General features: G+C 41.1%; 5 protein-coding genes across 5 annotated transcripts in view; 3 read left to right on the plus strand and 2 right to left on the minus strand.

The window, feature by feature from the left end:
* Positions 1-8,061: 8,061 nt before the first annotated feature.
* ptgir (prostaglandin I2 receptor) lies at positions 8,062-31,434 on the plus strand. The gene is made up of 3 exons (XM_053422398.1): positions 8,062-8,092; positions 8,490-9,541; positions 29,143-31,434. The coding sequence occupies exons 2-3, from the start codon at positions 8,693-8,695 to the stop codon at positions 29,425-29,427; spliced, it is 1,134 nt and encodes a 377-aa protein (XP_053278373.1). The 5' UTR covers positions 8,062-8,092; positions 8,490-8,692; the 3' UTR covers positions 29,428-31,434.
* A 1,606-nt stretch (positions 31,435-33,040) lies between these two features.
* Positions 33,041-36,716, minus strand: si:dkey-202g17.3 (4F2 cell-surface antigen heavy chain). Its single transcript, XM_053422930.1, has 10 exons — positions 36,687-36,716; positions 36,228-36,594; positions 34,806-34,970; positions 34,636-34,718; positions 34,470-34,547; positions 34,335-34,393; positions 34,066-34,246; positions 33,732-33,839; positions 33,601-33,663; positions 33,041-33,448 (listed from the first exon to the last, which is right to left on the minus strand). Exons 1-10 carry the CDS (start codon positions 36,714-36,716, stop codon positions 33,041-33,043), a joined length of 1,542 nt encoding a protein of 513 aa, XP_053278905.1.
* A 2,847-nt stretch (positions 36,717-39,563) lies between these two features.
* Positions 39,564-44,729, minus strand: ppm1na (protein phosphatase, Mg2+/Mn2+ dependent, 1Na (putative)). Its single transcript, XM_053422931.1, has 6 exons — positions 44,324-44,729; positions 42,710-43,281; positions 40,484-40,601; positions 40,279-40,393; positions 40,114-40,177; positions 39,564-39,596 (listed from the first exon to the last, which is right to left on the minus strand). Exons 1-6 carry the CDS (start codon positions 44,727-44,729, stop codon positions 39,564-39,566), a joined length of 1,308 nt encoding a protein of 435 aa, XP_053278906.1.
* An 8,773-nt stretch (positions 44,730-53,502) lies between these two features.
* On the plus strand, positions 53,503-59,935 carry LOC128440398 (reticulon-2). Its single transcript, XM_053423092.1, has 7 exons — positions 53,503-53,589; positions 56,018-56,225; positions 57,241-57,379; positions 58,698-58,767; positions 58,861-58,907; positions 59,027-59,085; positions 59,210-59,935. The coding sequence occupies exons 1-7, from the start codon at positions 53,577-53,579 to the stop codon at positions 59,283-59,285; spliced, it is 612 nt and encodes a 203-aa protein (XP_053279067.1). The 5' UTR covers positions 53,503-53,576; the 3' UTR covers positions 59,286-59,935.
* A 4,085-nt stretch (positions 59,936-64,020) lies between these two features.
* The window catches only part of LOC128439698 (bromodomain adjacent to zinc finger domain protein 2B-like), an 11,068-nt gene continuing 3,745 nt past the window's right edge, over positions 64,021-71,343 (plus strand). The window contains exons 1-16 of the mRNA XM_053422089.1: positions 64,021-64,101; positions 64,216-64,354; positions 64,935-64,995; positions 65,641-65,749; positions 65,913-66,014; positions 66,350-66,560; positions 67,091-67,183; positions 67,267-67,328; positions 67,587-67,652; positions 68,052-68,117; positions 68,453-68,497; positions 68,697-68,738; positions 69,590-69,655; positions 70,010-70,150; positions 70,599-70,850; positions 71,259-71,343. The exon at positions 71,259-71,343 is cut by the window's right edge and continues 139 nt beyond it. Of these exons, the coding sequence (XP_053278064.1) occupies positions 64,021-64,101; positions 64,216-64,354; positions 64,935-64,995; positions 65,641-65,749; positions 65,913-66,014; positions 66,350-66,560; positions 67,091-67,183; positions 67,267-67,328; positions 67,587-67,652; positions 68,052-68,117; positions 68,453-68,497; positions 68,697-68,738; positions 69,590-69,655; positions 70,010-70,150; positions 70,599-70,850; positions 71,259-71,343 (1,621 nt within the window). The remainder of the gene's footprint in view (positions 64,102-64,215; positions 64,355-64,934; positions 64,996-65,640; positions 65,750-65,912; positions 66,015-66,349; positions 66,561-67,090; positions 67,184-67,266; positions 67,329-67,586; positions 67,653-68,051; positions 68,118-68,452; positions 68,498-68,696; positions 68,739-69,589; positions 69,656-70,009; positions 70,151-70,598; positions 70,851-71,258) is intronic.

Raw genomic sequence — 71,343 nt, forward strand, 5'->3', positions numbered from 1 at the left:
AGAAAGTAAGAACACAACTGGTCATGAAAACTGACGATTGGCTTTTGACACGATGTTGATGTTACAAACAATATTTGAGAGATTTTTCAAAACTATGTCGTGCATCCATCACATAGACAGTATATCAAGATGGACGACGTGTCTTTATCGCCACCTAGTTGCTTGCTGCAGTATGGGTTTTAGATCTAGCCTCCTCCATGTTAGGGGAAGGGACTCGGACCACACCAAAAAGTCAAAGAGCATATGAAATACATTTTCCTCAAATAGGAATTCTGTCATTTTAAGGTGGTTCTCATCACATGGATGTTTGTTCAAGTGTTACTTGTTGCCAATAAGTTTTGTTGTAATTCTTTATTCAATGCCATACCAATGAACCTTTCTGCTGTGGCTCCACCCCCCCCCCCCCCCCCCCCCCCCCCCCCCCCCCCCCCCCCCGGATCACTACTGCACAGACTCTGGCTCCAAATGTGCCTCATGGCAGCGTTACTATCCAGGATATTGTTTCTGGATAGTGGGACAAGTAGAGACGTGTCATCCATAAGCATTAAGAGTCTATGCTCCATCATCACAAGGCTGAAAACACATACTTAGCATGACTGAGACGAGTGAAACCATCAGAAAGCAGCGGTGAGGACAGAGCCTGCGCTAAGTTCATGAAACTTCAGTTACCTTTACCCGTAAGATAGAGTGAAAGACCATAGACAGAGAATCGAAAACATTCTTGCTTCCCCTCAACTCGAAAGGGGAACAGCAGCACACACAGCCTTTCTTTTTCCGGCCTTGGAGAGTTAGTAGGGCCGCAGAGATATTTCACTGCCTGCGTGTTGACACTTTCACTGCGTGGTTCCTGATGTAAATCCCATTCGGAGCACATTTGCCTACAGAGGTGGTCTCCAACTCTGGTATTTCATTTTTCATTGCTCTGTCTTTATCCCACTACGCCTGACAGAAACTAAATAGGTTTATTTGCCGCATAAAAAGGCTCCATGCTCTTAGTGCTCTAAATGTGCACACCCACTCATCACTATTATCTGCTTCTGAGTATCAGGTGGCGTCTGTGTGTCCTGGCACATCTTGCTGCTGTGTTGGTGGTAGTTGTGTTTCACGATGTTACTTAAACTGTCAGACGCAGCACCTCGAGTTCCAACCTGGCCGAGAATATGAAAGTCAAACGAAAGTACACACCTAAGACTCTGGACTGAAAAATGCCTTTGTATACGTCTGTTTTCCTTTTTTAGTTTTCGGCTGTTTCATATATGACACAATGACATGTTTAAACATTTGTAATGCTGTTTTTGGCAATGCACTCTAAAGAGAGATCTCAAAGTTTTTTTGCCATGACTGTTCACGTGAGCTGTGATGGACTTCTTGATTTCCGACATGAACCCTGAAACCAGCTGAGGCCTGTTTGGACACAGAATACAGCATGTGAAGCAGCTCCTGAGAAAACAAGCTCTGGTACCAAGGTACAATTTCGAATTCCATTATGGTTTGAATAACATCAAACCAGATGAGCCAACGCAGACCTGGCTCATTATTTATGTCTAATAGGTGCCTGCTTATTGTCTGCAGGACTTGGAAAAAAACAGGTCTGCTTTCCACTCTTCCATAACTAAATATGTGGGTGTGTTCCTGCCTGTCACACGATTGTCAGCGCTCCACAGTTAAGCATTCTGAACTCAGCAGTTCATTTTGAAGCAATGAACTGGGATGAACTTACATTTTTTTACACGGATTGTTTTCTAACACAACGACATTTGTCATATTTGCATGATTTAGTTAAGTGTACGTGTTTAGTTTGAGGAGTGAATGTTCACGAATCAGCATGTATGTGTTGACACTTGACACAAAATATCCATTTAATTTCAATTTCCATTGATGGCAAACACAGAAGTATTGTGATACTTGAATCTTGACCCAAGATACAAAATACAGTAAAATACAGTACAAACTCATGCCCTGATATCATAAGTTGCTAATTGTCCGATAAACACACTTAGGACGAGGTCCCATCTGTTATTGGACTGTCACCAAGTCTTAACAGTCCCCTCGGCTCTGTGCTCCCTGGACTGTGTTTACCATTGCGGATGTTAAAACCAGTTTTGCGTCTCTGCTATTCTCAATGTAAAAACAAACACAATAGAGGGATTTATAAACCTGAGCCTTCCACGGCCTCAAGGCACCCCGAGCTGAAAACGTGCCGGCCGGTTACATAATTTGGTTATTAACATTTCCATGAGTTGGACATCTGATACTTAGCAGTCAATGAAAACACACACGGCACAAATTACCAAGACCAGGCTGGACAAATAATGTACAGGCCATCGCATTAATTAAAAATAGAAGGGAAAAAAATGCAAAGACATGCAAGCCTCTCTCTCTCGTTCTCTCTCTCTCTCTCTCTCTCTCTCTCTCTCTCTCTCTCTCTCTCTCTCTCTCTCTCTCTCTCTCTCTCTCTCTCTCTCTCTCTCTCTCCCACACAGACACACACACATGCTGCTGTACTTCTCCTTGGGGACAGGTGTCATTGTGGGGTTGGACCTATTGTGAAATACAATAACATACGCACACAATGTAAGTCCCGACATACACACACACACACACACACATATATATACACGTCAAATGTGACCTTTTCCCTAACTTAGTCCGAGCATTGTGAAAGCTTTGTTCAAATTCCCACAGATTTCAATTAAACCTTGACTTTACTCAACTCTCTCACCAAGACCAAAATTCCCTGAGCTTCTTTCTGTTTTTTTTTTCTGGTCTAATGTTAAATTCCAGTGAGTTATGAATTCAATTATGATTGATGCTATTTTTACAGAATGTGGGTCCTTTCCTGAAATGACCCATTTATGTAATTTACTACCATCTCTGCTGCTGTCCTCGTGAGATCTTCATCGTCCATGTTCATGTTGGACATCAGCGAGCAAGGACTGAAGCCAGAGGTGTGGACACGTGACCCCTCACTCATGCTCCAGTGACATGGTCAGCCTTCTTTGCAATTCAACGGGAAGAGGGAACTATGAAAGTGTTGACATCTTATGGTGAAAGCGACTTCTATTCGTGTGCATTCAGAGCTTCAATGTCTGGCAACCGCCCATTCTAACTCAGCATTACATGTCTGTCTGTAAACCACATGCATCTGGAGTTTAGTTTAAGTTTTGAAATCTGGCCTCCAGAAAAGAGTTCAGACAAAACATCCATCCCTCAGGGCAGTGTACAGATGACAGACTGTCCATCCATCCATCCATCTCTCTATCCATGAAGACAGTGTGCAGACAGACCATCCATCCATCCATCCATCCCTCTATCCATGAAAACAGTGTGCAGACAGACCATCCATCCATCCATCCCTCTATCCATGAAAACAGTGTGCAGACAGACCATCCATCCATCCATCCCTCTATCCATCAAGACAGTGTGCAGACAGACCATCCATCCATCCATCCCTCTATCCATCAAGAAAGTGTGCAGACAGACCATCCATCCATCCATCCATCCATCCATCCATCCATCCATGAAGACAGTGTGCAGACAGGACATCCATCCATCCATCCCTCTATCCATGAATACAGTGTGCAGACAGACCATCCATCCATCCATCCCTATATCCATGAAGACAGTGTGCAGACAGACCATCCATCCATCCCTCTATCCATCAAGACAGTGTGCAGACAGACCATCCATCCATCCCTCTATCCATGAAAACAGTGTGCAGACAGACCATCCATCCATCCATCCCTCTATCCATGAAGACAGTGTGCAGACAGACCATCCATCCATCCATGAAAACAGTGTGCAGACAGACCATCCATCCATCCATCCCTCTATCCATGAAGACAGTGTGCAGACAGACCATCCATCCATCCATGAAGACAGTGTGCAGACAGACCATCCATCCATCCATCCATCCATCCATGAAGACAGTCTGCAGACAGACCATCCATCCATCCATCCATGTATTTATTCATCATCCATCCATCTATCACATGGCTGAAAGGAGACAAACTTGGACCAGACAACTACATGCAGGAAACTACAGAAACAGACTGAGAACTATTAAGAAGAAGAAGAAGACTCTGTAGCCATCTTTTTTTTTTCTGTTGAGTTTGAAGAACCCTTTTTTTTGTTTTTTGATTAAGAAAATTACCAGAGTTTCCTGTTATCGTAGAATAACACTTCCCTTTTTTGAACATTTTATTTTTGCACTACCAAACCCTAGTTTGCCCTATTGACCCCTCATGGCATAAAACACACACACACATCAACACCTAAATCATTCCTTTTAATAAAGACTTTATTTACAGAGTGAACAATGTCGGAGTTGGTATTTCCACAGACTATACTTGTGTTTGTTTAGAGTCTGCTGTTTATATAAAGGTACCAGCCTGGTTTGTTTTAGGGGCAGTGCAACTGTAAACAGCGTGAGGGACACCGATGTCTCCAAGTTCTTCAGGGTGGTTGAAAGTAAATTAGAGCATTGTTTGTCAGTGAGGAAGTGATGACTGCAGAGGTGGAGAGAGACTGAGGAGGTTGAAAAACAAACACCTGCATGTCTTTGTTTAACGATATCACTGCGGTCCATGTCAGCCCAGTGGCTGGTAGCCATGCACTGCCTGCGGTGTACCTGCCTACGTGCACATCAACACCTTCACTGACATTGTGTTAAACATTACTCCACCTAGAATTCAACAGTGATGCTACACTCACGCCAAAAGGTCATCTACACGAACAGCCAGAGGAAGTGGGTAAGTAGAATTACTGAGAGCATCATATAGATGAGATGTGTTTTCTGCAGCAGGTTGTATTCATGGCTATTTTCTTGGTTGTGAGGGTTTTATCAGTGTTGCATCTTACTGCTAGAGATCTCTCCAAAATGCTACTTATTGAGTCGTAATTGCTTGCACACATGGCTGCTATGCATTCTCTGTGGTTGCTTGAGCCTGGGAGCAGGCACCGAATCAACGTTTATGGGCTGTAGCTGTTGAAAATAACACAATGTTACACAGGCAGATTTTGCACACACATTGGAGAAAAGAGGCCAAATCAGAAACACTAAGTAAAAACCTCTGTGACTGTGTAACCGTGGTATTTAAAGGGGTAGTTCACTAAAGTCCACAAAACAATTTTGGAGTTTCAGGAGAAAATAGCATTGCAGCCAAATCCAATACAATTGAAATAAATGGTGACCACTTCTTCAAACGTAAAAAAAAAAATGAGATACCGCATTAGATAATGCGTGAGATTCTTTTTGGGGTGAACTTTCCCTTTAACATGCACAACATTGCCTCAAGATATCAGATATAATCGCAAACCTAGAAATCAACATCTGTCCATAATTGCAGCATCTTTACTGTATCAACCAGATCTATTAAAACAACCAGTAACAACAGCATCAGTGGTGTTGTAGAAGTCACATCCCGCATGGGCGGACAAACGGAGGATGGACCCTTGAGGCCAAACGAATCAATTTGGAACCCAGGAAAGCAGCAGGTCGTCCGGGCCTTGTGATGATGGAAACCACATTTAATCACGCAGGGTACTTTAGAACAGCTGTTTGTTTATACAATTTCAGAGTGAAAATCACCGATGGCCAGGGATGATCGATCGTTTCGTTGCGTAAGAGTCACACATGGCTTATTTTTTTTTTCACTGCCTACATTGACACAGGTCGTAATGCAGCTGCCGTGGAACAGCCGGATCTCTTCTCTGTGGAAGTCGGCTCTTATCAGCGGTGTCCTCTGTGCTGACGGGGTCGTCCACCGGGATCTCTCCGGCTCGTTTGGATTCTGCAGCTCGTGTCTTCACTGTGCCGTAAGAAGGGGCCCGCTGTCCTCGAGGACCTCACACCACATCACTGCACGAGGGCTGCTGTAGTTCATTGTCTCGGAATGTGCTGTTTTGCTATTATTACCCTGAGGAAAGATACCTCCAGTGTCCACGAACTTTTCAATTACTGCTCAAATTTGTGTCTGACTTTACTTTAGGTGTAAAATGCCATAGCCAATGTTCTACCTTTGATCAGGTAAAGTCAAATTTAGAATTGTATATGTCAAGGATTTTTTCAATTAAAAATGTTGTTGAGTTGTGTTTCTACATATGAGGCAATATTGTATGATCCCTTTCTTGAACAGGTTTTCTCTGCCTTTTGTCAAATGTCCTGTTCAAAAATTTGACAGCATTTTCAGTTTTTTTCTGTGACCTGAGGGATAATTCGAAGCACATAATCTGTTTCGCACACACACACACACACACACAATTTCAAAACAGAAAGTCATAGCTCCAGAAATGAGGGATTCAAACCCAAAGCTCAAACAAGCAGGGAAAACACACTTTCATGAAATTAAGGTTCAGCCAGAGTGACCTGGATCTGGACAACATGTAAACTGGCTGAGCGGAAGAAGAGAAGCCAAACCAAATACTTACACAAAAGACCTATTGGATTACATATTTTTCTGAGCTCACCCGAGGGACAAGCCAATAGAGAACAGACCATGTCAGTGCAGCTATACAGGCCCTTTGAAGGGTTTTACCTCTGTCCATTTATTTGCTTGTTTATTAATAGGTTTGTTCATCAGTAGGATTACACAAACACTACTGAGCAGATTTCCAGAACACTTGGACGTCAGCCAAGAAAGACACCGTTGAATATTGACATTTTCACCAATTTCTCAGAGAACAATTCATGGATCCTGATGAAAGAAATCCAGCTCGCTTCGGGGACTGATATCAATGAGTGTGTGTTATTTGCTGCAGCTTGATTGAATTAAAGGTTGCTGCCTTGGCGGAGGTATTTATTTATAAAACTGAACACGTTTCTTAAAGGATCAACAGTCCCAGCCCACTGTTGGAAAGTCTGATTTTAAACAGTAAGCTGTAATATATCACAATTTCATAAACACACATGACAGCATACAAGCTAACTGATAGAATCAGAGTTTACAGTCGAGGAACAGTTTTTAATACAAATGAAAATATTTACTTGAACATAAAATATATCAACCGGGTCATTGATCACATAGGACTGCCGTAAATAGATATGGTGCATGTCTTAAAAGAAAAAGAAGCACTAAACTACTCTTCTTTATTTATCTCTATTTCAGACTCATGGATCCATATCACTACAAAAAATCTGATAACATACAGAAAAACAACATAGAAAAACATCATCACACTTTAAAAATCCATTGAATGTAGATTCTAGACCTTTAAAGACATATTTTCATCAGAGTGCTTTCTCACGAAATTCACTTTCAACTTTTATATGTTCATTCTTTTTCGTATTTTTAGCTCTAGACTTACTGAATTAAATTCACTTTTGACTCTTTTCTCTTCTGTGACATCTGATCTTGGTCAGTCAGTCAGTCACTTTGTAAGTTCCCAGGTTAATATGTTAGTTGTCCCAGAAAGGGGAAATTCTGTTTCACAGCACATTCACCCACACAAACCACGTCCAGTGAAACAGACACTTGAGCAAAACTCACTCTTGTTCTTTGTTTCTCTAAATGTTTCCAATTGTTTGCTTTCAATTTCACTATTATAATCATGATTGTTATTGTTATGATGCTGATCATTATTATTATTGGTTTTATCATTAGTACTGTTTTGTTGTTTGTTCAAGTCCTTCCTCAAATAAATGTTTAGTTTAATTCACTTTTAGTAAAGAAATGTGGTTTGAGATTTGTCTCGAAGAGAAAACTTGATTGCGTCATGAGACATTTATAACGACCGTTGACATGCGGTTCTTTTTACCTCCGCAGATGATGTCAGAGTGTTTCTGTGCATCAGCTCAGTGGGTGGGACCTGAGCGAGAGAGAGAGAGAGGGAGGGAGAGCGAGCGAGCGAGGGAGCGAGCGAGCGAGAGAGAGAGAGTGTAAAACTCTCGGTCCTTCTGTCGGTGAGCTCACTGTGCGTCTCAGCCGACACCACGTTACGCACAGACAGCGCCTCGTTCAAACTCCACTGTCCGAGAAACAGGCTGAGGAATCGACTCATACATTTACTCATCTTTTAGAACCGAGGAAGAAGAAGTTTTGAAACAACAGCTTAGACAAGTTGTAGTGTTGCTTCTCAACAGAGCCACTGGAAGGTGAGTGGTTGTTCCTCTGTTTATCTAATGCTGAGAATTTCACTGTGTAAGAAGGTCAGAATCGTTTATTTATGACCAAGAATGCTTTTCAACAAATATAAAAAAAATATATAAAGATATTTAATTAAATTGCAAAAAAGTAGAACAACAAGTAAAATCCAAGAAGCAAGTACTAATAATACAATCAAATCTATAAAGTCTATAAAATAAAAGGTTAAATGTATGAAAATGGAAACAGATTGTGCTGAAAATGTGTGTGAGAAGAAGCAGATTCGTTTTCATCATTGCAGAGGAGATCTTCACCTTGGTGAAAAGAGGGAGAATGTTTGTGGTTCTGTACTCAGGGAAGGTAACCTGAGTATTCACTGGCTTTTTTCTCTTCTTATTGATTTCACAGACTGAGTTAAAGAGGGTTGAGGCCGAGAGAAACGGAGGAAGAAACCATGTTTTAAGTCAATGCCTTGTCATGGGTCTCACCATGCACCCTTACTCTCTGTGTTACCATATGGTATTAAGACGTCAGGATTCTCCTCCGCTGTCTGTGAGTTCTTTATTAATTCCACACTGAGCTGGCATCATTTCCTCTGCACTTAGTTGGACATGAACAAAATCATGATTTCAAACGAATCATGTCACAACACCACCTGCAATGACACTCTCACGGTGAACGGCAATGGCAAGCCAGTGACGAGCATCCTCATGTTTCTGGCCGGCGTGGTGGGAAACCTCCTGGCTCTCTTCATCCTCTGCGTGCACCAGAAGGAGCATCGCTCCCGGTCGTCCATCTTCTGCATCCTGGTGACCGGCCTGGTTCTCACCGACCTGCTGGGTACCTGCCTCCTCAGCCCGCCTGTGTTCATCTGCTATGCCCGCAACATGAAGCTGATCAGTCTGGGGGGGCAAAGTGTGTGCAACATCTTTGGCTTTGCCATGAGCTTCTTCGGCCTGGCGCCCACGCTCGTTCTGTGTGCCATGGCCGTGGAGCGCTGCCTGGCCATCAGCCACCCTTACTTCTACTCTGTGCACATTCGCCCCAGCTTTGCAAAATTCACTCTTGTCTTTATTTACCTCTTCTCGTTGGCCTTCTGCTTCCTGCCGTACACCGGCTTCGGCAAATTCAGACAGTATTCTCCTGGGACATGGTGCTTCATCGACATGGACGCCACCCATGACGACCAGGCCAACCAATTGTTGCTGGCCTTCTCTCTGTCCTACTCTTCCCTCATGGCGCTGCTGATCCTTGCAGTGTTTGTGTGCAACGGCTCGGTGATCGTCAGCCTGTGCCAGATGCACCGGAGCCACAGGATACGGCGCGGCTCGGTCGGGTCGACCGGGAGGAGGAAGAGGCTGAGCCTGGCCTGGTTCGGACAGGGTGAGGAGGAAATGGACCATCTGGTGCTGCTGGCGCTCATCACCGTCATCTTTGTGGTCTGCTCGCTTCCGCTCACTGTAAGTTCACATTCGACCATCCCTCACTGTGTGTGTGTCATACTCTGTCACTTCATGTTTTTGGTTCACTTTCCAGCTTTTTCCACTGAATCAGAGTTGACACCCTAATGTGTCATTTAAGTTATTGAATCGTGAACCAAACTTTCTCAGTGTATTTCAAAGAAGTTAAAACTAATGTGTGCCGAAGAAAAGGACAGTAAAGGGAAGTCTGGTGCAGGGAAGTTCACTGTTAGTGTAGAGCAGAGCTTCCAACATGTCCTTGGTTTATTTGCCATTAGAAACTCTCCTGATCTCCTGAGCATCTACACTAATAACATTAATTCCTTCCCCTCATTCAGTAATTATTATGCACATAGAAACTCAGCAGGCTTATTGACTGTTTACATTTTGGTTGCTGTGGTATTTGTGTCTTTGTGCCGTTTTGGAGTCAACCTAAGAGAAGTGTCAGCTTCACTAATAAAAGGTGTGTCTGAAAGTGCAGCCTTTGCCACACAAAGCATGCTGTCGCTGCAAATATGTGTGTGTGAGCGTGTTGCACTTGTATATATGTAGCTCCATATCTGTCCCTGTTTGAGGGGAGTGTACCAAACCTGACAACCCTGGAGGACTGGTCCAGCCCTACCTCTCCCGGAGGGCATGAGCTGCTCCCAATAAGGGTCCACGGTTAAACTGCCTCACATCTGTGCCCTTTAAACGTCAGCCAGAGGTGCAGAGGAAAGTCCGGTTTATGGAAATAAGAACCATGTGGATGTGATAAGTGTGACTCATATTATAAAGGCATTACAGCTTTGATATATAGTCATGTCAGGAGCTGCAGTGTTCTGAGGATCGGTACGGGAAACAGTAAAACGTCCACTCATTGCCTGCATCTGGATGAGCTGTGCCAACACTTGGCCTGAAGGTTTGAGTAATCGACGGTGCATGGCGCTGGTATGTGCCCCGAGTTGTGGCTGAGAACAGACTGGGGGATACACATGATGACGAGACAGGCCTGTCATCACTCTGAGTAATACTTCAGGAAACTAAAACCCCAACTTCATAGCCTGGGTCCAAGCGTCGGAGCACTGCAGTTCACCACGGTTACCTCAGTGGTCACATTATTTGTAAATAATGACTTGGCAAGTTTTTGTTTCGGAATTTCCCCTTTGCTCCCATAAGATAAACCTTTGCCCTTTGATTTAATCACTTTTACAACTCAAATTCATCAATATTCATCATTTAATTATCTCCACCAAATAATCTAGAGTTACAAGTCTGATCTTTTTGAATAATTCAAGGCCCTGGTATTGCGTAGTTAATGATTCATGAATCATCTCGGTATATGTGTGTGTGGGTGTGTTTGTGTGTGCGCGATTGTTTGCTCATGTGCATGTACATGCTTGTGGTTGTAAGCGAGAGCACTGTAGACGATGGGTGTGTGTGTGTGTGTGTGTGTGTGTGTGTGAGCGCATGTCTGCAGACCTCACATGGTTCCAGACAGATGTGGCCTCATGATTAACATCGCTCGTAATTTCCCTGAAGCTCAACAGATGTCGCTGGGGAACAAAAGGCAGGTTCTGTGTTTTACATTGGGAAAAAAAACCTAAAGCACATATTGCGTTGATACGTTCTTTCCTTCACATACACAGTGTACAGGCTGCCATACAGTCATAACGCCAATGCTCTCGCCTGTGTTTCCGGTTAGTTTTAATTTACTCAAAGCACTTTTCATGTAACTGAATCTACCTCAGAGATCGATGCTCTCGAGCGCTGAAGAAGGCGTTTTTTGCCCTCATCAGCAGGGACTGCACGCTGGTGGCTGTGCTGTACTTGTTGGGAATTGAATGGCCTCCTTTTTTACTGTAAGTTTGGCAGAGAAGAAAAAAGTAAATGATAGAATCAGAAAACATTCATTGCCCTCTGTGTTCTTTGCATCATCAGTTTGTGTCAGATATTTGCTACGTGGGTTTTTGGTGGAAAAGTGTTTAAAGATTCTGGGTAGCTTTTGTGTGAGTCTGAGTAGGGCGGATGTCATATTTCAGACAAATCCATTGGCTGTGAATGTGTGTCCGGTTGATTGTTACCTGAATCCCACCTGCTTCCCAGGCTGTCACACCACAGCCTTGGCCTCAGATGATATATCGTCCGTCACTTCCCATTGATTTACACCCACTGCACAAAACTGTGCAAAAACAGTTGACCGCCGAGACAGATAAGGAGCCATTAGGCAGGAGAAGCTGGTGTGATGAATGATATCAGTGGAACTGTTCTATGAACGGTGGTTTGATTGTTTGAGGTCCTACTCGGTTGGTGCTAGGACAAACTATTGACTACTTAGTGCCTTATGGAATATACACTTACTGCTTGTTAAACATATACACCCTTCAAGCTGAAGGTTGGAGGTTAAAGCCTCCTCGTGCAGTGTAATCAATTTGAGGCGGAGCTACGTTAGGCTAGGGTATGCCACAGACTACAATAAAATTGACATACATAATATTAATCAGGAACAACACAGGTAAAGCTGATACAGTAAATCCGGACTCAGATCAGGTTTTATCATCACAGATATTATCTATCGAGGCAGCCCAGTTGATTTTGTGGGCAGATCTGCTTGTGTACGAATAGACAGTTGGTTCAAAAGCAATATCAAGAGGTCAGCCCGACTCTGTCTTAACATGAAAAATCAATATTTAATACTTTGCTTGGGATCAAAGCTGATAATCATTAGACTTGTTATATAAACCCTAACCCTAACCCTAACCCATTTGACCATTATTCTGTTCTCTTTGTCTTGTAAAGCTCAGTTTATAAATGGTCAAAGCTTTTGTCCTGTGGGAGACAGTAGCGGACTAATAGCTTGTTTGTGACGATCACCACTATCCCTTCTCCCCGCTGTTCCAATGAGAACCACAGAAGCCGCCTGGAGCCTTGATGTTGTCGGTCAATATCTGGATCAATAACCTGCTGCACTCATCATTAGTTATTCACCCGAGTGTGAGCTGTTTTAGTGATAAAAGTCTCCATTCTTGTTTTTAGTTATAATTGTAGATCAGGAGAAAAAAGGTGTTAGATTGGCAGATTCGATTTAAAGTGAGGTATAGGGACTTTTAAACTGCAGCAGCACTGATCCTTCGTCTTGATAATTAACGTTTTCTATTAGAATAACTACCACGTCTTGAGTCTTGGTCAGCGGTCTAATAGTGACTCTTCTCTGTGAGGTTACATGACAGCACAACAGAGACCAATAAACCAAATTATACTGCATCATTGAAAGTATGGCATGTACATCAGAGTAGTAGCTGCAATGAGATGTACACTTTGTTTACAGATACAAAGTCCCCAAGACAAATCCAAGTACGAGGGGTTGGATGAGAGGTCAGGGAATTGGAATTGGATGAGAGAAAATGATGACACCCAAGTGAATTTCTTTTGGGGTTATACATACGTAGTTGTGTTTATATTCAGTGTTTCCCACCAAAACATCTCTCAACATTTCTCCCTGTAGCCTGATGGACTTTGTAGTTTCATCCTCGTGAAACATATGAGCAACCTTTGTTGTTCACGTCCATGTTTGCTTGCAGAGATGTTAAGATACAGGAATCAGAAATGCCAGCTGATAAAGTCTTAAAGTATAATAGTTTCACCCAGCTAAAACTGCAATATAATTTTTTCCTGAAATCACTTCTTCTTCCCCACTCCAAAACAAGTTATTTTTCAAAGGCACTGGTATCGGATCAGTGCAGGTATCGGTATCAGGGAAGGGACAAAAGCTATTGGAACGTCTCCCATTTGCTTGCAAGCTCTTCTTCTTTTTGGCTTTGGGATGACCGGAAACTTTTGGGATGACCGTGTATCCTGTTACCTTGTGCCTGTGAGAATCTGTGGACATGGTTGGGTCACAAGATGGTTGTGAAATGGATGAATGTCTTTTGACATCAAGTCTGGACATCGTCATTCTCATTGTGTCATGATTCCTTTCCATTTCAGCGACCACATTAAAATCAAAATGCAAAGCAAACAAAGCAGAGTCTGTGATTTGGACAAAGATAAGTGGAAATATCCCAGTACTTCCAGTAAGTGCATGAGCAATCTGGACAACAAGAAAGAGCAAGTATCTGGGACACATTTACAGGCACGGGGCATCGCGTCTCAGAGAAGTCAGCGCAGCACCTCATCAATCCAGGCTGTCCTGACAGACTGGGAATGAGGAAACCACACAGAAACAAAAACACATGGTATCAGAGCTGGAGGGAAAACATTCCTCTGTTTCTAAGATAAAGACATCGATTTTTCACCTTTTCATGTCTGAAGGAAGCAGCTAATAGGTGGACAAATCCTACATGAGCTCCTGCCTTCAAACAAGTAAATGATTAAAACAAATGAGAGACTTTATTTCCCTGCAGGACTTTAACCTTAAGCGTTCAAATACAGCAAAATTTTAATATTGCCAGAACAGCCAGGAGCTTTTTAAATCCCCCGTCAAAGCACAGGCTTGAACACTAATAAGCAGAATAACTGAATAACAGATTTTTCAAATGGAAGAATTCCCCAAATCCAGATGTTAGCAAGACAAGTCTGTGCTGTAATCTACGTAATCCCTGTCAGACGAGTTGGCCTGTGCAATGAAATATGGAAATGATGGTTGGATCCTGTCTGACATGCATGTCCATGACCTTTGCATGGGAGTGGTACAGTTACAGATGTGAAGATCCACATCGTGTGACAGAGGCAAGATAAGTGGCAGCTTTGTCTTCGGAACTGTTTTCGTGCCCCAGGTGCTGCTGGGAGATAGATGTCATGGACAGCTTCGCCCCAGTTACTATCATGAAAGATGATGCTCTGCAATCAGCAGCCGGCTCTGTGGGCCGAACAATGAGGGATTCCCTGTCTTAGATGGATGGACATTTCATCCTGCATCCAACATATACACAACACACATTTGTGTACATGCACACAATTACTCTTATTACAGGAGTCACAAAGCTGCAGGCTTCTGCCCTCTAACATCCTGCTGTTTCCTCCCGGGTTTGTTGTACTGTGGCACATCTGACTCAGCAAGGAGAAAGTGGGCAGGAAATGACAGAGACCCGCAAAGTAAGATATTTGGCCTTTTATTCATGTCACTGTGTGTGTGTGTGTGGGGGGGGAGACAGACCACAATAATGGATGAGCAGCAGCTGCAGATTTTTTATCACTGAGGCACATAATGGTGAAAAGTGAGTAAAGACAGATGTGCAACACCGGAGGTCAATGCCCCATGATGTGTTGTTAGTTATACAAATGAACAGTCAATGACCCAGAAAATGAGTTTGCATGATTCCGGGGGCTCAGACAGATCAGACTCCATCGTCAGCAGTCGCACGTCAAACTCATTTCAACGCCATCAGAGGAGAGTCTGACGTCGATGTGGATCAATGGATTTTTATTGCCATTTGTGGGCAGCATAAAAACCAAACTGTGAATACTAACGTATCATCAAACTTGTTAGGAAGCATTTCCTTTTTTATGTCTCCATCTGATGTGGAGCAACACTTATGTGTGTAATTGGTCTCTTGCAACTTCTGAAGTTTATATCTGGCTGCCAGGGCTTCACAATGATCACCATCTTGCTTCTAAACGTCTTTTCCGGGCAGGTCCTCCAAAAGGAGTTTTCAAACCGCCATCTGACGTCGAGTAACATTCGTTTGAAGCTGTGTTTCTTTCCAGTGAAATATTTTTTCTCTGTTTTTGATCTCCCCCGACTTATGATGGAAAAATCCGGCTCCTTAGCGGCTAATGCTCCATGACGTTCACTGATTTGTTTCTCCGCTCACCTGCCTGACATTTGGTTTCATGGGCGGTTAAGCCACAGTCGGTTTTCAGATCTTCTCCGACTGAAAACAAGGCTATGAGAGTAAAACAAGAGTAAAGCTGAGTCTTGAGTTTTAGATAATTAGATCTTCCATTGGGCTGAAGCCATCTATTGTTAATGTAAAAATATTGATTTCCTCTGCTTTCAAAAATCAATCCCCAATGTTTAAAACCCCAACCTCCCCCGACGTCTTGTTGTCGTTTGTTTTGTTAACACTTGAGTGGCCATACCACGTCCCAGCTTTACTGTAAACTTATTTCCCAACAATTGTGCATTGGAAATCAATACGAACCCTGAACCGCAGTCAGCCACATCCTGTTTGTGTCTTTGTGTGTCTTAGTCTTTGTCCCTTGATTGTCCTTTGCCTGGCAGACAGCTCACCACATATTTTCCCTCGCTCTCCATATTGAAAACATTAGAATCTATTCAACCCTTAAAAATTCCAGTCACTTAATTGTGCAGATATTGATCAAATAGATGTTGATTTATATATATTGGTTTTAGTGTAACATTTTTATGGATCCATTGTGGTTATGAAGAATTTATGCTAGTCAGCATTAGAAGTTTTGTATGTTGTCTGATTCACTTATAACTGCCCGTTGCCCCTTTGAAATTGCCCCAAGTATTTCTTTGATGTGCAATCACAGTTTTGAATTGAGGCCCAGCGGTGTGGCCAACAGATGTGAATTTTGCAACAGGAAACTTTCACTTGACAGATTTCAGAAGTTAGCTTCACAATTTAAAGCAGGTTTAGGTTGATAAAAAAATACCAGTTTTCCAGTCAGATTACATAAATCAATGACTTTTCTTTTCTTTGTCTGAGGAAACCCCTGATTATTATTGAAATACAACCGGAAAAAACAACAACTATTTGTCTAGTTAGGACACAGTTATCGTGAATTAACACTGAAATGTTTAAGGTGTGTGTCTGATTTTATGTTGTTCTTGTATTGACACACGTGAAGCCGAACACAGGATCGTGTCAGTTCTTGCCGATGTCCTCAAAGGTTTTAGTTCCTGACAAACATCCAGGTGACGTCAGAGCAGGAGATAATGAAAGTTACTATGGCAGCTGATAGTCCCACTATTCCCCGTAGGATCTATGTGACAGCCAGACACGCTAACAAATCAGGGTCATCGACGAAATAATAAAATCTTATTGATCTCGGCAAATGGTAGTAGTTCTGGTCCTATTCTTTCTTCCAGGAGATGAGGAACCATGTGCCCAGAGCAAATCTGTCCTCTCCGATCGATATCTGTCGCCACAGTCATACGTTTATTTACTCGAGATAAAAGTGGCTGGCAGCAGCTGTGACGCTGTAGGAGTTAGAGAGGCAGCCTTCCTTCAAATACTTCTATATGAAGTTCACTTTCTAAATGATATGATTGACACAGACTTTTTAAAATTAGGATGATTTTCACAGTGCTTTTCAACACCACACTGCATTTTCACTTTAAGTGTGTTTTAAGTTCATATCTCACAGGTGAGATTGAAATCGATATGAACAATGAACGTTGGCCCTGTGATCTGCTGGCACCCTGCAAACTGCCTCTACCCTAATGTCGGCGGGGATTGGCTCCAGCTCCGCCCTCGACCCTCAAAGGAGAAACAGTGTGGCTGATGGATACACCATCGAAACCATTAGCTGCTCTTTCTTATCATCTGCTGTCTCCTCCCCTTTCCTCCTTGTGTTTCTCTTATGCATAACATATTTATTATCTTTTCAAGCAAGGCCATGCTAAACTTATATTTCCAATGCTGTGTCTTGCTAATGGCACCGACTACCAGAGATGTTAGTAGGTGAAGCGGCCACCAGCGGACTTTAGGGAATTTTGTGCCATGACTGCATACCGCTGCCTTTTCCTCCCATTCAGACACTATTTAGAGCAGTGCAGATTTACTTTCTTGTTTTTTTTGCCAGTGGTTTTCAAATCCATCTGCGCCTTTATTGTTCACAAACAATTGCGTGATATGAGCTCCACACCCAAGTGTAGAATTTCTCAACCTAAGGGTTGGGACCCCTCACAAAGTCACATGATATGTACACTGATATATTTATGTTTGTTCGTTACCATGGTATTTAAGATGGATATTTAAGACAGGTTAAAAAAAAAACAGGTTCTGCTCGGGCCACTGACACCGGCTTTTTTTTCTTTTTTTTTTTGTCGACTTTGTTATGGAAGCTATCAGGGTGTGAATAGGAATTTTAATGATTTCAAGTAAGTTGAAATAAAATTTTAAACATTTAAATTCAAAATAATTTCAAATAAGTTTTTGATAACCAGTTATTATTTATAATCTTCAACATTTTTAAGTAACTAAAGTATAAAAATGTAAAACGTACAACTCAAAGTAAAAGAAAAGCTAAAAGAAAGTACACATTAAAAGTAACATTTGTTACAAGAAAGTTTTCTCATAAGGTACCGTATTTCTAACATGTTCCTTTAGGGATGCTTCAAAGTTTAGTTTAGCTGTAATTCGTTGCTTGTGCATGTTTTCAGTTTTACAAAACAGTTCACTCTCTATGAATCTTTAATGGCGAAATTGCTAAAAGGTATCGGTGGATTCCTGTGAGAGTTAGATTCATGATCGTATGAATGACAAAAAGCCATCGCTGCAATAAAGAGAGGAAGACAGAGGGTTTAATCTGCTGCTGGTTATGTTTGTCATTATGTTTGTCATTTTAACAAGTGACATTCAGCGTTGGTCAAAAGCGAGGATAGAAAGAGTTTGATAAGAAATCTGTTGAGGTCTAAGGTTACATTTAAGACACCAACAACAACAGCAATCTTCTCAATTGGCTGAGTAGACAACAGGTCCCCAGGTGTTAGATTGATAAATGCATCTTCTGGGAAAATATAGATATAACATTAGGATTCTTGTTTTATTCTCCACTTCGCCACCAGTCTCGGAAGATTTATGACCTAATAAAAGTTGGCAGGGACGCAGCGACGAAATACAACACCCTCGCTTCAAACAAACCCTAAGTGAAGCAGAATGTGGTTTAGTCTGTTGTTGTGCGGAGGGACCTGTGAGAGAAGGAAACGGCTGATAAAGAAATGAATGACAAAACTCTCACAGCCACCAAGAAGCCGAACCCTATGTGAATCAACATGTGCAGAATGTGTGTTATGGTTCATCACGGGAAGAAAACAACAGTGGAATAATAATCCGCCCACGTGATTCCATACTCAAAATTAAAGCGTTTTCGGGGTTTTTCAGTGAAGTCTTGAATCTCTTCCATGAAGTCGACTGCAGCTGGAATCAGAAATGTTATGAATCATGGTATTTGCCTGAAAAACATAATGAGAGGGCCAGTGCCGTGCCTGGGCCTGGTTGGGTGTTCACTGATCTATCAAACGTAATAAAACAAATTTGTACAAAACTGTTCCAGCTGATTACAAGTGGCAGCACTGCCTGGATCACCGAGCTTTCCGTTTCAATCAGGGATTCCTCCTGTGTGTTAAAAACAGCAACATTCATTATTTCCTTGGAAAGGGGCATCATTACATGGTCTTTGTTTTGTTTCCAGCATGTTTCTCGTTCCTGCTGAGTCGTGTCTTCAGAGAGCAGCTGAGCTCGAGTTCGCAGACAACAGGGACTAAGCAAATTCAACGGGATAATTGCAACCAGGCCGCGAGAGGAGATTCTGTGGTGTAGGAATGGTTGGGATCCAGTCAACCCTTGCTTGTGTTTACTGGTGCACAGAGCCTGAAAATATGTGATGGGAATAAGTGTACCCCTCCACATGCTCCCAGAGACTCCCTCACTGTCCTAAATATATCGTCAGTTGTTGTGCTGCCACATATGAACCAAACACAGATCTTTTGGTTTTGCATAGTGATAATGATTTGCTTTGTTTAATGATGCACAAAACATTCTTTTTGTATATATGTGCAGCTCATATTGAATTGGTTATGGGGGGGGGGTGTGCAAATGAAAGCATCAACTGCTCTTTTAAGTTTCCCTGTGAATCAACGGTAGAACTTTTGTTTTTACTTTATTTTAAATTGTACACATACTCTACTTATATTAAAGGTTTACAGCAGTATGTATAATATTATAAATCATCTTTATAATATAGGCATATCTTTGATGTTATTTCGGACGGGTTACATGTTGGGTAGGATAAAGAAATAAAACATACTAAAAACTATAATTATAAACTTTTTTAGAAAGCTGGGATTCACAGATTCCTAAAGATTTAGTCAATTTAAAGTGTCACACGTATATAATGTGTTGTTACATGTCGAAAAAAACAATGTGCCAACTGCCTGCTGTGTTGATGATGTTACAGTCAGTCTGGGAAAGTCCTAAAACTGTAGGCAGGGAGGTGCAGGTCTGGACTTGTGAGTCGTTTCTGTGTCTAATGCAACGCTGATTGCTATATCCTGCTCCAGTATGTGTTGTCTTAGCTTCGCTTAAATGTCAAAGAATATTATCTCAATCCTCTATCTAATCCAAATAGAAACAGGACATTTACACTACAGCCAACTGAACTACAACAGTAACTTCATACAAACATTTTCATTATGGTTTTATCAGTGATAATGAATGAATACACCTTTATTTCTATATGAACATGGCCACTAAGTGCTTTATTAAGAACATGGGAACTAAGATAGAAGATAGAAAGATAAGATAGAAAAAAATGTGTATCCAATACCAGTTAAAACCCAGGCATGTTAAAACATAAGCTTTTTCAGCTTATGTTTTAAGTGCTGGCAAACGGCTGTAGTTGTCCAGCTAAGTAGTCAGGGCCAAAGATGATTTCTGCAGACTTAAAAATTCCAAAGATGAATGACGTCATTATGATATAAAAGCTTAGATCCACATTGTCTGCACATCGATGCCTTGTATGCCAGTGAGAAGTAAATGTAATTTGTTAAAGTGATGAAATTACACACTGACGTAGCCTGAGGGGACGATCATCTTGTAATTTCTTCAGGTGTAATTTAATCAGACTTTATTGGAGCAGTTGTAAACGTAGGGCCTTCCTGGCAACAGCGGTAAAGAGCAGAACCACAGTGAAATTGTCCTAACTTCTAACTTTACTACTTGATGACATGCCCTTGTGTTTTTACTCATAAGACTGCAGATTTTAGCTTTAAGTCACTAAAGCACAGAAATCATATTTATCTTTAAAAAAAAAGCTTAGCAAATTGTCATATTTAAGCTTTTTTTTAAACAATTGAAAGGACAGGGTTGTTTTAGGGGCCAATCAGATTGCAGCTGGCCCCAGTGCCCCCCTGCCCTGTCCCTGGAGCCACCCCTGCATTTTCTATGCAGTAAACAACTTCAATAGGCATTAAAGGTACAGTGTTGGTATTCTGATGAGTTTAAATTTAGATTCAGAGAAATATAGGAATTTATTAATCTGGTTATCTGACCCCTTGTATTGTTTTTCCTGCTGACAATGTTATCACATCCCCACAACTGGGTGATCAAGTTGTTTCCAAAGCAGATTGGAATGATGGATAAACCTAAAAAAATAGGACCCAGGTTTAAAAAGCAACAGAAGTGGATGCTGCTCATTGCCAATGAAAATAAAAGCTGCTATTCAGAATGTTCAGTTGTAGCTGAATTATCGTTATTTGAGACTAATTTGTGTGCACACGGCTGGGAATCATTAGAAAGTAGAATGTGGCAGCAGCCGGGTGCCTCCCTGTGAGGGGATGCATTTCGCAAAATATTAGCAAGTATAAGTCAACAATAACTAAAATTCGATTTAAATTCACGCTGATTTTCGTTTTCCGGACGAAGATATGGAACATGAAAGTAGTTCACCAGCAGCAGCATCTGATACTCTCCCAAGTTAAAAAGTCAAAGAGGAACATGTTGAGTGTGTGTGTTGCAACTGCTCTGAGGTTAATACCACCGCCAAACTGTTTGTATAATGCATTGACACACATCTAATTTCAATAACCACCCTTTTAATCTTGTTTTTGTCTCAGCCTGATTTTGTCTTATGATTCTGTTCGTTTCCGTTGTTATTACATATTTTTCTTAGTCATTTTTACTTCATCTTCTGTCTTTTATTGTGTTTACTCTGCACTTGTTTCGCTTCCCTTTGTCATGACTGTGTTTAAAAGCATGTTTTTCAGTTGCTTCCACTTCCTCTTCGCTGCTTCTTGTGTGAATGTTTTATCTTTTGTCAGCAGTTTTGTGTGTGTGTCTGTTTGTGTGTGTGTGTGTGTTCCTTTACTTATATCTTTATGAGGACCTATAGAATCAGGACATTTTTGTAAAGTGAGGACATTTTGACCGGTTTTCAATTTTTCAATGGGCTGTTTGAGGGTTAAGACTTGGTTTTAGAGTTGGGGTTATAATTAGGTTTAGATTGGGGTTAGGCATTCAGTTTGGATGGTTAAGTTTAGGGTAAGGATCTATTGAATGTATTGTGCCAGTGAGTGTCCTCACTATGATCAAATTACAAACAAGTGTGTGTGTGTGTGTGTGGGTGTGTACATAGGGTCTAGGTACAGCATGCAGGAGAAGATGCTGTATGGCTCATCTTTTTTCACCCTGAGAGTTTTGTATTCTTCCACTCACCACGTCTTGTGCTACAAATGTCATCAACACACCCACTCGCTTGCTGTAATTCTCCAGGCATTATCCTGCCGTATTCTCACATGAGATCACTCAAACTTGAGGGTCCCTTAGGAAAAAACTCCAGAGAATGTCCTCAGAAACAGATTTTATAATTCTCACATGTACCGTAGGCTGTCTGGATACTTTCAGGATGTCCGGACTTTACCGAAACCCAAGTCTGAAAGCAGCGTGTGTGTGTTATCTTATTGTCTCTTTACTTTCCACATTGTTGACTGGTTGAGTGTCTGAGCCCGTTGTAGTTCACTGTGGAAAAAGCTGATAAAAGGTCTGATAATTGCAAAAGGTAACTCACCACAGTCTGACGCGCTTGTCAAAGTGGAGACTCGCTAATGGAGCACCTAAAGTAATTCCCCTAATGGAACTGGTCTGCAGACTAACACAGTCAGACTTCACTGCCTCACGCTGCTCATTATCACTCGGTGATTTCCTTTCTCCTGAGACAGAATACTTTAACCTTTACGTCTGTCTGTCTGAGACGCATCCTAAATTGGAAGCTTTGTGCTGACGGTCAGGAACCTTGAGATGTGTTCTCTACAAAACAAAGATTAAAAATGTTGCACCAGATGCACGATAATACTCTTGCCTACACAGCACGCCCACCAATACTTCCTCTCTGTACCTTCTACTACTTTGCACAAACTAATCCTTCACCAACCTCATAACTGCATATTGTATAGCAGGGAAATACCCCTTTCAGTGTGGAATCTCGTAATCTGTAGGTGTATTCCGTAAGTCACCGCCAACATATTGTCAGGTCAGGCGGGAAGTAAATCTTTGGCAGAGGTCAGTATGGTTTCTGCCCGGGGATACACATGTTTATCTGATTCACGGCCTGACAAAATGTAGAGGGGCGTTATATTGAAGAAAATTCAACCTGCAGTCGATTGTGAGAAATGAAAGCTGTGACTACAAATCAACTATAATGCACTTATTGGACCGCTCCCAATCAGAGTGTCAAGCAGGAGCAACAGGCATGATGTAATCAAAAGAACATATAATAATAAACTTAGTTTATTTAGCACTTTTAAAAACAGGGTTAACAAAGAGCTTTGACTTACAAAGCAGACAAAGGCGCTCAAAAAAACATTTACACTAATAGAAGCAATGAGAAATAAAAGCAGGAAGAAAACAGCAACACGTAAAAGCAGTAAATACAAAGAAAAATAATAGGAACAATAAAAAATTTAAAAGATTTGTCAATACTTAAAAGCAATTACAGAACAATCAATACAATCTTAAAGTCAGTCCTAAACTGATCAGGAAGCCAGTGGAGCCATTGGGTAAAACCAGTAGAAAGCCGAGCTGCCGAATGGTGAACTTTCTGGAAGCGATTGAGAGAAGAGAGGTAGAGATGAGTCTTGAGTGTATGAATGCTTGATTACATATTTCCAGGTCAGACTGTTTAAGTGTATATTTAACATATTTTTTGAGTTGGTTCTTTGCTAAAGGAAATGGGACTGGACAATTTTTGATCAGTGCTTTATATTGATGTGGGTGAACATGGTGTTTGGGGGACTGAACAATGTGATTTCTGATTTTAAGTTATTGAGCTGAAGAAAGATTTGTCCCATCCCCCAGTTCACAGGGGAAGAAACTAAAGCCGCATCTATGTCTTATGTGTTATATGTTTTGTTTTTTTTACTTTTCTGCTGAACTATCTCGAAACCACATCCTCTGTCTCAGTTACAAAAGGAGGAGGAGCAATAGATTGTACACATTTTTCTGAGCTACAGTGGAGGCACTTTGCTGAGGTGTGAAATCGAACATGAGTATTTAGAGGAATCGGGGGAAACACTATCTGTCGACATGTTGTTAATGTGCATCGACCTTACTGATAAAACTCTATAGGCTCAGAGCAGAGACTTGAGCTGGATCCACACACCTTCAGTAATCTGTGCTGCTCCGGTCTGGTGTTCATGTCAAGGTGCCTCTCGTTTGAAAGGAATGCTTCCGTTTTCTGGAAGGAGAAGGTTTCCAGCCATGATTAGTGTCAGCTAATGTTGTTTCCAGAAGGTAAATCCAAGAACAAGACATCTGCAAGTGACTCACTATTTTGTGTAACACTCACCTACTGTGAGCCCATTAAGGAGCAAATTAACATATTGAGTGAGATGATAACGTTTTGTATGTTCCTGAAAACCATCTTTAATTCACCACATTGTTTTCACATTGGTATTTGACGTATTACCCCAGCCAGGGAGTATTCGTTTATATGCGCTTGTTAGTTTGCTGGATTGTGCAAAAACCCCAGGACAAGTTACCATGAAACTTGATGGAAGGATGCATGGTCATGGAAGAATGCATTAAATATGGTTGTGGCTCCACATCAGTTTTTTTTTCCCGTTTGCTTTAGCATTGCGAAATATGGCAGAGGTATGCCCTCTGCTAAGTGCTATTCTATCTGTCAAATTTGAAGTTGCTTTAATCAATATTTTATATTAACAATATAACATCTGATCAGACAGAGTTACCAACAGCCTTTAAATTGTATTTCCTCGTAGCCCTTTGTTACCTCCGTCAGGGATCTTATGCTGTTTTTGCTGTTTTGAGCAGAGTAACCCAGGGAACTACTTAAAAGGATTTCCTCGAAACATGGTGGAAGGGCCGAGAAGGAATCCATCAACTTTCGCAGTAGATTCAATTACCGATGCGGTTTTATTTTAACTTAAGCGATATATGTGTTTTTTCTGCTTTAAATTAAACAATTCTCAAGAAATAATGCAGAGATCCTTATGGAAATCAGTAATATCTATGAACACATAATCCAGATCTTGATATCGATCTGGATTATGTGATTTAAAGTAAATCGTTGGCCATAAAGTTTCCAATCAGCCTTGAGTGAAGAATATGCCCTCAACTCTACAGTTACATGAATCAGCTGCTAAAATATCTTTGTCTTGACAAGATTGAGGAAAGCTGATATCATCCACGTCTGTTGGATGTGTAGTCAAGCAGCTATAATCAACTGATGTTAATATAATGTATACCGCTCATTTACTCTGCCTCCAATTTGCAAGAAGACTCAATTGTTGCAGGTTTAGCATGAGATTGTTATCGATCTTCTCCTTTCGGTGTCGGAAAGCCAGCAATTAAGCATATTTCTGAAAATGTTGAACTACTCCATTAAGTGTTGCGTAGCACTAAAGCGTTCCCTCCCCCCAGTTTTCTCTGAAAGGCCAGTCATCTCGGCACTGGCTCCTCTAATCCCTCTGTAATGATCCTTCAGTGAAACAGGATCAGGAAGAAAGTGTTGGTCAGAGTCCTCCAGGACCGCAAGATGGAAAATAATGGGGCACAGCTCGTATAGACATCCATTATGGTTTGCTTCCTGAAAGACGCAGCTTTCATTAGCCCCCAAATAACATCTGGTGTGTCACTGCCAGGAAGTGGGCGTTTACACCGGGCCAATGGGTTCAGGTACATGAAGACTCTCAGTCAGCAGTATGTTGAAGCACCCAGCTTGATTATATAGACCATAAGCATTCAGTCAATCAATCAGTTGATCTGTTCAAAAATAATAATCTGGAGCTTTTTTTAATATATAATATATACAAACTCTAATAATAGTTTTAGAGCTAAAATTTAAGATATTTTGCTTGTTTTGATGAATGAACTGTCCGGTTCCCTTTGATCACACATTTCTCGTGAGTTTCCGTTTGTAGAGCACTGGATTTTGATGGATGAATGTTTATTTTTGCTGTATGCATCTGTTTATACCATGCATGTGTGGGCACACATGCTTTTGCTTGATTTATGTCCAAAAGCATGCCCACAGTATACTCCTCCAAAGCTTTTATAAATAAATAATAAATAATTTATCCCTGCGATCCTTACCTGGCCTACACTGCCTCTGGCCTGCTCTTTACCCACAGACTGATATATTAACATGCTCCTGTTTAAGCAGAGCTTGACATCTCATCAGTTTTAGCTCTGTGGCCCGCGGTGCTTGGAGAGGACAGCTGGTGATTTGTGTCCCTGTGCTGCAGGGCTGGAGGTCTGCTGAGAGGACCATAAGAGGCAGGGTGGCATACGGGAACAGAAGCCGGGGTGAGGGCGGTAATGTGGAGTGAGACAACAGGGATGAGGATGATGACAGAGTGTATGGGAATGCACTTTTGTTTGAAATGTCGCCGGAGCAGCTGCATGATGAATTAAGTGTAAAATAACTGCCTGTTGAGCGTCAGAGACATTTGTTATATTGTGTTTGTCAATGTGTTTTATGCCAGTAAGGCCTACATTTCATGTTTATCTTAGATATTGATTCAATGAACAACTTGTCAGCATGAGCCTGTAGTTTTTATCATAAGTGACGACAGTTAGAGGTGTTTTGACTGTGATTCTTGTCATTAATGATTTAACTGTCGTTTCAAAGCTTTAAAGAATTTATTGGATCCACTGCCTTTTCATTGTACTGATATCATGCAGCACGTTGCACAAGCTCGGTAATCTCCAACTTCACCAAGAAATACCAGTGTGAAGATTTATTCACGGCTGATAACATTTTAACTAGAGACAGAGGATTATGGGCTTGTGGGGAGCGATCCCCATAGTGATGTGCGGCAGTAAACATATCCGAAAAAATATATTTCTAAGATTTCATCATTAAAACGTTTACGACTAAGAAATGTAATGTTTTGGTTGATATTTTAATATAAAACTATAACAAAAATGTGTTTGGCCAATATTATCAGTCAAACTCTACAGCTCTAAGATGTTTTTCCCCCATGTATGAAACTGTATAGAGCTTTAATCTTTGAAAGTAATGTTACAGACAGTTTTGTTAAAGTGACATTGTGTTTACATGGGCTAGTACGTTCACGTGGATGCCACCTAAAGTCGGAATGAGAGAGTTGGTGATCATTTTTGTGAGCTAGTTGTTGATTTGCGGACGTCAACACTTCCTAACCTCCAAACTGTAGCTTTTGTCACTTGCAAACATTATATCAATGTGCCAAAGACCACTTGTTGGCCAATGAATTATTATATATATATAACTTTCACACCGGAAACCTTTGCTATTCGTTTTAATGCATATATTTAAATATTTAAATGCTTTAAATTTGGAAAATGGGACTTTCCAGCGTTCCATGATGTTTCCCATTGACAAATGTAGTCTTTACCAACTAAAATGTTCAACGTTTCTAATCTAGTTCCCAGGAACTAAGCCTACAAACTTAATTCTGGATTAATTAATTAAGAGGGTGTCATCACTTGAGCATTAGCTGGTTAAGTGTTATGCCAGACATTATGCAGACCAGTACAGCGTCATATGAGGGAAATTTGAAAGAGTTCGCTTGAGGCCAAGTTTTGAAACGATTTTTGCAATTGCTGTCACAATCAAGTGTTTAAAAATGGAAGCATGTCATCCTGTAAAAGGAAAATAACCCTGCCTCCGATGCCTGTAAATATATTCCGACTGTGTGTGTGTGTGTGTGTGTGTGTGTGAGCAGTATAGTAAACCACAAATGCTTTAACCTTGACTCTTCAAGTATTATCTTACTGTGTCTATGAAAATCCAACAGTGATTCCAGCAACATCTGTTGTGCAATTCAAGAAAAGTCACAACCACAAGGAACATGAGAACTTCCTAAAAAAGTTGTTGTTTTGTTCCACTTTGCAGTGTAACCATTTCTGACACGCCTCACATGACAACTCTCTTCCGAGGTTTTGAAGATTAGCATGAGCTCAACATCTTGGAAGCGTCACAGGATATTTGTTGTTAGGTTTTTGGGGTGTTGGCTTCTCCCACAGCCAGCACAGTCCAACTCTTCATCTTTCTCCTGGCTGAGTCGGTCGATTGATATCGGAGTGGCCACATCTGTATGAGTTTAGCTAGTTAATGAGCATGCAGAGGACATAGCCTTGCATCTGCTACCTTGGGTAGTCTGGTTTGGGTTGGCTCTGGACTCCTCCTCCCCCCCCCCCCCCGCTCACTATCTCTCCAGCCTATTAGTTTTCATCCCTGGGCTTAGCAACAGGGAAACATTTACAACGATGCACAACAGCACTCAATCAGCATGAGCCATTATTCAGGTCACTGTTTGTTAGATGTTTCATGAAGGAAATGGAGAATTGTTGATAGAGAAGATGAGCGAGCCACAACGCTGCTTTGTGGGCCAGCTACGGCTTCTTTGTCTGCCGTGGCCTGCAGTCTGTCATACCTTAAAGGTCAACACAGAAAAAGAAGTTGTGGTTTTGTCGTGTGGTGTCGACTGCATCTCTTCTCAGGACATTTTGTTGATCTGGACACTAAAGGTGTGTCACTGATATACAGAGAATGGTGTTGACATTTGGTTAATCTTATTACAAGATGACACTGACACTAGGCAAACAGTCACGTGTTCTTGTCGTGTCTTAATACAATAAGGTGCTGATAACTCCATCATGTTCTCCTGTTTTAAATCCTGCAGACTCAATGTGTAATCTTGGTTGAAGTTGATTCTTCAGTTTCATCTGTAAAATTATCCAAGTAATTTTAATGTCCTTATTTTGAGTCAATTTGTGTGAGGCCAAAGTAATATCGTCTATTTGCTTATTTAGTCTAATAAATAGTCCAAATGCTACAATTAGCAGTGACGGAAATGTGAAGATAAATATGTGTGTAAAGTTATTCACGTTGTACTGTACATTGACTATTTGTAATGACAGTGATGGCACTGTATAACAAAACCAAACAAACATCATCTGCTGCATTGTTAGCGCACTAACCGGTATTACCATCATTTGTAGTTTCCTTGACACAGATGAGAGATCATGTTCTATTTGCCTCTTTACTAAAATGAGCTCTGTGCTTTACTGCATCAATCATTTGTGTGATTATGATGGTTGTTCTATCCAGGCTTATTTTAAGAACAATATTAACCAGTAGCCAAAAGACAGATTCAAGCAGTGACCTGTATGCAGTTTAAGAGACAAGTTAAAGGGTCGATCTCCAGCTGCAGCTTGATTTTCATCACTTCAACTTCTCTTATTTGGCACTGAAAAAAAAAGTTGGCAGAGAAAATAAATGAGATAATCAACCTGAAATACACTCTTAAAAGTGAGCAGGGTTGAAAATTGAAGCCTCCATGTTTACAAATAACAACGTTGGGCACAACTCCCTTTTATTTTCTTCTCTTTATATTTGTAAAGACTAATCTTGACCTTCTCTTTCTTCAGATCGCAGGCTTCATCAACGCCATTCACCCATTTTCCAGCGACGCGGAGAACCTCACAGCCTTCCGCTTCTACGCCCTCAACCCCATCGTGGATCCATGGGTCTTCATCATCTGCCGCAAGTCTGTGTTTCGCCACCTCAGCTCACTGCTGAGCTGCTGCTTCAGCAAAGGAGCCGTGAAGACAACAACACACTGCGCTCTGTCGTTACCCCTTGACAATCACATGCATCACAACCCCCCAGATGTGACAGTCTCACAGTCCGTGTACTCCAGTTTACCTCTGTGACCGAAATCCTTGGCTGGGGGTCGGGGGGGACTTTCAAATCCGAAACACATCGGGGACAATTCGTGAAATAACATTTTCACAAGGAAGTTCACAGCCGTCACAGTTTCTCCATGAACCAACATTGGAGAAAGTATTGCACAAGGTCTTAGATATTTCTCGGCGAGTTGTTCCATTAAACAAACAACACTGTAACTTATCACTATGGAACACGTCAAACCATATCATGCCCATGAATCATATACTGTAAAATCAGACTATATGCACTCGGGTAAAGCTCTATGGGTACAAAATATGCATGCATACTGTCTTCTTTTTTCTCTCTATCAATCCGCCTTTGCCTTGGGACACAGCCACATGACTCCAGGATGATGGACTCACCTCATCTACAGCATCTTTGAACCCAGCGACACTCGACATGAAGATGACCTGCAGCTTGTTTCAGTACCAGTCTTCACAACACGATAATCCATTCCCACCGACCAGAGTTATAATGTGAGTGTCATCCAAAAGAGAGACACGTATTTTATTAATTTAAAGTTGTCATTATTTTGCAAAGCCACTGATATATTTGTATACAACAAGAAGGGGTACAAATCCAAAAATGAAACACTTGAACAAACGAAACGAAAACCACTTTAAGTAACAGCAACCATCTTTGAGAAAAATGTACCTGATAATTTTGTACTTTGGTCCATGTCCCATGTGCTAACATCGAAGAGGCAGAATTTTTTTAATCTATATTACAGTCAGCCACCAGGTGGCGATACAGATTTGGCTTCACTTTGAGGGAGCTTCTATGTCGTCCATTTTACCTGTATCTAACAGGTACGATGTTGACAATGTTCACCATCTTACTTTAGTGTGTTTACATACTGACATAATTAGGAGTAAACAAAGTAAAGGGAGTCTGATGGGAATGTTGCTCACCGGAGGTACGTAATGAACCAATGGAATGGATGCATGTGAATCCACTTAACTCGATGATGGTGCTAAATTAATCGTTATGAGGTTAGCAAAGTTAGCACAATATATAAATCCCCATATCAATGAACCAGATCTCTGCACATTAGACGTCAAAACATTTCACTCAAACCCATGAAGATCAACCTCATGCATGGGCTCCAGCTGTGTTACATTTACATTGTTCCTGTGAAAGGGATCTTGGAAATCTTCCTTTTGCTTATCACCTATGAAACATGGTACGGGTTGTTTTTTGCTGAAAAAGAATAAATTATCAAGATGTACCCTGACAGACTGACAGACAGCATTGACCTCTTACTGCCGGAAGTTCCACCTGCAGCACAGCCTGCCACTATGAAAAAACAATATGATTACATGCAGTTCATTATAAGGGGCCTAGGTGTAAGATGGGCCTTTGTCTTTCTAAATTATAACCTCTGTCCTTTAGGTCTAAATTCAGGACTTTTCCAAACTGTGTCTGGGAATTGAGTTATTCAGGTTTAAAAGTCTCAAAATAAATTCCTGTTTGTGTCCAGCTCATCATATCATTGTATTGCATGAACATTGGATTGCACCTCACTGATATCTAAGCTACCTGTGATGATCGTCCGTGAATGTTCTTATAATAGCCACTTGCTTTCAAGAAAAAAGAAACTGCTGCTGCAAAATGCACTGAAAATGAATCTTTTGTTGTCGTGACCAATGCCGTGTCCGCATTTAGATGTATGAATGTATGTACTTTTGCTTTTTCACCGTGCTGTGATGTCGTGCATCCTCATGATTGTGCTGGATTGTGATTCAGTTGAGTGTGGAGATAATGCTGACAACAGACGGGGTGTTTAAATTTTTTCCAGATGTGTTGCGCTTTACAGTCTTCGACGCTCAGTCACGTGTGACCCGGCATAAATCAGATACTTATCACTTGCACATTTTGTTCTTCGGGGGGATACATTATTGAGATTTTTATCCATTGTAATAAAGAAATACATTTTATTGTAAAAAGTATGGTACACATTTTGTTCATGTAAAATAAAATATTGAAAGAAACACTGACATTTATTTGCGACTCTTGAGAGTGTGGATGTGACTTCTGAGAAACAATTTGGACAAACTTGAGGTCATCATGTCGCAAATCACATTTTCCTCTGAAATGTGTGAAATGAGATACAGAGGGAAAAGACAAATGAAAAACAGAAAAACATAGTGTGATAGTGTAGAGGGCGTTTTTAAACAGCTTGTTTTGATTAACAAAATACTTTTGTGTGTTGAAATAAGGAACAACCGAATTGATGTCAGGCATTATCGTTCCTTGATTAGTAAGAGATTGTTAATTAAAACAAATATTACCTGTTAAAATACTGACAGACGTGATTCATGGCAATAGACAGCCTAAGTGTTAATACAGGTAAATATTTACAATTGAAATTGCATGTTTGTTTAGGAAATATGGATCTATTCAATTAAAAATGACGAGTAATGTTGGCAATAATAAATTCAAGAGCCGAATGATGACAGCTTAAGTAAACAGTATATTTGTATGTATTTGTATTGGTTTGCTAGTTAAATATAAAGTTGTTAGTTAAATATTGAAATCCTAGTCTCATATAAAGTCAAGGTCAGAGCATAAGAGCAGAGACCATTGCTGTAGCGCCACTGTGTGGTTAACCAGTGTACACCGACTAAAGTTACACCACAGGCAATCACTCTTAACAGAATGAAGTACTCAACCTTTTCCTATAATAAATATAGAAATATAAAAAGTATTTTCCATCACACTCTTGTTTTCTATTCATTTAAGTTATCTCAGCATTTATTGATTTATACTTTATAGATCTTGTGAATTTATTTATATCTTGTCCTTCATAATAAAGTGTCAGAAAAGATTTTTTTTAAAGCTCTGTAAATCACTGCAAAGCTTAATTTGCAGAAAAGGGAGAACTGTCCCAAGTGAATGACTGTGGTGCCACTGCAGAGGGTTTTCACTTCATTACACAGGCCACATGTTAATATTTAGATACAATGACTACTCTTTAAAGCTTTACACAACCAAGCCCCTGTGTACATGAAAGATTTCTTGACTCCCTGGGATGCGGTACTCCATATTAGACCAGCTGATCGTCTGCTGGTAGTTCCCAGAGCCTAATTGGAGACTGGTGACCGGAGGCTGTCGTGTGTTTGCAGTTCCGGCTGCTGGAAAGACTTAGCATTTGAGATCAGCTACATCTGTCACTGCTTTAAAAGTCCCTCTTAATAGTTTTTTTTTTTTTAAAGAAAACCTTAATCATCCTGGGTGATTGTTGATGCGTTTCAATGACATTTAATGACAAATTGAAGTTTTGTTTAATTCTATTGTTTTACTCTTGGGAAGAATTTTGAATCCTTTTCAAGATGAGCTATACCAAAAAACATGCTGGTTATTATAGTTATAAATTAACCATTTCAGATTTTCTCTGGGATTACAAAACTTGTATGATTACTCTGGAGTAAATTATTATTACCTCTGGAGTTCAGACTTTGTCTTTACTACTGTGCCACACAAACTGGTCAGCACAAATTGGACCTATGCTGTGAAAATAAGAAATAATGCAAAACACAGAATACAAGTTCAATATTTTATTTGCAGCACCGATATCTCCACATATCTGACAGAGATTTACGAGTAACTTCCTGTTTCAAACAGTTTGATGACGATGGCCTCGTGGGGCTGCAGTTCCAGCGTGGAGAGCGACATCGACCCCAGGCGGTCCATTCCTGTGCTGGACACAAACACTCCGGCCTCGGGCAGACTCGGGGCCCAGGCCGGATCCAGAGCGTGGATCTCCGGCCCGAGGTTGAGCAGAACGAGGAAGTGGACGCAGCCCCAGGATCGCAGGAAGGCCAGGTTGGTGGGGGATGAAGGAGAGGAGAGAGTGGAGTTGGAGGAGGATGAGGAGGAAGAGTTGGTGGAAGTGTTGAAGGGGAGGAAGGTGAAGCTGCCGTACAGAAGAGCTTCCTCTCTGGCTCTGGAGTTACTGAGGGAAGTGAAAAGAGCCACGGCTGCACGCCTTGCCTTCTCCTTGTCCTGAGAGAGGGATGGTGTCAGAAAGTTAAATATTAACTCAAGGGATCCTTTGTTTCTCCAAGTGCAGCTTTCCATGACTCATTTGTTTAACAAGTCACAGCGGATAAGACCTAGGAGGTATTTGTAGAGGGAATGCATGTTTTATTACTCACTGCATGGGTGTCTGATGGTTCATTCTTCTGTCCGTGTGATGAGCCAATGTTCAGAGACGCATTCTGTGGCAGAAAGCTTTTATTTGGTATCAGCAACTTTTAAAATGGCGTTTGTTGGTCTGTTTGTTTACCTGTATTTGGTCGATGTCCTCATCATACTGGATTGTGGGAGATCCTGGCAGAGTCATCATCAACACCAGGAGTAATTTCTTTAGCTCATGAGGCGCTTCTCCTCCGATCTGCAGAAACAGTTAAATAATAACACTATGTCTAAACCAAAAGGACAATGGAATTATATATGTGATTCAGTTAAAACTATAACGATAAAGACGATCACAAAACTGTCATAAGTTTGTCACAGGCAGTTCAACGTTAAGACTGTTGTATTCTTATATGGTACTGCATTAGTTTCAGCTAGGTGTACCTAATTAACTGCCCACTGACTGTAGAGTGCATGTCTCTTACTGTCCAGCTCGGCCATGTATCCTGTTCTCTCGTTAGCAGGTGTGTCTCTATAGCGTTGGCTACTTCCTGTGCAGACAGGGGCTGTGGTGACGATGGCAGAATTGACCTCATGACCACATCAACCAGTGTCGTGTTTCTAAGAGCTGGCAGGAAGACTTGCGTTTGTTTCACCACCACAATCCTGAAGAGACGCACACTTTCAATGACCTCGTCATTTAAGGACAACACATCGGTCCACATCTGCACGCACACACACACACACACAATACCTCTCCTCCTCCTCCTGAGTGCTAAACTCCCTGAAGAGACCTCTCCACTTCAGCAGGATCTGAAAGGTCAATATTTTATTGGAAATGCTGCTGCTTAAATGGAAATTCAAAAACGTTAATCAACCATCAGTCGACCTTTTCCGAATATGCTGCATCTGTATCACAGATGGCAAATCCTGCCACACCCTGCTCCAACCAGAACTGCAGTGAATTCTGTGGAAATAATAAGGTCATGTTTGAGAAATCGAGCATATCTGAGGACTTCACATGAATAGTAACCTGAGCCGAGAGTGGGTTTCACCTCGACTGGGGCTGAGAGGTTTGTTGGTTTATTTCCTGCTGCATATAGATCCAGTTTACAGAAATCTAACACCACTTTGAGACCTGCAAATCCAGTATAAAAACACGAATCATCAAATCAGGCAGGAAAAACCTCAGGAGTGGACATACGCAGGCAGTCACTTTGCTCACCTGCTTTGTTGCTCTCTGCGAGCAGATGTTGGATCTGAGGCAAGGTCCCTAAACTTCCACCGCTCGCAGTGACGTTTAAAGGAGACGGCTCTTTACGGAACAGGCCCTCCAGGATTAGAGCCCCTATACCCAGGGACTTGAAGTAAGGAAGCTGCTCACACAGTGCTTGAGACAGAAGACATTACAAAGTTAGTGATAATACACGTATCCATTCAATTATCTATATCGCTCATCTGTTAAGGGTCATGGGGGGGGGCTGGAGCCAATCCCTGCTGACATTGGGCGAGAAACATCCCGCGGGTCCCCAGCGTATCACACGGCCAACCTTATAAGCAAACATTCACACGCACACAGTTCTGCAGATCTGATGTCAAGAAACACAAGCAGGGTCATTACCTCTTACAAATCAGTGCTTTTGTAATCTCTTTAATCATTTGTTGCAATTCTGTGGAAAGAGATCACTTTTCTGTGTGATAGGGATCTTCTGCTGACTGGTCCATCTGAAGTGTGAAAGACTTTGGCCCTGAAGTAAGTTTTCTTACAGTTATCGGGAACTGGTTTGGCTGTTGTGAAAATACCAATTTCTGCCAGAATGAATGTTGTCTTACGAGGTCAGTGGGGCTCTCCACTAATAAGTGTTTATAAACTGGCAACGTTACAGAGCAAACGGAATTGGGGAATTCTCACTAGGCCTCAAAAAACCTTGAAAACTCCAAAATTGAAGCCAAAGATTTGGGATCAAATTTACAGATTGCAAAACAGAAAATTAAGTATTCTCCAATTATTTTTCTAGCTAAAGTTTACAAGAATGGTTAAAACAAACGTATCTTGCAGCCTATAAAGTTTTTCTGAAAAGACACTGCATGAATGTAACATACTGTTTATCTGGAGAAATCGACATGCCTCCAACACGCCAGGCCAGACAAACCTATTGAATCTTCAATATGTAAGAAATGGAGCAGCTTGGAGCTAAAGCAAAAGTAAAATCTAAAATATTTTTTTATGATTAAAATGTTTCCTCAAATTGTGGCAAAATAGTTAATATAAAGATCCATATTGATGAATGCAAGCCCACCATTTTAGTGATTTTTTAAAGTAAATTAGAAAGAGATTTAGATAATATATAAACTTTTTTTTCAATTAACTAACTCAAAAGAGTAATCGTGTTGTTGGAGACACTTGAACAAAAGTCTAAATGTTAAAGGTCTAAATATTAGATTGGACTAATGGATTGGGTTTAAAAAGTTATACATTTTATTATTTCTTTTAATAAATATACAAGTCTGAATTAAAGCTAAACCAAACTATGTATATATTTTATATATTCGTGTGTGGTGTCATATCCTGTCTTTGTATTGACCTCTTGAAACGTTTTTGTTAATGGTAAATAAAGTTTGTGTTTTTTAGGCCTGGTCTCCTCACCGTTGATGCCCCCTGACCCCTCCGCCTCCATGTTGGGCTGCAGCTGGTGGAACAGACACTTCTGCCACCACCGCAGCGGAGTGGCCACGGGCCGGGGACTCGTCACAATGATGGCGATGGAGGTGGCCAGCATGGCGAGCCAGGCCATCCAGAACAGTAACACCAGGTAGCAGCGCAGCCTCCTCCACCACGGGCCTCCTGCTACGGCCTCCAGCTCCGCCTTGCTCAGCGGCTGCCACCGCACCGCCGGCTCCGGCTCCGGGATGAGCAGCGGCGCCGCCTCCGAGCCGCCCACACCGCCCGACAGGCCGGGGCCCACCACGCTGCCGTACCCTGTGTCTCCGGCGTCCAGCGGCATCCTGTCCGTCTGCAGGTGAGACACGAGAGGTGAGACGGATTTAGGTGACTTTGTGGAAGCGTGAGTGAGTGTGTGTTTGTGTTGTGTGTGTGAGTGTATACCAGGATGTCTGTCTCCTCTGGGTGCTCCATGTTTACAGCAGACAGTCTATGGTTTACAGATGTTACCTGCTGCCGCTCCCCTCACTGAGCACATCAGCCATGAGCAGCTTCACACTCGTGGTTACGACACCTGGCGTCTGAAACGATTCAGGTCAGCTGACAGCCTCATATTGGCCACTGATTGGCTAATTTATCTCAGGTTAAGCCTGAAAGTGACGTCAGTATCTTTCAGATAGAAATACCGTACAAAGAGAATGAGAGGAGCCTCTTGTATTATATTAAACTTCTCAGTATAATTTTCACAATAATATATACAACTTGAAAGTTAAGTTCACTCATGTTTGTAAATTTACTAAAATGCTCTTTTTATAATTTTTACCAGGAAGTTATTTACATATTTATGTTTACAGAATCATTATTTACATATTTAAATATTTACATAATAAGAACAGTATGTGTTCAAACTGCCTCTGTATTTCTTCCACATTCACCTGAGTCTGAGGCCTTTCTGCCTTCTTATTGGTTAGTTCAGTGACATGAGATTGAGAAGCAGGAAGTGTTTGTTGCTGATGAAGATGAGAAGTTGGAAGAAGAGGAAAGTGATCCGTCTCCATCCTGTTGTTCCTTTAGATTAAGAGTGATCCAACTACCCCACATTAAACCCACACTTTACATATGTATATATATATATATATATATATATATATATATATTAGTGATAGATGTGGAAATCCCAGTGGATAGTAACATCAGGGAAAATGAGCATGAGAAGATTGAGAGGTAACAAGGGCTGAAAGAACAGATAGAACATATGTGGAGGATGAAATGCAATGTGATCCCAGTGGTAGTAGGAAGATTAGAGGCTGTGACCCCCAAACTGAGAGATCAGGTGCAACACCTCTGTGAAGCCCCTGTGTATATACATGTAGATATGAATATGTAAAAAGCAAATCAAATATAAAATACACATCAATAATCGACCTTTAAAAGATTAAATGCCCTAACCCATAAAAGCCATCATCTCTGATATGTCTGTAAAATGCTTGCATCGGCCTCTAGTGTGTGTTTTAATATTTCTTTATACTTTAATACTGATTACTTTCATTGTATTAGGCTCCTGTATAAAAGACCCTGTCGGTGCAGCACTTAAATTAAGTCAAAGTCTAGATTTGGATGTGTCAGCACATTAGACTCACAAAACATTAGATGAAAATGCCTCCATCAATCAATCAAAGCAAATATATTTCTGTTACTAAAGTTCCTATAAAAGGTTTACAGGTTTTAAAAGGTTTTCAACCCACAGCAGTTTTTAAGTTTAGGGGCCGTCTGACCAGCAGTGACCACTAAACAGCTGACAGGTTGCTTGCTCATCTAAATTCCTCCCAAAGACAGACTTACTTTTTCTTGTCTTCGCCGCTCGTCCTTTTTTCTTCTTCTTTTCCGTCTCCACTTCTTCTTTGACTCGGTCCACAAGCGTTTACAGAGCAGCTCTGTCTCCGTTGAATATTTTAGTGGTCTGACTCGTGGAGGTGAGAAGGACACTGTCCAATAAATGCTCTGCTCAGAGAGTTGATACAGAGGTGCTGAGCCTCACTATACACTGGCAACACATTCTGAAGAACACATGACGAGAGCCCCCTAAAGACCCTCATTTGACTTTAGACTGTATTGACAGTGATGTGTTTGCTTGCACGTGTTTGAAGTTTGCATTTAAGTCATATTTTGGTGCAGACTCTTGCATTCAAATAGAAACGTGCAGATTTAACGAAAGCCTTTATATTTCGAGACGTGTCCAAAAGAAGAGAGATCAAGATTGTGAGCTATTGCCTTTTTTAGAAAAACCACAATTTATCTATTTCATAAGAAAACCTACGGAAATCTGCTTTATCAAGAGCTGAAATTATTTCCCAAAAATACATTTGTAAGTATTTTTAATGATGATAAACTTAATCTCAGAACAGCCATTTTACAGTTACTCTTATACTTGTGGAATTAATTAACAGAGGAGCCACTATGCATTTCACAACTTGTATTTTATATTCAAAATAAGTGGCTCTAAATATCAAAAAACTAATGTTGAAAACAGCAAGATTCATGACCAAACCCACTGGTGATGGATTCCTTTTATACACAAGATCTATCTATTATTTTATATTAATAATAGTGGGACAAACGTGTCAGTGGGCTTCATAAGGCTGAAGAGATCTGTAGGGGAACAGCGTTTAACTCGCATGCTAATGCAGCACATCACACGTCCACTCTAACGTGCACGTGTAATGAGCTGTGGGTCCTAATTCCTGGGAATGACTCTTCCTTTTCCCCTTAGTCTCTCTCTCTGACCCCCCCCCCCCCCCCCCCCTGTATCTCCCTCTCCAGCCCTATGTGCATCATTTTGTGTCATTTTGTGTCTCTTCCTCTGTCGTTTTTCTCCCAGGGCAAACGTTCATGTTTCAGTAACACGTCATTGTGGTCCAGGTCACCTTTGCCCCTTGGCAGCGTCGTGCAAACTAAATGTTCACTGGGAGACCCTGAGTTCCATCACGAGACTATGATTCACATGAAGTCCAAGTTATTTTTGTAATTCTATTTTGGTGTTTGCATGTTGTGTACAGTATCACACAGTAATGTCAATGAGCGGCCTTGTGTCATACATATCCAACAGTGTCTTACTGCAAGAGTAAAATATTATCAAACACAACAACAGCAGGTTTTTCACTTAAGTTAGACTTTATTCACCAGAAAGCAAAAACTCAAAGAGAATATATGACATGAAGACTTTTCCTTTGCTTACTGCTCATCTAAAATGAACATGGTGTCTAAACTGGTCTCCGGGGAGATGGTGAAGCCGGTGGTGAGTCTGTTTTCACGGTAACAGCTTTAGCTTGAGTCCTCCTCCGATCCTTCGATGTCCTGAAATATCACAAGACAACAAGACGCAATGTAGCTGCAGTGCTTTCTTCATATAACTTCATGTTTGAGGAGGATGTAACAAGAAGTAGAATGTATGTTTAATGAAGTATGGGTGCAACTTAATGTTAGTTCAAGTTTAAAAGAGGTAGTAGTTTTACAAAGTTTAGAGATTTTACAAGAATGTTAAATATTTCTTCTTCCGGCTCCTCAAATGTGTTGATTTGTTGCTTTGCTTCATTCTAAATATGTTGAACACATTTTTCACAAATTTGAAAACAGTGAGTTTCAAGATTATAACACTGCAAATCTTTATTCCTAAGAAGCTAGAACTTGTTAAGATGTCATTAATTTAGTTTGAACAATAACCTAAGCGATAAATCAATTGATCAATTTACTGTTCAGTTTTTATAATGATAATTGTCGTTTTCACGAGATATCCATCCCTCAAAACTGTTATCAAACTGTAAATTATTATTATTATTATTATCATATGGTGACTGAATGAAGTGTATCTTACCATAAGTTCCTGGGGTCTAACAGTCATGATATGTTTCTGATACGCAGCAATAATACATTCTCGTCTGCAAAGAAAGAATCAGTGGTAGCACATTACAAAGGGTTCCCCTTTATTTATCCATGATAAATCATCTGTGTTATTTAGGGGGTGATGGATAAGACTCACTTGCTGGTGATGCCGCCTCCTGGTGGAAGTCCTGGCATCTCTTCCGCAGTCAGGAATTTGATCACATAAAGAAGGTCAGGGTCCTCATCTCTTGACCTCATCATCTGGATAATTTCTGTGAAGGGAGATAGTCATAACAATATATGAGTATAGGGAGATAACAGAGAGTTCGTGTGTTTTGTGCTGGAGGTTTGAAATAACTCACCTCCCACTTTCACATCGATCTGTTGCTCCAGCGCTGCCTCCTGCTGCAGTGCCTCTTGTGACACTTTGGGGGCGCCGGGGAAACAGATGATGATGATGCTCATGTTGTCCAAGCTGCCCTGAGGAGGGAGACACAGGATCATCAGTCCAACAGCTTTTAATAGAAAGTATTGAGAGTATTTATACGTTTTTTTTTGTTTTCCATTTCATGCTGCTGTAGACCTTTACTGTACTACACCTCAGAGGCAGATATTGACCTTGTTCCCTCACTTCACTACCCTTACTTTCTTTATATATTTAGGGTATAAATTGCACATCATATATGTTTAAATATAAAAAGTTTACATTTTCTGCTCCCAACCAGTTATTACATTCAAATTCTGCTTCTATCTTAAATCAGTATAACTGTGTATATCAAGGATTGACTCCCTATGACTCCGCCATGAGCCCCCAAACTTTGGAATGACTATTAGGGGCGGGAATCGGCAGGGACCTCCCGATACGATACAATCACGATACTTCGGTGGTGATACGATATGTACTGCGATTCTGTAGGTATTGCGATTCGATATTACGATTTCTTGTGATTTTTCTTTTTTTTAAATGCTGGACCATGGAAAACAGTTGAATCATACCTCCAAATACAACACAGTTAAATTCACTTAGAGCTTTACAAGTTTTATTTTAAAAAGTTACTTTAATTTAATGACTGCCGGGCAGCCAATAGAGAAAATAAATAAAAATGTGCCCTATTATTGTATAGTCCCTGTCAACTGCTCACAAACTGACATATTAAGAAATGTTTGCCACTTGGGCTACTTTTAAACAATAAATAAAAGGTAAATTAAATAGAATAAAAGTTTACTTAAAATATAAACTTTGAAATAAACAAAAAGTAGGCTATGCTTCACTGTTGTTTGCATGCAGGCTATGCAAAGCTAGTGCTTGGATATGTTTAGTTTCTTGTGCAAAAACAAGAGCTTGTCAACATGCTCTGGGGTTAGGTTACTCCTCCCCCCCATATATCGCCCCCCCCCCCCCCCCCCCCCGTATAAAACCAATAAATATATATATATTTGTTTTTTCATTAGAATCGCGATTCGTATCTAAATCGATTTTTTCCCCCATCCCTAATGACTACCAGCGGACATGAGTAGTGCTGCATCTGGTTCTACTTTTAAATCCCTTCTTAAAGCAATCCCTCCATTGAGCATAACATCCGAGATGCAAACAGAGATGTTCATCATGTACTGGGACATGCAGTCTTCCAGCAGGTGCTTTAAGCCTTTTAGGTGAAATGCATAGCAGCCAGGATAACACCTCTGAGCTGCTGTGTGTAAGGAGCACACTCAGTCCTAATCCGAGCAATGTGTAGCTGCACCTCCCTCCCACTCCGTGACCCTGGATGCTTTAATACACTTATTTATAGACAGACGGTTCCTAACAAGCATTACGAAGACAGGAGAGAAAACACTTGCATAACAACCTCAGTGTAATTCCTCCTCACTGAGACCCAGCCCTCTACTCTCCCTCCTTAATGTAAAGCTTCCCATTCATGACCCCACCTGCTGTAACCCTGTCTCCTACAGCACAGTCCAATGAGAAAACAGAGGGAGCTCTGCTGAGCTAAGACATGAAAACACGTGCACAGGAAGTAAGCAGCTCAATTTAGAATGTGAGAAATAAGAATCAGAGTTCGGTTTCAAATATTTAAGTATATTCCCAAAGTATTCACTGGGGGGGATATATTTTTTTCTGTTTTAATCTGAAGATACAATTTAGATATTTAATATATTTCCCCCCTGCTTTCACCACCTTTCTTATAATTAGTAGTTGGGCAGTAGTTGACAATTTACTGATTATTTGTCTTAATTGATTGAAAAGGTGAACGTTTTAAATCGCTCATTTCAACCGGGAAAGGGAACAGAAGTATAGAATTTGATCTAGAATGTATATCCATGCTCACTAATGGTAATGATGAAACTCATTTAGTTGCCTTTATGCTGAACTGTGGTAAATCATGTTTCCGTTGGATTTTTTTCATTCCTCAACCATTTGCACGGTTTTCCAGTTTGTTTTCAGTCTTTTCCTTTTTTCCTGGTGCAACGTTTACAAACCAAATCTGAGTGAAACCCCATGTGTGGTTAATTAATTTACAAATGTCAGATTGTTTTTAATTCTTATCCATGCACCTTATGTTATTAGCGGTCTGTGTCCCATGTCTCACCTTGTAAAGGCAGAGGTCAAGCACTTGAGTACAAATCTCTCTCAGGTCATCGCACACCTGCAGACGGCTGCGCACAAAGGCACACAATTCCTCATTGCCGATGGCGTCCCACACACCGTCACATGCCAGGATTAGGAACTCGTCTTCAGGCGTCCTCTCTAGCTCGTACACCTCCGGCTCCGGCGACACGAGCTGCTCAGTCTGCGGCCTCCAGTCCACCTCCTTGAAGTCAAAGTCCCCCAGTGACCTGGAAACGGCCAGCGAGCCATTGACCCTCTGCAGGGTCACCGAGCCTCCGGCGTTCTGGATGCGCTCCTTTTCCCTGGGATTGAACGGCTTGTGGTCCTCCGTGTAGAAGACCACCCGGCCGCTGCGGCAGAGCAGAGTGCGCGAGTCCCCACAGTTGATAAAGTAAATGTAACTCGGTGAGATCATGACGGCCGCCGCAGTGGAGCCACTTCGTTCCCAGTTGTCCTGGCGAGTCAGTTTGTGCATGTGGCGATCGATGTCCAGGAAGCCCTCCCGGATCCCCTCCTTCACCTGCTCAGGGTCCTCGCTTGCTTTAACCCCACCTGTGGACCATTTGGTTTTAAGATTTTACACACATGCTGTAGTTTCTGGTGGCGCCATGTTGGTCAGGTGGTCAACGTACATGACATATAATTTAGAGGTGTTGTGCTGGGGTCAGAGAACTGAAACCAACACTGCAAAGAAGTTGGATTAACTGTGGCTCAGTTCAATAACACGGCCGACACAGGCCTCTGATTTTATAAAGTGCACCGAGAAACTTGTGCTTAATTCGATCCGTTAAATTTTAATTCATGCTTATTTAAAAATCACCAAATCACAACACACAATGTTTCATGGCACTTTATATAGCGTAGAAAGGTTGAGATCTCATAATATTATAGAGAAACCGAACAGTACCCACAGTTAAAATGTAATTATCAATGAAACACAATAAGTGTTTGATTAGCAGCTGCATCAAGAGTTTAATCAAGCTTTTCATGAACTTGTCATTGTTGATTTTTTTTTAAATATTTATCTGAATTTTGATTCCATGTCTGTCCAGGGTGAACCCTTCCTCTCGCCAAATGGCAACCCGGAATTGGTTCCCCACAATCCTTAAGAAGGACGAGCAGCGTAGACGATGGACGGACAGATTGATTTTCAGTTCACTCCTCAAGACGTCAGGTGTGAAACCTGACGTCTGACTGAACGTCAGAAGCTACGATCTGTTCTGATCCCGCCCCGTTTGACCTCTGCCCTGTTTGACCTCTGAACCTTCTTAATCACTCTGTGAATCACTTCGTAATCAGACTTGTTCACGGTTCAAGTCTGTTTCTGTGCTTTAAGCAGAGACATTTTTTTACATAAATTCATTATAGTCTGTCATTATTTGTTTCATTTTGAATATAGTACACGAAAATCTTATTAGCAGCACAACATACATTATTTATTGTTAAAACATTGTCTGCCTTTCATTTAATTCATTCATTTGATGATTCTGTGTATTTAAGAGGTAGATGTGATTCCCTCACAACCAATAACTAAAGAACATTCAGTGCTACATATTAATTACACTGATCTCATTGGTCACTTCTTGTACTGTACCTGTTGCCAGGACGTGATCCAGCAGGTTCCTGGAGCAGTACTGTGCCACATTTGACCCTGCATGTCCGTCAAAAACAGCAAAGTAGCCCCACTCTGTCAGCTCCCCCTTCAGCTGGGGCATGCAGGTGTGAGCGTCCTCCATCTGAGCCCTCCAGCCCTGCATGCTCGCCACAGCGTAGTTCATCCCAGACTGCGACCCCCCCTCCGACACATGCTTCTCCAGGTTGGGACGGTCCAGGTACGGGCTCGGCATGTAGTCCTCCTCATCCAGACTGTCCTCCTCCCCAGACCCGGCCTCCCTGATCCCTCCCTTGAAGAAGAAGGTGACCATCTTCTCGGTCTCTTTGACCAGATGCCGGAGGAAGGAGGGCACCTCCACATTGCTCGCCCGCCTGGCCGTCCTCATCACCCCGCGGAGCCTGTGCTCAAGCTTCCTGCTGGACCTGGCAGCCTCCCGTCTCCTCCTGGTGCCCCTCCTCCGGCCCTGCGTTTTCCTCAGCAGGTCCAGCTCAGCAGTTAAGCTGTGTCACTCCGGCAGGTGAACAAAGATAATTTACGCTCAAAATAAACCTGTTAAATGAAAAAAACTTTAAACTGTTTTTTCTGTTTAATATGATCAGAGCCATTTTGCCTCCCTCAGCCTGCTTGTGGAGTCATAGAATCCGTCCTCTGTCCTGTTTTTGAGAATAGAGGATCAAACGTCTTTCCCTGTCCAGCTCTCTGACTATGTGTCTCTCTCCTTCTCTGTAGTTGCCCTCCTGTATCAGCCCTGCTCTTCTATTGGTCCATCTATTTCTGTAGATTTATCCCTCTGCTTTGCCCCCCCCTCCCCTTTTCTCTCTCTGATTGTCCCCCGGTCTGTGCTACACTGCTTGATAATCACATGGCCTTCAAGGTGGCCTACATGACATGCCTCTGCACACGGATTATGAGCACTACACTTTACACAACACAGACACAGAGGTATCTCACAGTCAGTGGAGTCTAAATAGACATGTGTATATATATATATATATATATATATATATCTGGGTCCAAACCTTTAATTAGCAATGTCATTGCTTCTTGAAAAACTACAAAACCCCTTCCACAGTACATTATCACCAACAGTAACCTGTCACACACCCTTGTGTATATCCTCCAAGTCTGTGTGGCTGTGTGTCTTTCTGAAAAGACACACTATATATTCTTTTACAATATTTTCAAAGTCCTGATACTTATGTTAATGTCTCCATGACTTGTAGCCTGAAATTAGCGCGATATATATATCCCGTAATATAACTGTATGAAAAAAATATTATGACCTTATTCTCGAAATCAACATTTTCTTCCCTTTAAGTGTCTTTAATACTTGTCAGACTATTGCACCTTACAACAACATGAACATTTTAGGTGCCTGATTTTGTATGTGAAAAATAAATAATATGAATAAAAGGGGCAAAATTAAAATGCACATATCGCCTTAATTTAAAAAAAAATTGTTAGAAGAAATAAACATAAAAGCAAGCTTTAATTGAATAGTTAAAAGAAGGAATAAAAAGTAATTTCTCTGAGTTAATAGTTGTGTCATGTGTCGACACACTGGCTCAAACCTTGTACTGGTTCAGTGACTCGTCGATCCCTTGTGGTCCCAGCGTGTCGTGTCCTTATCTCATTAACTTCTGTGTATTTGGAGCCGCTGACCTGGTTTACATGCAGCCACTGTGATTTAATAGCGTTAAGGACTATATGTGTTACACTAATTTGGTTCCCATCCAGTTATAGTTGCTGATAAAAGGACTAAACCTTTTATCAGCTGATGATGGTCTCTGCCAGAACCATAAATACAAAAAACAGCATGACACAGGAAGTGCATCCTCCTGAAGATGCTCTTGATTTATCATGAGTATGGAGTTGTTTGATTACATTTGATACAGTGACCAGAGGACGGGTAGAGTCCGTCTCTCTTTAAACACTTGTATGTATAGTGAAATCTATAAATAGATCTATATAATTCCCATATACTCAGTCATTCCTTCCAACATGGCAGATTTTTTGTTTTCCTAATGGCATCAAAGTTACTTATTATGCAATACTGTAAAAAGTTTCGACAACATGTAACACCTGCTCCAACTCTGAAAATCTTCAAATTGAGTTAAAAAATGTACGTACTTGACTGGAAGAGGCAGCATTTTAAAGATATGGTGAAAACAGAGGCCATGTTGTATGTTTCCAATATGTTTTGTGTCCCTTCTAATTATTCTAGAACAAGCCAGAGCCCAAAAAAGGAGCCAGATCGATTTTTTACGGTAATAACCTTTTACAGACGAATCTGTATCAGCGTTTATTTCACAGAGTAAACGCAAAAAATGTCTGTATTCATGTTTTGTTTTAGATGATTCAATTATATTTGTATTATAAGTGTGTACACTTGAATGGTCGGTAGAATCATTAGACTGTGAGGCAGTGAATTTAGATCATGTACCAGTGGAGCAGCATCAGTTTTACAGATGAACACTGCTGCCCCCTATGTTTCACTGCTGCACAGGACTCACTTCCTTTTGTTTGTGAGTATTTTATTTTGGTACTTAAACCGGTGATCAACCCACATAATCTGCACATTGACATTAATAAAACCCTCCAGATTAGACACATCACAACAGTACATTTTACAGACATGACCATAAGATGTAACAGGCCTCACTTCCTGTGACAAAAAGGCTTTTAGTTGAATCATTTTTCGTTCAACTTTTATCATCAATCTAATAATGAAATTGATATTAATTGTAACATGTATTATTATTATTATTTTGATCATTCTTATGATTATTACTAATAGGAATTTGGAGAATGATTTGTAAATCTAAAAGATATTAAAAGCTGACAAACCTCACATTCTGGTAACGATGGACCATATACATGTACGCATATACTAGTGTTTATATACATTATACATTATTAATGACATAACATGACACTGCTTTTCTAACAGCCTGAGACTACATGAGCCAGAGATGAACTCAAACGATGAGGGAGACAGACAAAGATAAACCATGAAAGGGCGATGACAACCGGCTCAGGCAGACACTGGGTACACACTCATGCTTCTCTCTAGCTCTCTCTCTCTCTCTCTTGCTGTAGCGTACACTACCACCACCACCGCTCCTGCAGTCACACAACGCACAAGCAGCTGAAGAAGAAGAGGAGGAGGGAGGATGCTGGAGCGAGGCAGGGTGGGGCTGCTGAGTGACAGAGCGGAGGGCAGGAGAGAGAGAGAGAGAGGAGGAGGCTGCTCAACAGACGACCAAGAAACAGAGGGAGGAGGAGGAGGAGAGAGAGAGGGAGTGTGTGCATCCACAGGGTTTGATTGCTGGCGGCATTGGAGGGAGGGGGGGGTCTTCCAGACTGGATGGGCCCAGCTATGCCTTGATGGAGTATGGGCCAGGTTTTAGGATTCTCCCACTGCCGTGAGTCTGCTTTTTTTAAAATTTCTCCTCCTGCTGTTTGCTACTGTGCGAGAGGTCTGCATTCGTTTCTCTCACTGCACCAGCGTCATGCATGTTCCTGCTCATATTATGTTTCCTTGCTAACTGCTGCTAGCCCCCCCCCCCCCCCTCTTTCTCTCCTCTTCCTGCCTACTCTCCATCCCTCTCTCCTGCCTCAGCCTTTAATAACACATGGCTGAACGGACAGATGCAGAATCATCACACCGGCTCCATGATGATTTGCAGATGTTTGCATGGATTTGTGCGAGCAGGCATTTCCACGATGCAAGTTATTCCAGCCTCGAGGCTTCTGTTATTCTTCCATGCTTGTGTTTCATTTCATCCTTCTGCCTCAACATTCGCCTGATATTCTCTTCATTTGAATGGCAGTGATATGAGTATTTGCATGTGTTCATATTTATTTACAGTAGAGATAATGCTGAAGTCATTGCTCAGCCTGGGTTGATGCATTAGCTAATATCATTTGGCTATCTAATGTAGTGCAGGCCCTTACTGCTGCCACTTTGGCTCTGGATGGAGATTCACTGACCTTAAGTGTGCAACCAAACATGTCCTCTTCCAGTGATCTGTAGCCGATATACTATAGCACTGTAGTATATTATACATACCATATATATTACTATAAAATACAAGTATTATGTTTAATGGCATGTAATGTTTTTTTGTTTTGAGGTGTAACATTTGTTGATTTGGGTTATTGACAATATTTTTCTATATGCAATACAGTGATAAAGTTTCTACTTTGTTCTGTGAGTCATTCAATCACATGAAGCTCAGTTCCCTGTTATAACTTTTTGAATGAATCTGAACCATGTACTGCAGAGTTAGTTGTTGATTTTACGAAGGAATAGCAAGGAGGGCATGTTTACACCCCTGTCTGTTTGTTTGTGGGTTGGTTTGTAAACAAGATTACAGACACAAAAACAACTGAAAGGATTTCAACAAAACGTATTGAGCGGATGGGACAGGGGCCAAGGAAGCTTCCATTCAATGTTGGTGCAGATCTAAATAAAGTGGCAGATCCAGGAATTCTTGATGAAATTGGAAGATTGTGCATTTTCATCATTTGCTCAGGGAATAATTCCTGGAATTTGATGAAAGAAATCAGGCATATTTAGGAGATGGGTGTTTATGAGTTTGGTTCAGACCAGAATGAAAATCCAGATCCAGTGAATTTAGATGTGGTTTCATAAAGGGACTGCTGGGCCTTGGCAGAGGTATGAGGACTTTTCTAGTTAATGGTATGTAACAGTGTTTTGTATTGCGGTGTAACATTGGCTGATTTGACATTGACATTGACAATATGTCTACAGTTTTCTGTGACGTACTCAGTCATATAATGCTCAGTTTTAAAATGACTCTGAATAAGGTGCTCAAGTGTTTGGTGAGGTTGTCTCATTCATCATTTACTTTGAGTGTTTTGAGTCACACTATTTAGATGAATGTGAGACAGTGGGAGGAATGAGTTTGTTTCAAGTGGAAGCAGCAACAACAACACACTTTGTTTGTTTGGCTGCAGCAGGTTTCATGAGCAGATTCAAATACATCTTCTTTTCTTGCAGAGGAATATGGCTCTGTGGCGTCCACTCCAGACTCGACGCCTCCGTGCACCGATGGTATGAACACACGCTCACAAAACTTCAAATACAAGGGATTCCTTAAACGTTTTGTGACACATCTTTGATTTCAAGCCGTCTGTGAAATGAATTCAGCCGAACACGGTGCTCTGTCATTTAACTCCTTTGATATGAAGATCCACAGGTTTGAGAGGAAGCGGTTATTGTTTGTGCACAAATCAAAGAGGGTTTCCTCTTTAGATGTCACACACCTTTTTCTCCCAGAGATCAAATGACACACTCGGCTGGTTCCAACTGACTTATTTATTTCCACTCTTTGTACCACTCAGAACTTATAAGCCAACTGTAAGTTTCTGCAATTAAATGAATCACTAAGTGTTGTGATTTACTTCCCCACCCAGTGTTTATACTTTTGTTTATTTACTCTCCCATCTTTCTCGGTCCTGTTTCCATTCAGGCGGAAACGAGGAGTCGGAGATGTACGAGCTGCAAACAGCCAGGGAGTGGTCTGAAGATGAGGATGATGAAGACGGAGGTCCAGATGAAGACGATGGACTGGCTTCATCCCCGTCTATCTGGGGCACGCCGCGTCAGACCTCCAACGAGCTGACTTTCTCTTACATCGCCATCGCAGAGGCCGAGTCGGTGGGAGCCTCGCGACACCACCGCGACCGGCGCAGGGCCGGCTCACGGGGAAGCCGCATCACTCTGATCCGCACGGACACCTTGGAAACACTGTTGGACTCCCCCGATGTAGACTGGGACCCTCAAGTCTTCCTCAACCAAGAGGAGGAAGAGGAAGAGGAAGTGTCAGAAAGCAGAGAGGAGATGAGGATGGCGAGCGGAGCTGGACGGATGGAAAGGGAGCAGGACATACAACCTGAGACTATTACAATTCAGCCCTCGCCCCCAAATCTGGACACGGAGACTCAGGAGAGAGACACAGGAATCCAAAGAGAGGAGAGTGACAGCAGGACGACCCAGATCGTCCAGCCCCCTTCTCGGGCCTTGTCTTCTCAGCAGCAGAGATCCACACAGCTACTGGACGGTGAGACAAACCTGAGTGTCTTTGCTTCTTAACAAGTCATTTATAATTCCAAGTGGGCTGCATAGTCCTGTCGATTTAAAGTATCTCCCTCAGTCTGAGAGGCATCTGGTTGAGAATATTTTCAGAGGATTCTTCAGGACTGAGCTGATGATTCCACAAATCTTGTGCCAGTATGTTCCCCTCCTCATGGTTCCTCCCTCTTCTCAACCTGTAAGCATCAATGCAGACTACAGCTGATTTATGAGGATCTTTCCTATAGCTGCACTTTATGTGATGAGGCACTGAGACAGAAATGATGACAAATTATTATTGGAAGCAAGTAGTGGAGGATAATTAAGAAAGTAATGTAATGGTGGGCAAAAATCTGTGGGACCCTTTTTAATCAGAGGTATTTTATGTTCTGTCTATGTAGAAATATTTAGCTTTCTTCATATAGATATATGAAAATACTTTCATGTATGAGGAAGAATTTAGAATTATTCACTTTATCTTTACACAGGTTATGATGAGATAAAGCATGATGTAACAAATGATACCCAGTCTGTTTTTCTGACGTCTGTACCTTAAATAATTAAACGCAGAGAAAAAGCTTACATTTTTTTTTCAAAACCTTCAAATGACACATTATGTATTTGATAAAAAAACTAAAACAGTATATAATTATTAATAATAATTCTCATTCCTTTTTGTAAGAAATGCTTTCAATAAGGAATATATAAGAAATGTCTATTAAACTACAAAAAGTTTTTTTCCGTCTAAACACTTCTCATTTAATATCAAAGTTTTTGTTTAAGCTGAGAATGTTCAAGTCAGTAGTGATGGTGTCATCACGATGGTGACATCACTTTCTGTTTCCCAGCAGCGGCAGCCTCCCTGACCCCTGAGCCCGAGTCCCCCGTCATCAGAGAAACCATCTCAGTCAAGCTGCTCACATCTGGACGACCCAGAGTCCCGGCGCCCTCCCCTCCTGCCACCGTCAGTCTAAACTCTCAGGAACAGCTGGTCAGCGATCACTGGTTTTCAGCACTTAAGCTATCAGAGGACCTGACAGTGTGCATCCATATAGCAGGTACAAGACCCCCCCCCCCCTGTTATCTTTTCATTCTCTTCATTCCTCCCCTCTCCTCTGTCCTTCTTCCTTTATCCTCCTTCTCCTTCTGTGAGTCCTTGCTGAGTGGGATCCTCTGGCTCAGCTCATTGATCAATACTTTAAATAAAGAAAATATCAGATTTCAGGATGGACCATCAAGAGCAAGGAGACAAATGTATCCCCCCCCCCACTCATCCCATCTCAAACACGGAAGGGCTGCACGTCCATTTTGTCCCCCTTATATACTCTCACTCTCACACACTGCTGATATCAGTGTGTTACAGTTACAGACACACACCTGTCTCTCTTTTCTTGTGTGTGTGTGGGTGTAGATTTATATGCAGGATAATGGGACTTTGTTGACACTGAAGGAGTGAGTGAGACAAAGATAAACTCTTCCAGCTTGATGGCACTTTAAGTGGACCTTCAGTCAGTGTGGAGCTCAGTCTTATTTTAGTTGATGTGAGGGGGGGGGGGGCAGTAAACCCCCAGACTGTTGATTGATGTGTGGTAAAGCCGATGACAGAGTTTAGGGTGTCCTGAATAAATAGCATGCATGTTCTATTAGAACATCATGTTTTTTTCTGGTATTGATAGCTAGGTTTGATTCAACACTTGTTCTTTTTTTATCTATGAGGTATAATTTTAGTTTAATTTTATAATTAAAGTACCAGAAGCAGAATCTTCTTCAAGTAAAGTTCTTGAACAGCCAAAGCTCTTGTCAAATGAAACATATTTCATAGACCAACATGTATAAGTTTAGCATTTGCTTCAAAGTTTTTTAAATGATAGTAAATCCTGCTTGATGTTTTTTTTTTGTTCTAATCTAAATCCGTGCATTTCAGCTGGTAATTGCATGCTACTGTCTAATTGTCCAGGTAAACAGGTCAAGTAAGTCTCGTCCAAATCTACTGATACAAAAACATTCAGTTGTTTTCCCTCAGATCTCCAAACCGATGAAGAAATCAGAAAAACTAAATTGCAACTCATAGGCAACAGCTCCTCTTGGAACTTTTTACAGTAAAATATGTTTTAATTATCAATAGAAAAGCTATTTTTCGATAAGTAAAGGACAGAGGCCTATTCGCCTCAGCTCGACCTATGTAACTTATTGCTAGTTGGTTTAAACACACTAGAACACACACAGTCAAAACTGCAGACTATAAACTGCTTGGACTGCTTACGTCTTACATGAAATGATACAAACAAACCAATCAAAGGGATAACAGAACAAGCAGAGACGGTCAACGTCATCATCATGAGAATAAAAGCCCAAGAAATGATATATAGTTATTTAATAACTCCATCCAACCATTATGTAACCCCCCTATCCTTTTGAGGGTCGCGTTTCAAGAGGCAGGGCACAGCCTGGACAGTTTGCCAGCGTGTCGCAGGCCCAACATTCAGAGACAAGCAACTATTCATTCTCACATTCACACCTCCAGTCAATTTAAAGTCTTCAATTAACCTCAAGCCAATCTGTGGGAGTTCTACATACAGACTCCACGCACACATTCTCAGTTATGTATATTTGTATTCTATTTTTATTGGATGCATATAGTTCCTTTGGGAGGGCCACAGCTTTTTTCAGGGGGGGGGCTTTAGACCCTGCTAGCCCCTCCCTCCCACCCGTGTAGCTGCTGGCTCCAAACGATTTGTATTGGTGACATAGCAGAAACTAAATCTTGCTTCTCCTGTTTCAGTTGTCGCATGAGACATAAATATGCACACAGCTCTTATATAACCTTTTAAGTTCAAAGCTACCCGATGATTTAATTCTCCCAAAGAGTGAATGTTTGCTTTCAGGGAGAAGGTAGAGTGGTTTTGAGATTTTTTGTGCGATTGCCGTGAATCCTCTCTTTATGTGGGGATCTCTTGGAGTCTTGAAGCGTGGTGGGCGGTGCCGCAAACGAGATTATTTTGGGCTCTTGGGCCTTTGGACTGCTGAGTGAGCAGGGGTGGCCAAAAACAGCTCAGAGGGACGAGGGGAGCACAGCAGGACATAGACAGGGACAAGAGGGCGTGAGGGGGAAACACTGGAGCAACGACCAAAATGGCCAGTAAAGGTGAGACACTGGACTTTAAGATAAAAGAGGATAGTTTGAGACAACAGTGTGCACATACGTCGATGATGTTAGAGTATGTGATGTCAGTAAGCTAATGCAAAGTGCTGTGGCTGACAGGAGAGGAAAACCACAGAGAAGTTAAATGTTAATAGACGGAAATCACTTGTAGTCTTTAGTAATAAACTCTTCAGCATGTGTGCCTTTTATTGTTGTAGAGAGAAGTTCAAGTCTGTCAGGATTTCTCACTTTGTCTTTGATCACTTTCACGAGCAGGGTCTCTGGAGACGGCAGCTTCCGTAAGCTCCAGTCTCCGTATCGGTTGCCTTGATTTAAATTAGCACCAGCCATTCAAAGGCTGCCGACGTCTGATGTTTGGGTATGCGGTTTGCAGATTATTGTTGTTGTGCGTAATATCTTGGCTGGATTCTCTGACATTTCTGACTCAAGTACCACCGGATGATCTGACATGACGTGGGCCAAGTGAAATGGATATGGAAATTGGGTCATGGTCGGTTGGGAGAAACTCTAATTTATTTCCTTATTGGCTGGTCAATCCATTGCTTGATTGGAATCATTGTTTTTCTTCATGCACTGCTCCCCCTTTGGTTCATTTTATGTAGTATAGAACAAAATTAAAGGATTCATATTGTAATCGTGAAAAGGGGCTGCACATTAGGCCCACATGAAGTAATATGAATACAGCAGATTGAGTTGAGCTAAAGGTCACAATAAGAACATCTTGTTGACCCTCAAGGCACCTAAAGGCTATGATATTTATTACACCTAATAATACACAAGTGTTACATTTTAGCTGCTTGTTAACTTTAGGATTTGATTATGATCATATGTGTGGACTTTAATGAAAAAACTGAAAGTGAATTCTTGCCAAAAACAAGATGAGAAGAAAAAGAACTATTCTAGTATCTCAATGTTTAATAATAAAGCTACCACCAGCAGCTGCTTAGCTTAACTTTGCAAAAAAGAATGCAGTACATGTCTCCTGCAGAGCTGTTGCATTGTAACTCCACTCCATTGTGTTTAGAAAATCCTGGGTGACGAAAGGATGAATGCAGATTGTGGGCCGGTCCCCCCCATGTGTGTCTCCATGGACATTGTCCCTTCCAGCACCAGTGTTCTTTCATTTTCTCATCAGATTAGTCACCTATCCCGACTCCATGTGCTGAGTAACCACGTCCCAGAGTGACATCATCATGAATCACAGCCTGTAAAGATGGACGACGCGTCTCCACTTCACTCCGCTTCCTCCCAAAATCAAAGAACTAATTAAAACCTAGCTTACTAGAGACATGAACTCATGAACAAACATCGGTGTAATAAGAGAAAATTACAGAAAACATATTTTTAGTTTGGTCCATGTACCATCCAGTAATATAGAGGAGGCGGGATTTACAACCTATACTTCATTCAGCCTCTAGAGGGCATCAAGAAAGTTTGGCTTCACTTTTGGAGAGCTGTCATGTCATCTATCTTTACATGTAGTTTATGGTAATAACATACGTCACGTGGGTGTGTTCTAGGGGCATCATGGGTATTAATTGTATGCACTGATTTTTAAACAGAACCCACATGCTGTCATGTCTGTGCATGCAAAGAGGCTTTATTTTAACGCTGAAGCTTCACATTTCACTGAAGCACAAAAATGTATACCCGTCTGCTTGTCCATCACCAGACAACAGAACTACTGTACCGGCTGTGTGCTATACATCATTCATTGTTGTATAAGGAGAAAAATGTCAAGCTATATAAGTATATATTCTACTGTATATACTAAATTGATCTGCTCTATTAAGCATGACTCTATGGACGCCTCAGTCTCCACAGCAGCTGTTGCTGGGTGACAGAGGGAGAGAGAAACCAACAGGGTGTGGAAAAGGGGCGTCTGAGGGTCTGACGTCTGTCAGCAGGTGCTGTTAAAAGCCTGAGTCTAAATTATCCTACACCTCTTTCATCCCAGGGCTAAATTTAGCCCGGGCCGGAGCCTGACGTGTCCCTCTAGCTGCTGTGTGTCTGTCCTCATGCTGAATGCTGAATCCACCCCCTGATCCACTGCTCTCGCTTCCCATCCACTTCCTATTCCGTCCGTCTTCCTGCCAATCATCCTCTAGAAGCTGAGGAGGCTGAAGTGGGATGTTGCTGCATCTGGTCCTGGAAGTGATTCACAATGCTGTCAGATGTGCAAAGTCTCTACTAGAGTGTTATCCTTGTTACTTATGTGTGGTGATGGATCCGGTGCCTTCAGCCTGTGAATAATTCAGTATGCCTGCTCTACCCTGGTTCAATCTCTGCATTTCATTCATTCGCACTGAAATTCAGTTATTAAAATCAAATTCATCCCAGTTTTTTTGGGGGGGACCTTTCTTTATTTCTATCACTCTTTCATCATCCACCTATCTTCCTTGTGTTTCAGTGATGGACCTGATCTACTGGAAGGACACAGAGCGAACAGGCATGGTGTTGACAGGGCTGGTGGTGGGCCTGCTGACCCTGTTCCAGCTCAGCATCATCACCGTATTCTCCACAGCCTCCCTGGCTGTCGTGTGCGTCACCATCTCAATGCGCATCTACTACCACATCCTCCACGCCCTCAAGTGGGGCGATGGCGTTCACCCCTTCAAGTAAGATGAACAGGTTTTGATTTTATGTAGGACAGTGCACACTTTTTCTAACAGGGAGGAGAAAAACGACATAACATTGGATCTACCCCATTAAATGTTTGTTTTTTCTAAACCAAGGTGCCTGAGTTCATTCAGCCAAAGTCCTCTTTCAGCCCAGCTCATTTTGAAATGCACTGTTCTTGGTGACTTTCGCAGTAAGAGACCTCAGACTTTGCGCTGCCTGATGAGATCAGACATGGAATCTCTGCCCCAGGTTAAATCAATGCTCAAAACATTTGATTCGGTTTGTTTAATAACCTCCAAAGAGGCTTTGTCTGTGTTTGTGAATTTGCAGGATTATACAAAAACTACACAATCGATTCCCATGGAATTTTAAGGGAAGAACCCATTCAATTGTGGTGCAGAAACGGGATAAAGCGGCTCATCGAGGAATCTCTATTTTCACTTCTTTAACATTGAGAGATTCAACATGTTCTATTTTTATATATACACACCACTTTGTAGCTGTGTTTTAAAAGGTTATATATAAATAACAGATGTTCTTTATTGTACTATTGTGAATTATTAATATTGGTAATTATTTGGTTGGGGGGGTTCTGTTTACAAAGTTGGGGTTATGTTGAAGTTTATACATTTAAATCGGTGTTTAAATAAGGCTCATGAGAAACATGCTGTTTCACTCTGTCTGTGTTTGGGTTTTTATGTATTCTTTTGTTTTGTGCTCCTTAATAACTAGACAACTGTAGAACTACCTAAAGGGATTATAAAAAGCTGGTGGTGATCCAGCACAATTTAAAAAAAAGCTTCGGCTCTTGATCTCTTGACACTGAAGCAGCTACAGGATGAGATTTGTCTTTGGGTTTGAAGCGTTGCAGCCAATGATCATGAATCACTGTGTTGTTTATCATCATTATTTGTTAAACCGTGCAGGAAGAATGTGAAATCAATTCTACCGAGAGGCAGCAGAAATAATGTCTGTGTGTATCGTCTATACTTCATCTCGTTTTTCTCCCAGGTCGTACCTGGACCTGGACATCAGTTTCAGTGGAGAACAGGCTGAACTCTATATGCAGAAAGCCATTGTCATGACGCTGTCGGCTGTTGACACTCTGAAGAGACTCGTTTTTGTGGGAAACCTTTTTGACTCCCTCAAGGTGAGCCAAGCCCGTGTGTGTCAGTGTGTGTCAGTGTGTGTCAGTGTGTGTTAGTTTGTGTTTGTGTGTGCAGGCCGCACTTGTTTTCTCGCTTAATCCCCTGTCCTTAAAACCTCCCTCTGTCCAGTGCCTCTCCCCCTCATTAACTCAAGCATCAGTCTGTCTCTGCTTTCTTTTATTTCTCTCTATCATCTGTCATCTTCCTCCCTCCATCATTGCCATGCCAACCGTCTCTCACAGTACAAAAAACTCAGAGTTGCAAAACTTGTTTTGTTTGCCTTTAAACAATTCTTAATGTTATGTCCCTAGAATCTAATTCCTAAAGTTCTGTTATTGTCAAAAACTTTTTCTATTTTCAAACACATTAAGGCTGTAGGTCAGGTGATTTAGAGTCAGCCATTAATTGTAGCAGTTGCATTTTGTTGTAAATTAAAATGGCAAATTGTAAAAATTATCGTAATGCCATGATGCCGACCATTATATTCAATGTGCACATTTGTAATCAAGATGGCAATATACTCTTATTAAACTTATAATGTAGTAAATCTATACTATTCTATATAGTCATTGGTGTAATATGCTGGGTATCATTTAACATTGTGATCTGTGAAAATATTTCATTTATGTGAAATATCTGAAGGATCCTCTTGACTCCAACCTGTAAAATCAAGATATTCCAAATTGTGTCGTGAAGTCAATTTGAAATGTGATGTAGAATTTGACATACACTTCTAAATACATGTATATTTATAAAGAACCATATAAGTGACTGTACTTTATATTGCAGCAGTTGACCTGTAATATATTCACAGTAATGAGCAGCAGCAGTTTTTGAGCAGACAGGCAGTTCACAGTTAATCAGTCAAGTCAGTGTGAGGTAACTGAGCCCCTGAACCTCCGGCCCCTGACCTGTCCGGTATGTACCATGACACACTGGAGGCTGTGCACAGAAACGCCTGGGATGGCCTGGGGTCTCTTTGCATCAGAGACAGGGCTGTCCCATATCAGGGCAACACTGGATCCCCCACACACCCAGCCCCTGATATAAAACTATATTGGGAGTTGTTCACTTGGTGCAACTTTCCATCATCAAAAAGTAAATGAAGTCAGTGAAGGATCTTTTTATTGAGTGTTGTATGAGGCCGTCTGACACGGTGCAGTTACATGATGAACACGAGCTTGATTTACTGCTTCCTGAAAGAATGAGAACCACATGTCTCAGGGCTGCAGCGTTTTCTTGATCTTTGGACGGATCATCGATGGGAGTTAAACTAACTCTCTGCAGCTGATTCTCTGTTTCTGTTTCTCTTGGTCCTAGTTCCTGGTCCTGATGTACCTCGTGACGTTCCTGGGAGCCCTGTGCAATGGCCTTACTGTGTTCATCATCTGTAAGGAAACATTACCTGCTGGAAATCTGCAATCAGTTAACCCACTGAGTCTCTATATCATTTTTAACTTCTCTACTTTTCTCTCTCCTCCAGGTGTGATTGCTCTCTTTTCCCTGCCACTTTTCTACAGACAACGCCAGGTGATACCTCCGTCACTTCATTATCTTTATCGTAACTTGAATTAGTCCGTCATTTTTTTTTTTTAATTGCCCTCCGTTTGAATTGAACGACATTTTTGGCTGTTTCTGTTCTCTCACAGGAGCAAGTGGACAAGTTCTTCGCAAATATCCAGGCTAAAGTGGACAACATCAAGGACATGTGAGTATGGCTCCATCTTCTGGTAAAACGCTGCCATCAACAGAATCTGTCTGAAAACCCACACTTGTAGTTGTACAAGTGTGAAAGTGTGAGAGCTGAACTCTCCTCTCTTTCTCTTCCACAGCTTTGTAAGAATTGCCCAAGGCGGTGGCCCTCCTCCCGACCCAACTCCTGGTGGCACCAAACCCAATTTCCAGTAGACATTATGAACAAGAACTTTCAGACAAGCTCCCAGAGTTACAGGCTGTCACTCAGATGTCTTACCCAGCAGTCTGTGCTCAGAGAACAGAGCTCCAGAGACTGGGGGAAGGGATGTTACTTAAAAGGACGATGACGATGAGCATGGTACTTTATACTCTAACTGTATTTAAGTCATGGGGTTGTAGGTTGGGGTAGGGTTAAAATGAATCAAGGTGAAATCAAGGTGAATGAATTCTGGATGAGACTGTTGCTGCTGACGTCAGAGTCGACACAGCTCGTCCCGTGTGACCATCTTTGGAAACACTCGTTTTTAAAATGTAAAAATGACTAATAAGTGTCTTAGATTGAGCTTTAGTCCAAATGAGGTACTAAGACCAGAGGCAGGGAGTTCCCACACTGACGCCTGAGAAAAGGGACGTCAGTTTTCAAGGGTTGAGATAAAATAACAGGTCATTATTATTCATGGCAGCATAGAACTGGCAAATAAGAATGCATGTGTCGGCACATGTACTTTTGTAGATGCATATTCATTCTCATGACAGTTTATCTGTGTGTATGCAAGTATGAATGTGTTTGTGTGCGTGGAATTCCTGAAATACCGCTTGCTGAAATATTACCTACGAGCAATTAAAGTCGCATTTCTTCTTTATTTTCTAAAACTTTCAGTTTCTTCTCATCCGCACCAACATTCACTTTCACTCACTTGTTCATTTTCATTTTCTCCTGGTCGTGTTTTCTCACATTTCTTCATTGACCGTATGGACACGGCGGCCATTTTCCTTTGACCTCATGCTCAGGGTGGGAAGCAGTGAAATGAAAACACGATGTCAGATTTTCTGTATTTAGATGACTTATAAACCTGGATCACAGCAGTGCAACATAATCCTGTTCATAACAATAATTTGACCCCTCATCCAGAGCGTGAAGTCAGGGGGAAATGCTCGTCGTGTGAATCTGGTCTGTAGAGCTCCACAGTGTGGTTACGGAAGTCATTTTCTGAATAGAGATCTTAATGATCAACCATAATATTTTAAGCGTCCAAGGTAGACTTACCAGAAGCCACAGATTCCTATGATATAAACTACATTGTAAGATAAACATGTTTTAGTTAGGGTTATGGTTTTATTCAACAAAAAGAAGTACTACACGACCCACAATCCTCAGGTGTAATAGCAACGTCCCTGATTAGTTGAGCTTTCTATTACCATGGAAATGTTAATCACAAGAATGAAAATCAGGCCAGCTACCATTTTTTAAGAAAGGAGGAAAAGAGTGTCCAATGAGTGGAAAATCACTACTACTGAAACGAAGAAAATGAATTAGAAAATTTACTTCTGGAACCAGAGCCCTTTCTGAAAGTAAATGGTAAATGGTTTTGTATTTATATAGTGCTTTTCTAGTCTTGATGACCACTTGAAGCGCTTTACAGTACAGTTTTACATTCACCCATTCACACACACATTCATACAGTGCATCTATCCGCAGCACTTTGTTCTTCTATGGGGGGGGCATTCAGGGTCCAGCATCTTGCCCAAGGACACTTCGGCATGCAGATGGGTCAGACTGGGGATTGAACTGCCGACCTTCAGGTTGGAGAACAACCACTCTTCCCCTCAGAAACACCGACCTAGTGGGTGGTCACTGCTCGGTTGTTCACACTGACACTGAGTGCAAAGTGAAAGTTGAAGCATGAATACTTAGAAAGACGAGTGAGTTCTTTTCACAAGTTCAAAACATAAACATGGTACTACCAGGTGACATGACAGGAGGCTCATCACTGACGGAGCATCGGAGGTCGCCGAGTAAATTTTTTTGTGTGCGTGTGTGTGTGTGTTAAAAAGTCAGATGGCTGTTCCTCTGGACGTGTTGATCTGCAGCCTCGGAGGAAAACGTGTGAAGGAATGAGGGAGTGAAACACTGCAGGTGCCTTTTTAACTGCAGGTTCCAGAGCATGGTGTGATTCACAGTATTTACAGCTGCTGACAGTCACTTCCCCTCCCATAACAAACCACGTCTCACGTTCACCTGCACATCGACTCCCTGACAGCGCTGTTTTTTTGTTCGTGTACAATACTTGTGTGAAAGTACATGATGAGGGTATCTTATCCAGCATTGTAAATAGATCAATTTTAGGATTAATAAAAGTTATTCAGGATATACATTTCCCCTTTTAGCGGTTGCTTTAAATGCTTTTTCCAAAATGTATCTGTTCTAAAGCCGTATCATTATTGTTCGATCCCCCGGTGTCCTGCAGTGAAAGCCTTTTATGTTAGCAGACGTGATCATTAACATCCTAACACGTGACATGTGCTGCTAAGTGTTGGACCTACAGTAGCTGCACGCACGGCAGATTTCCCTACTAATGCAGATTATTATTTTGTCTTTCTCCCTAAGGGACCTTCAGTGATGTGAATGAAGATAGCAATGACATTAAATTCCCTTGTCTGCCCACACAGCTTGGCACATAGAAAAGATTCACTCATTGAGTTTCTGTCCCTTGTCTCATGAAATCATATTTCAGCAGAACGGCTGTTTTTTATCAAAGTCAAACTCATCAGAACTAAATCTAGATTGCCACGTTTTTATATTGCTTTTGTGAATGAAATGAAATCAAATGACTTAACATTTCAAATCAATTGAAAACAAAGCAGATAGTTGCACTTTATAAATATACTGCATGTTTAAATGGGTGAGGAAGACTTGTAGTGTTTGCTGTGACTAGAAAAGCGCTATATAGATGCAGTCAATTTAAACAAAGAATTAGATTTAATGGATAAAGAAATCTGTAGTGATTATGTATTATAACTTGACCTAATTGCAGCTGCTTTTGTGTCACAGTAATGTCGCCTCCTGCTGCCGGATTAGGATTAGCAGAGTTCCTGGGCTTTGTCTCGATATACAGTATCTCTTGGTGGAGACAGGTCTGGAGGTGATATAGAAAAAAAAACGTTTTCTTTCTGTCTCCACTGTTAATGTCGACTGGTCAAGTCTAGGCAAATCCCGCCAAAGTGTTTTCTCCTGTGTCCTCTCTCCTCTGACTCCATTCGTACTTCCTCAACTTTAAACAGTGACCTGAAAGTGAAAGTCAGGCCTACCCACTTTTATGAAGCAAAGAATAATGAATTTGTGCCAAGAAATTCATGACATGGACACAGCCACTCTTGATCTACAGTAGGGGGGAAAGTCTCCCGCTCTTTATGTGACCGACCCTGGGAAGGGACAGGTCATGTACAGCACTGTGTGGACAAGCCGGGTTGAAACAGCGACGGCAAAAACGAGCACGAACCCCATCATCTGTAAAGCTGAGCTCCCTCCCTTTCCTGTGAGGGTGTTGTAGAAGCTTTCAAGGATTTATTATGGCTGTTACCGGTCACCTGATACAACACATGCAAAACACACATACCTATAATAAGTTAACATGACACAATGCTAACTGTAACCATTAATTCAAGGCTGGGACTTGATATAAACTTATTATTATTGTTATTTCTGTAGCGCTTCAATGCAATGGAGAAAAAAAAAGAACAGGAATGAAGAATTCTGAAGACTTGTTAGGGCAGAGAAAGTTCATCATATGCCATTTCGAATGAACACATTAGTGTATTATGATATTTCAAATCAATTATCTGAGTTAATTTAATTGGGTTAATAATTTTCTAATTTCAGATTTGTAATTTTCAGTAGATATGTATATATATACCTTTTTAGATTGTGCTGGCATTGAGCGTGTTATCCATAATTTGCAGTTACATGATTGTCACGTAGGTCTTAAATGAGGGGGAGGAAAGCTTTATGGACTGGTGATTGACATGTTTGATATGGATCACTATTTTATCCTGTATTTTCTTTGTGTGTATAAAAGAGAGAGGTTGAGCTGCCCAAATCACATTTATTTTCCTTTCCTTTTAGATATGTATGACCTTCAGTTAATAGTGTAGCTTCACAGAGCAGGCTATGTTTTGTGATTTTACCAGAATAGCAAACTGATAGCTGTGGTAATATAATATGGTGTTGTAGTAAAAAGCAAAGCTGACTCTTCTTTCCACTTCTTGTTCCTGCCTAGAGGGTGAAGTGAATACACGCAGGAGAGAAAAGTGAAGAGATGAAAGGACTCTGTCGATGGTAAATCAAAGGCTCTTGTGAATGATGCAACTGTGATATGTATCAGTTGTATGGATGGCGTATTGACACTGAGTGTTCTCAGTCTAATGAATATACAGACATATTTAGCTTCCAAGAATAGCTGCTGGGTGCATTATGTGTTTGTGTGGTAATCCAGAATCACTGGTTACATCATACTGCTTTATGACATGAAAAATCTTTAAATGCACAGCCTGCAAATAAGACAGGTCAGGTGACCAGTCTTTAGTTTATTGGCCAATTATTCTTGGTTCTGCACCATTAAAACAACACAAAGCTGAAACTTTGGAAGTTCTATGATGAAACTGCCCCAAATTACAATTAGTTATATAAAACAGGTAGGTTGCTGTAATAAGGGCCTCCCACTGTCAGTGCTCTGATGACACACATCTTTTCCCTTTATTATACGAGGATCTTAGGATACTTTGCCTATGATGACGTCAAGATAATAGGCTGTTACTTTGTGATCTCTTTACATCATAGAAACGTTTAAATGTACTTGTTCACTTGTGGCTGAAGTCGTGGTGAATTCACTCAAGGCGGATAAATAAAAACTTAGCATCTCTCTGTGGATCAGTTTACAGTTATTCAGCCATGTCAGCCATTAGCAGCATACCCTTCTCACAGGAGAACAGTGAAATCTCAGATGAAATATCATTGCACCGCGAAAGTTTGGTGAGTTATAATTTGTATTCATGTTGCTGCATTGTAGCTGGTTTTATTTTATTTCTGAATTCTATCTCATGTACAGAAAATGAATTCCTGTAGTTTGTTTCTCTCTTGCAACAGAATGAGATGCTCAACTGGCAGGTCATCACGCCACTTAGTTCACCCAGTGGTCTGCTCACCCCCAACACACTGAGCGGCTTAGGAGCTCTGAGCAACCAGAGCGACCCGTCCTCATTCGCCACACCTACCCCACTGCCAGGTAACAAACACACCAATAAACTGCGATACAGCTTGAAATTACAGTTGACTAAGATCGTTAAATCTCTGCTTCAGGACACCATTGATTTTTCACAATTTTTATGATGATCCCCCCCCCCCCCCCCCCCCCCCACACACACACACACTTTTGTCTCCCTACCTCTTGCAAAATGATACTTAATTTTTATTAATGAAAACATACTTTTACAGTATCTATCTTAATAGTTCCAGGTTAAAATTATCTCTATGGAAGATATTTGTTACATCATGTTATTATCTCCAGCAGCTTTTGTTTTTATATCCCAGGCAGAAGCTTTATGAATCTGATACTGGATGAGTCATGGAACATGTTTTGTTACTGACAGAGAACATTGCGACTTTCTTAAATGAGAATTATTTTCTGTTCCATTTAGTTGTTCTTTGTAGTAATAGCATCAAAAAAACTATAAACCGACCGGTCTGTCTATCAGTGTCTCCTTTTGAGGGATGTAATAGATTTTCAGTAGTGTGGCTCTTTTCTCTATTTTGTGTACTGTAATTTGCTCAGGTTGAAGGTGCTGAGTCATGTCTCCTTTTTTTAGGAGCAGGGAAGAGGAGCAGAGTGACAAATGAGGAGGTTCTGAAGTTGCCTCTTGAGTTTGGGTGAGCTATTGAAATTCTTGTTAAATGAAACTAACATTGTTTGGATGGTCTGACCGTGTTCTCTTTGTCCTTCTTGCTGTCATACTTGCTGCACTGTTTGTGTCTCTGCTATTGGTCTTATAGTTTAATGTCAGCTCACTGAGGGCTGACTAGTGGCCTTTTATAAAAGGACACCTATGGCCAACTTTTGGCCATTAGCTGCTCCCTGCCCGCAAATTCTGCAGCATGGGATCAGAGCAACCTTTCATCTGATGGGGATGTTTTTCATCAGCAGGCAACTGGACTGTATTCCAGCCCCTATTTCTGTCTGGGATAACAGATTACATGTGTTTTTTTCCTAAGTCATGGCTGCTCTCCAGTTGATCTCCTGAGGACTGAGGGGTTGCCCCTCTTGGTTCATGTCCATCTAGAATTGGACAGCTGTACAGTCATCCATTACATCATTTCCCTCCTTGTTACCCTGCTGGTTTGGGGTTCTGACCCTGAACACCATTATTCAATTGGGGGACATAACTATTGCAAGAAATCTTTCTCTTTGAATATATATATATATTAATGATGACTGAATACAGCTAGAAAAATATTTTAATGATATTAATTTCATGATTTATATGTTGTACTTTGTTTGCAATTGTGTTTGCTCAGGTGGCGGAGAGAGACTCGGATCAGGAGTGTGGCAGGTCGACTTCAAGGGGAAGTTCTCTACTTTGCACCATGCGGGAAGATACTGCGTCGCTATCATTATGTGACGAAGGTAAACCAACAATTTATGGAAAATATAAAACCTTAAACCATGGCATATAGTCACTGCAGCTTTATGTTATCACACACTAGTGGAAATCACAACATGTTACCAGTTATATTGCTCACAGTTCTTCCCATGCTTTAATTACAATGCATAATTCTTTTGTCTGCAGTACTTACATCAGAATGGAATAACTGAAATCTCAAGGGATAACTTCAGCTTTATTCCAAAAATTAAAGTTGGTGCCTTCTATGAAGCCAGAGAAGGACCAGAGGTAAATGTTCCCTTTTATTTACTTTACACAACATATATATATATATGAGATACTTAAATTTAATGTAAAATGGTGTGAGGTCTGATAGAAACATTACTCCAATGAAAAACTTCTGTTTGAGAGAAATTGAGCCAATATACCCACATAGTCCTAGGTAGGAAGCAGAAGAATTCACATATTTGTTGAGACATATCTATCAATGTTAATTTATGATGAATCTTAAGCTTGAAAGCTTGCGTTTGTTAATGAAAGCAATCGGTAGATACAAGTCAGTCTGACCATCTTGTCCTTTTCATTTTCTTTAATCCTTCCTTCGTCTCTGTAATATTTCTCAGGGTCCTGAGTGGATTTTACTGGCTGAGGAGGAGATCACTGCCTTTATCATAGCCATGAATGCCCGCCCCACCCGCCGCTTGGAGGCTGAGCACCAGCCATCAGGTGATGATGCTGGGGAACAACAATTGAATAATCATTCTCTAAACGTTGGAGAAAATAACTTTCAAGACCTCAGCGATGCCAGGGTGCGCCGAAAGCTGAAGGCTCAAGGTCAGTGTACATCTTTGAAATGTTTCAGTGTCACCTGTAAAATAGGTAAAACCAGCTGAATCTGACATTTTCACTTATGTTTTTTCATGAGGAAATCTGGCCACCTGAACATATATGTGAGATCACTTTAAGATGTTTCCAGCTCAGCTACAATAGAGTTTACTTCCAAAACCATTTCTTCAAACAATGTCAGTGGTGGATGTTTTGGTGTCAGCACCACAAAATCCAGTTGTAAGAGTTGCCCACCTTGTAAGAGCCACCTTAAAAGAGGCTCCCTTTAACATTAAACACATAGAGCAAGGTTTATCGACCTTGGGGCTTTTCTTTCTAAACTTTTTTCCTTACTGTTAAGACCAGCCTAAACCGTCTTTGCAGTTTTTTCATGTAAATAAAAACAGTATGTCCTTAAATGCTTCAGGCTTTTCCTCTGGAAATCAGGACTTTGGAGTTGTCTGCAGGTCAATATTTTGCGAATCATTTCAATTCTCTTTGGAGTATGATTTCATAGTTTATATCCCATCATGTTTCAGAAATGGCTCGACTGTTAGCTCAGAGCAAATTGATCAGAAAACAGGAGGCGCAGGCCATGGCACAAGCAGCCAAGGAGGCAAGGCAACAAGAAGGTAAACAGCCACCGTCTCGTCAGACTCTTCTCTAACATTGGATCAGATTGTGTGTGTGAACCTAACATGTTTGTGTTTTCTAGCCATACGATTGGCTGAAGAAACCCGGATAAAGAAAGAGCTGAACAAGGTTCTCGACCAACAGGTAAGGATCTTTCTTTGCATGCTCTGTTTAATTTTCCGTGCAGATCTTACACTGTACACTCTCAAGGTTTTAAACTGAAAACAGTTGAACTGCTCTGAAATTCCACAAGGAAGTTGCTATCCTTCAAAATGCTGCACCTTCCTGATTTGCATAGACCCACTGTGCTTCCTCACCCCACACCCTGCTCCCCTCCTCCTCTCTATAACATGCATGACTTAACAGTTAATTCATTTGATCTTGCCCTCATCCTTTTACCAGAGGAGAATCGAGCGCATTCAGCAAATGCGAATGGAAAAGGAACACCGTTCAAAGAAAACTCTAGAGGTTGGTTCTAAAAGTTATTGCAGAAACAGCTGCCATTTTGTCTTTGAGTTTTAATGGGAGGGAATAATCATCTCTTCACTCCGCGTGTCAATATGTTAGATCTGATATTACCAGTGAGACACTTGCTCTATTTAGATTTGTGTGGAATATTTTCTATTGACATCATTAAGCAAACTAATACCAAAATTACACAAAATATTAAGTATAACACTTAATGGGTTTTTTTTTCTCACGTTTGTTTCATATTATACCTCTAATCAAGGAAATGATCGGTTGATTCATTTATCAAACATTGTTGCTCCGGTTAAAAGTTAATTTATCTTTTCTGTTCTGGGAATACTGTAATTATGGAATGAGTGTATCATCCAACTCTGTTTCTTGAACTTTTTGCATTCACAGGCTAAACGACAGAAGCAACAAGAAGCAGCCAATGCCAGACAACTGGAGGCTGAAAAACAAAAAAAGGTAAATAACTGATGTTTATGAGCAAATTGTGTTTTTCACTTTTACGTCTGTTATCACATATTACAGATTCCTTCTTAGTCCTTGTAAATGGACCCTTACTATAATTTTATTTTAATATTTTTTTTATGTTTTATTGTTATGTTTGATTATGTTTTGTTTTGTCCTGTCTGTGTGGTTTGTAAGATGTCTGTCAAACGGATGCATCTTTCTTAGACTGCAAATCAAATCTAGTTGCGGGTACAACTAAAGTAACCTGAATGTGAACTGTTGTTCTATTTGTTAGTGCAAAGCAGATTTTCCTTACCTTGGTAAATGATCTGTTCTTTTCCCCAAAGGAAAAGGAGATGGAAAGAATGCGAGCTGTTATGCTGAAGCAACAGGTAGGTGTTTTTCCCTCAAATGATTTGAATAACTTGAAGATGGTCTCTTACGAATTAACACACAATATATAATTTAAAAATATTATTAATTAATTTGGGGTTCTTTGGTGTATTTTTAACTATAGGCTGGATTTTTATTGCATTGATTTTCTCCTTTGATTTTTCTATCTCCTTATACTTTGCCAACTCTTCCTACCAGGAGTTGGAGAGGCATAGAATAGATATGGTGTGGGGTATGTTAGTTTCTGTACATTCAACAACATATTGTGAATGTGTTGTGGTAATTGGTTGCCATCCCAGCAGTATGTTGCGCGTAGTGTTTGGTTGCAGTCATACTACATCCCTCTGCATGGCTTTTCAAATCAGGGCACTGCATACATCCGCGCTATTTGTCACTCAGGGAAAACACATCCATTAAGTCCACGATATGATTGAAAAAGGCTGGACTGCACAGAATTTATACAAGGATGGGAAGATTTATGATACACCTAAAGAACACTGACTACTTGTTAAATTCTGTTTTGGATGAAATACCTTTTTCACCACAGCATGTGAGCAAGACTTATCTATCGTCCCATTTGGAAAAGTCAATATACAGTGATGTATCTAGTTTGTGGGGAGAGTTTAGCAGCTGTGAGTGAAGTAGTATTATTTACAGCTTTTCACAATAAATAAATCAGATATACAATTTAATCCTTTAAATTCCATCATTGTTGATTTGAAACGCACTCATTCTTCTCCATGCTGTTCTGAAACTCTTGGCCTGTACCAGCTTTCAGTCTGCTACTTGCCAGATTAATAATGGCTGTTTGTAACTTTGAGTTTATGCTTTCTGTGTGCATCACTACCCTTGATTGCTTTTTATTAATCACTATGTTCCATTTGCTTTAAATGCCGTGTATGTCTTGCACTTAAACTACTGTGCAATATGCAGCATGTTGATTAGGACATCATTGTGACAGTTTGACTTATGCAGACGCTTCTTCTGTGCATGTCAAGTGTTCCATAGTGTGTTCCATCTGTGACTCTTGTCTTCATAGTATAATAGAAACTGTGTTTAGGAAAGAAAATAATGTGTTTGTGCTCGGCTAGGAGACGGAGAGACACAGGCAGCAGATGATCCTGATGAAGGCTGAGGAGATCCGTAAGAAGGCAGAGGTCGGTAACTGCTGATTCACACAGATGTTTCCTCACTAGTTTTAAATATCCATCTGTGACCCTTGTCTTTATAGTATAATATAAACTGCGCTTCAGAAAGAAAATAATGTGTTTGTGCTCGGCTAGGAGACGGAAAGACGCAAGCAGCAGATGATGCTCATTAAGGCTGAGGTGATTCGTAAGAAGGCAGAGGTCAGTAACTGCTGATTCACAAAGATGTTTCCTCACTAGTTTTAAATCTCTGGGAAATGTTAATTTTTTTAAGGATTTCAACACTGTGGTAATTTAGTTCCTAGTTTGTGTTTTTATACCAATATCAATATCAATGGGAATAATACAATCTCTTGGCTGCAGGAGAAAGAGCGTCTGAAGCAACAGCAGATGGAGGAGAAACGGATGAACAAGGAGAGGAAACTCCAGATCAGGAGATTGGAGCTGGAAAAAGCAAAGGCTCTAAAGAAGCCAAACGAGGACATGTGTTTGGCCGATCTTAAGGTACTCACGCACAGAGAGTCCGTACATCAGAGTGCGTACATATTACCACAGATAGTCTCCATCTGTGGAATATACATCATACATATATGTGGAGAGATTAAGAATTCAACCAGGCATGTGTTGTTGTTTTTACATAGCAAATAAATCAGTATAATCTCTGTAGGAGCTATATGCATGAAGATTAGATGTTTTCACAAATTTATGGTTTCATTGTTTTACTGTCACATACAAAAATAGATGCTTAATATCACTGAAAGCATCTATGTTTGATTAAAGAGGGCAGGTATAAGTCAGAGTACTGCCACCAAGTGGCTACTGAAAGCATGTACTGTATTTATAACACATTTTACCAATAGTCTGAAAGAAGAAATACTTAGGTCAGATAGATTTACAAATCATTTCAAAGTATAATATAACATTGAGCATTATTTATCTTTTTTATCTTCAGAGTCTTCCAGTGCTCTCAAGAATCCCTGGTCTGGTAGTGCAAGGAAGCACCTTATCAGACTGCCTGGCGGTGCTGCAGTTTGTACACACCTTTGGAAAGGTCCTGGGATTACAAAATGTAAACGACCTCGACTTAAGAGTCATTCAAAAGGGTTTCCTTAACACCGGGAGCAGTATGGGGAAAGTAGAAGACCTGCTGGTGGGCATGGTCTCCTCAGCCGTACAGGATCCAGGGATACCTGCAGGTCACAGGGTGAGTCTGTCATTGTCAGTGTAGTAGTTATACAGTTGTTGAATTGTAAAGGATTTGTTAATCATGTATTTATGCACACACACATTCATAGTGATCAGACGTAACTTTTTACAGGTTTCACATTTAATTGCTTTAGACATTGACTTTCACCATTTCTGTAGCTGATGCTTAACCACTGCAGTAGTTCAAAAGTAGAGATGTATTTGTAATCAATATATTAAAGGAAGACCTGACAGCAGGGACACTCTAGTTTAATACATTCTGTAAAAGTACATGTTGGCACTTTAGGGTTCTGTTCCTGTTCTGTTTGACATTGTAGTATACACAAATACTTACACTTCACGCTAAGTAGGTGAAGAAACATTTATTAAACACACTGACTGAACTTATCAATATTTTTTCTTTTAGAGCAAAACCTGTCTAGGGCAACGCTTGACTGATGTGGAGATCAACAGAGACAATGTGTCTGAGATCCTGCAGATCTACATGGAGG

This window comes from Pleuronectes platessa, chromosome 5 (assembly GCF_947347685.1).
Source record: "Pleuronectes platessa chromosome 5, fPlePla1.1, whole genome shotgun sequence".
In the NCBI taxonomy this organism is placed as follows: Eukaryota; Metazoa; Chordata; class Actinopteri; order Pleuronectiformes; family Pleuronectidae; genus Pleuronectes; species Pleuronectes platessa.

Bases quoted from the DNA above. Each gene is read 5' to 3' on its own strand.
- ptgir (XM_053422398.1), top strand. From the start codon at position 8,693: ATGAACAAAATCATGATTTCAAACGAATCATGTCACAACACCACCTGC. The intron at 9,542-29,142 runs GTAAGTTCACAT...CTCTTTCTTCAG, and splicing joins TCTGCTCGCTTCCGCTCACT to ATCGCAGGCTTCATCAACGC.
- si:dkey-202g17.3 (XM_053422930.1), bottom strand. From the start codon at position 36,716: ATGGAGCACCCAGAGGAGACAGACATCCTG. The intron at 36,595-36,686 runs GTATACACTCAC...TCTCACCTGCAG, and splicing joins CAGAGGAGACAGACATCCTG to ACGGACAGGATGCCGCTGGA. The intron at 34,548-34,635 runs GTGAAACCCACT...TTATTTCCACAG, and splicing joins ACCTCTCAGCCCCAGTCGAG to AATTCACTGCAGTTCTGGTT.
- ppm1na (XM_053422931.1), bottom strand. From the start codon at position 44,729: ATGAGGACGGCCAGGCGGGCGAGCAATGTGGAGGTGCCCTCCTTCCTC. The intron at 40,394-40,483 runs GTGAGTTATTTC...CTCCCTTCACAG, and splicing joins GATCGATGTGAAAGTGGGAG to AAATTATCCAGATGATGAGG. The intron at 39,597-40,113 runs GTAAGATACACT...GTGATATTTCAG, and splicing joins TTAGACCCCAGGAACTTATG to GACATCGAAGGATCGGAGGA.
- LOC128440398 (XM_053423092.1), top strand. The intron at 57,380-58,697 runs GTGAGCCAAGCC...TCTTGGTCCTAG, and splicing joins ACCTTTTTGACTCCCTCAAG to TTCCTGGTCCTGATGTACCT. The intron at 58,908-59,026 runs GTGATACCTCCG...GTTCTCTCACAG, and splicing joins TTTTCTACAGACAACGCCAG to GAGCAAGTGGACAAGTTCTT.